Source organism: Nicotiana sylvestris, chromosome 12, assembly GCF_000393655.2.
Source record: "Nicotiana sylvestris chromosome 12, ASM39365v2, whole genome shotgun sequence".
Classification (NCBI taxonomy): Eukaryota; Viridiplantae; Streptophyta; class Magnoliopsida; order Solanales; family Solanaceae; genus Nicotiana; species Nicotiana sylvestris.
The window spans coordinates 42,778,397-42,847,764 of NC_091068.1; the positions used below are offsets into that span (position 1 = coordinate 42,778,397).

General features: G+C 37.1%; 1 protein-coding gene across 1 annotated transcript; it reads left to right on the top strand.

The window, feature by feature from the left end:
- Positions 1 to 41,216: 41,216 nt before the first annotated feature.
- On the top strand, positions 41,217 to 49,990 carry LOC104235229 (very-long-chain aldehyde decarbonylase CER1-like). The gene is made up of 10 exons (XM_009788949.2): positions 41,217 to 41,383; positions 41,998 to 42,224; positions 43,661 to 43,893; positions 45,831 to 46,050; positions 46,656 to 47,031; positions 47,125 to 47,232; positions 48,420 to 48,620; positions 48,698 to 48,796; positions 49,285 to 49,458; positions 49,545 to 49,990. Exons 1-10 carry the CDS (start codon positions 41,324 to 41,326, stop codon positions 49,725 to 49,727), a joined length of 1,881 nt encoding a protein of 626 aa, XP_009787251.1. The 5' UTR covers positions 41,217 to 41,323; the 3' UTR covers positions 49,728 to 49,990.
- The last annotated feature ends 19,378 nt before the right edge of the window (positions 49,991 to 69,368 follow it).

Genomic DNA, 69,368 nt, shown 5'->3' on the forward strand with positions numbered 1-69,368 from the left:
GCATTTTTAGCATTTAATGTCCAAATATACAATTTTATGCTTAATATTACTTAATTGTGCGTTAATTGTTATTGGGAGTTAATTTGCGCTTTTATAACTTAATTTAGTTCTTAATAATAATTTAAGGAGTTTTAGAATTTAGTTTTAGAAAGATAAAAGAAGAAAAGAGAGCAAAAATACAAAGAAAAATCGGATTGAGCCATTTCTTCAAATTTCAACCCCAGGCCCAAAAATTGCCCAACCTTCCCCACGACCCGGTCCATTTCAAACCGGGTCGACCCGGTCCATAACCCCAAAGACCCAATACCCCCTATCTTGCATTTCAAAAAAAAATAAAACAAAACACAAAAAACCCTAAAAACCTAGACTAACCATCCGCCATCCCCCCCCTCCTCTCTTTCCTTCTTCTTCCTCAAGCTTCAAGCAAGCAACCATGGCTTCCCCCCCCCCTTGCTGCTACCCTGCTGCCCAACGTCGACCACCTTCACACGACCTCCCCCTCCTCATCGTCCAAACGAACCCTCGAGACTCCAGCTCCACCATCGCCCAACGACAGCTATGAACGACCCCAAGAACCATGGCTGCTGCTGCATCGTCTGTTTCTGGTTCTTGCTACTGCCCGCAACTGCTCCATCCAAACAACCAGCTGCTACTTCTTCTTCGCTACGTCCAAACAGACCCCATAGCTGCTACTGTTTCATCGAGCTCGAACCTGAGCTAACATGGTTGTTGCCCGCGTCCAGCATGACGAGCAGCAATGTCACCAACGTTGCTGCCTCACTTCATCGTATACACGACCAGCAGCTTCTGCCTTCTGCTTCATCTTCTCCATAGCTGTTGTGTTTTCACTGTCCGCCATGGATGTTGTCGCTGCTGCATCGTCCAGCTGAGTCTAAAACAAACCTTCATCACTGCCATGATTATGTTCTTCTGCTTCACCTCCTTCAGTTGCTTCTTAAATTCGTCTTCGTCGTCGTTTGTTCGAGTTTTGGTTGGGGTCATCAAAACAGTCCATACGAGTTCATCGTTGGTCAGTCATTGTTCATCGTTTCGATCCGGTTAGTGGATTTTTTTTAAGTTTCATTTTGTCCATATTTTTGTTTGATATTTTTCGGATCCAAAATCGATAAATGATTCAATTCTTGTTTTGTTTGTTCATCGTTGAAATAATTTTCTAGTTTGTTCATATGTTTTGTTGATTTAATTTTCAGATTCAAATGGAACTTTGATTAATTAGTTTTTCAGTTTATTTCATGTGCTTTTATTTTGTATTTTTGTAGAAGAAATTGTTAGTTTAATTTTAATATTGTTAGATTTAGTTTAAATCATTTGAATCCGTCATGTTTGTTATTTAATATGGATCTAATGCATGTTTATTCTTTGTTTGAAGTTCATCCAGTAATTTAATGTGAGTTTATGTTTTGGTTTTTGATTTGTTGATTTAGTTTGAATCATGTATTGTGTTGTTAAAATTGTTGTTTCCTTGCTCATCTATTTTTGGTCTAAGTTAACCAAGATTGGTTCCCAATATGGTTAATTTATTTCCATTAATGTGAAATTGTATGATTCATCTGTGTTCATATGATTTATTGTTGAATTTGTTTAGAAATTGGTCATATTGGCTATATTTTGGTTGAGATTGATTAGGTGAATTGGTTATAGCTGATAGGGTAGTTTGGTAAATTGCAGTACGTTCAGGGGCGAAATGGTAATTGCAATAAGGTCGGAGGGGTATTTTGGTAATTGAAAATTTTGAATAATTCTTTATGTTAAGCATGGGGGACAAAATATAATGGGGTGTGGGTGATATAATTGTTTATGTTAGGCATGGGGGATAAGACATAATGGATTGGGAATAATTCTTTAGTTTAATATAGTGGGGGACAAAATATTAGGTAGTGGGATTAAAAGGGGGATGAGTGGGAAGATAGTGGGTTTGGTAGGGGAAAATGGTTGTTTTATTAATTGATTAAAGGGTTTGGGATGGCATAAATAAGGGAACTTGAATCAGATTTTGGGGGGAGTTTAAAAAAAGAAAGAGAGTTTTAGGACTTGGACGAAAACAAAAAAGGAAAACACTTGAGAGCTTTTAGTTTGAGGAGAGTTTTTTTTAGAAGAGGACTTTGATACTTGAAACATTTTGAGAGTAAACGAGAAAGGCAATTTGAACTTTCACTTGAATAATTTTCGTTTGCCTTTCCTCGAGTGTGATTCAAAATCAGTAAACTGCTGCATCTTGTATCCGTCTCTTTTCTGCTTTGACTACGATTGCACTTTGGTATTGCTGATTTTTCAATCTGTTACTGGGTTATTCTACTGGTTGTTACTGGTTTTGCGGTGTTGCTGAACCTACTGTTGCTGTGTTATTACTGTTGCTGACTCCTACTTCTTTTTGTTCTTGTACTGCCATTTCCAGGTACACATTTGTACACTCTCGGCTTGAAGCAAAATGAAATATTAATCAGGTTTCCTTCCTGTTGAATTCCTCCTGTTTAGATTTGTGTTTGAATATAATTTTCCTTTCTTTGTATAAAAATGTAGTCGATTAATTAATGAGTAATGAGGTTGTATATGTATAACTTCTTCATCTAATAATGTTAGTTTAAATTAATCAAATACTAGTTAATTTGTTTTGATATTATGGTGTGTCAATCTCATGTTCTAGTATTATTAAATAATAGAATATAGAATGAAAGCAGTTTTTTCTTTGTACAAACTCGATCGCAATTTTCCATTCGCATTAGACGTAAACTAATAACTAATAAGTTACGTTTTTCAGCATGTAATTAATTGAGAAATGTTCTTTTATTTTTAGAGACAAACTTAATAGAAAAAATGTAGTCGCTTTAGGATTTGTCCATCTAAAATAAATGAGACGAGCCTCGCCAAATAAAACACACAGATTGCGGGGCCCTCAAAAATGCATGCGTTAATTACTTAGAATTCGGGATCGGCCGCTTAGCAAACTCCACGGCCTTATCCAAAATAATAAATAGGCTAATCGCTTTAGGCACGATTTAATAATAATACATTCTTAAACACGGGTGCGCATTTATGCGACCCAAATCCAAATCCTAAAACATTGAATAAAAATACGTTCCGGATCGCGGGTGCATTTTATGTGACGCAATCCAAAGACATGTTTTTAAACGATGTTCACATTCTTGTAAAAATAATAATAACAATTATGAAAGCGGTAAAAAGATAAAATTTGCACATAAGTTCATATTTGTATAAAATCAGATAATCAAGCCGAATATAACAGTTGAGCGACCGTGCTAGAACCACGGAACTCGGGAATGCCTAACACCTTCTCCCGGGTTAACAGAATTCCTTATCCGGATTTTTGGTACGCAGACTGTAATATGGAGTCATTCTTTTCCTCGATTCGGGATTAAAATTGGTGACTTGGAACACCCTAAATCTCCCAAGTGGCGACTCTGAAATAAATAAACAAATCCCGTTTCGATTGTCCTTTAATTGGAAAAAACTCCTTTGTACCCTCGCGGGGGCGGAAAAATGAGGTGTGACAGCTCTAGCGACTCTGCTGGGGACAATACCCAGAACCACTGGTTCAGAGTCAAAAATTCGAGCTTTTGATAAACTGTTATAATGTTGCTTTATTATATGATATTTTCATATGATATGCGCTTAATATGCAAAATGATGTCTTGTTACCGCTTTGGTATTATTTGACTGTATATATAAACTGTGCCGAACCCTTCTCTCTTCACCTCTAGGGATTTGCTTACTGGTTGAGACTCCCTATTCTGTTAGTGTCATACCCTGAAATAAAAAGAGGCTCGGACAAGTTACTAAGTTGGATGGCCTTTTAGTTCCCGGAAAGTTGCCCCCTTCTCGACTCGAGTTGTCCGCTCGGGTAAGCCAGGTCTAGAACAAAAACCCAGGTTTGAAACCTAGTATAACAAAACTTCATGCCGGATCCCTAGTAGAAACGCTTGTTTGCATCACGTTGCATTTGGCTTAGGGGACTCAACACAGGGGTTGGGTCCGTTTAGGACTAGCAACCTGAAATGGAAAAGACCATCTTGATGCATCTTATGTGCTTGCATGTTGCATTCCTTCAAGGGTAAAAGGGTCATTTGGTGGACCAATGATAATTGAGAGTGAATGAAAAGGAAAAAAGGAAAAAGAGAGGGTGAAGTGCGAAGATAAAGCAAATAGGGCCCGGTTATGTTTTGTAACATTTTTATTTAAAAAAAATTAAAAAATATGAAAATTTTTAAAAACAATTCTTTGCACTTTTTATCATTTTTGAAAAATCAAAAATAAAAAAAAAGGAAAAAGAAAATCCAAAAGATTTTACATGTTTCATCACCTTTTAAGAAAAAGCAAAAGAAAAAAAGATATGTTTTTTCTGAATTAGTTATTTTTTTATTCTCACCCGTATCCAATCTGCCCAAACTACGCGGGTTTGATTCTCACCGGATGTGAGATACGTAGGCAACCCTCATCGGGTCCAACCCCTTTTTTTGCTAAAATAGCCAAAAACAAATAAATAAATAAATAAATAATATGTCAAAATTTTAATTTTGTCATAAATAAGTCGGGTGATACTGTTTTTGTCAAAAATAGCCGAATGTTCCCGAAAGGGACGCCGGAAGGCTGACTTTGTATAAACAGCCACCTTGGGTCATTTTTTTTAGGGATTTTGGTCCAGTTGACCCACACAGCCTTAAAAATCTTCGTCCCCGAGGCACTGAAGGGCCGTGTTTGCAACACCACGTTTTCATCGTAATTTGAAAAAAAAAACAAAGTGTCAGCGGTCAGGTGAAAACCGTTTGGGCTTTTGGTCAAACTAAGCCGAGCCAGCTTCGGCAGTGTCTTAAACCGTTCTTGCCAAAATAGCCTTAGAGTATCTTTCAATTGTCGAAAGGTTATTTTCGTAAAAGAATGGACAAGTTTGTAAAGTGTCATAAAATAATCCTCCCCGGCCTCAAAATTCATGTGAAATTTGGAAGGGGCCAAGTTTGCAAAAATAACCGTTTGGTTGCATTTGTCAAACGAAGAAAGGAAGCTGGCCATTTGTTTTGGAGTTTGTAAATCTTTTGATTAGAATAGGTGGGTGGTTTGATTTTCGAGTTTGTAGGTCATCTTCAAACCTTTGAAACCCAGTTTGTTTTAATATGAAAATTGAAAAAATGTTTATTATTGTTTATCTTTTATTGGGCCGAACTACGCAAGGTCTGATTCATGCGGGGTCATGATACGTAGGCAATCTCTATAAGATTCGACCACAACAAAAAAAGAATAAAAAAAGAAAAAAAATGGAAAAAATGAAAAAAAAAAGAAAAATGAAAAAAAGAGAAAAAAAAAAAGGAAAAGATGTTGTTAATAATGAGGACTGACTGAGTCCATTTTAACCTGTTTTGTTTTGAATCACAAAGAAAGAAGTTGGTTGGTTTGTGGTAAGCCGGAATTACAAGACCCAAAAGCGCACTTTGCGGGGATCAGGCCTGATGACAGAAGCACTCGAATCCTATTGGGGAATTGTTGACTAAGGTTGATGATATTGAAGTTGGCAATGGTCTGGAAAGTACTGATGCGAAGCTCAGTGGCTAAGATGCCAATTTTGATAAAGTGGGAGGACGCTCCGTTCCTTGGTTAGCAAGAGAGAAGCTTGTGGTGGCTTATTTTGTTGTCATTTCTGTTGTTCGGATTATTAGGATTTTAATTCGGGTATTGTCTTGTGTCAAACTGTCTTATCTTTCCGTTTTATCATAGCGGTTTGTTTAAGTTTTGTCCAGGTTGTTTTAGGATTTTATTCTGGTTTATTTTTGTCTGTTTTGTTATTCAAACCATTTCACCGGTAGTCTAATGCAAAATCCGGTCTTTTATTATTTCCAGTCATCTTTTTGTTTAGTCCTTTTATCATTTTTGTTCAGCGTCGATTCTAGTGACATGACATGCGCACACAGTTTGGGCCTAATCTTAAAAGTTAATCATAAAACCCTGGGAAGGTGATCAAAGCATTTAAAGGAAATAAGAACGGTTTGAGATTATTTGGAGCTCGAGTCATGTGGAACTAGGGCAAGTAAAACATAAAGAAAACCGTTAAAGCAAGATTCACCTTTCATGATAATGAGAGTAAGAGTGTCGCCCAACGGTGCTTTAAAAATGACAAATGAAAAGCAAATGTTGAATATAATTGTCAAGTCCATGCACCATCAGAAGAGGCTACAAATCTTTGCTTAAATTGTGTTGTTTGCACTTGGCATGTTTTAAAGACTGGAATGACGAAGGCATTTTGTTCTGCTACCTAAACACTTTATCCTTCGTTACCCCTTTTGAGCCTTATTTATTTTTCTTTCATACCCCTCATTCGGAGTAAGTAACAACAGGTTAGAAACACAAAACATGGAAGATAAAAAATAAAAATAAAAGAGAGAGAGAAAAGAAAACAACAAAACGAAAAAAAGAGAAAAGAGAAAAAAGAGAAAAGAAAAGAAAAATGCTAACAAAAAAAAACAAAAAAAAAACAAAAGAAAGTCAGAAGAAAAAAGAGGAATTGGGAACTACGTTTGACCTGATTCCTCAAAGAGGATACGTAGGCGCCTCACGGCTCGGTCATAGGGTGCATAGTGTGCATAGTGTGCATGGTGTGCATAGTGTAACAAAAAATTAAATTAAAATAAAATAAATTAAAAAAAATAATCCCCAAGCAAGAAACTGGGGCAAGGGTTGCGCTTGTTGTAAACAGATATGGTTCCGAAGGTTGTAATTTTGAACCTCAAATTGATTTGTTTTTGAGCCTTTAATACCCTTTCTTTCTAGCCTATCCAAAAACCCACATTACGGTCCAAAGAAAGACCTTCTGATCAGTCTTCAAAAGATGCCAAGTCAGACAAATGAGAGTCTTACCGGTGAACATAACACTCTGTTCCACAATAGAAAGGACTCTAATCTCCAGCAGAGAGAGTCATACCGGCAACACTCCAAATCCCCAGCTGGAAAGTGATATAAATGAGAGAGTCTTATCGGTGAAAATCTTCACGGACACCATAAGGCGATGAAAGCTGAGAGAAAAACCAAAATGAGAGAGGCTTGATAGTGAAAACCCTTCGGGCACTACAAGTCGAATAAGATTGAGAATCAGATGGGGAATTGCCAATTGAAGGTCTTGAAAGACGATTGGCGGCGGAGGATAGGCCATAGGTGCATGTCATGACCATTAGAGTCGGTATCTGCGTTTGATAGGTTTTTATTTATAGTTTCGTTTGTTAAAGAGTCATCTTTTTCCTTTGTCTTTTTATTCTGTTCCCTTTTATCTTTTCCTTTCATAGAAAAATTTCCCAGTAGAGTCTGTTTGGTCAGAACAAGTGAGAATTGACTTCAAAATATGCCATCAGCTTTACAATTATGCAAGATGAGATCTGGCTAGTACATCCAAGTGGTGTAATCAGCAAGGAACAAGTGTGAGGCCAGTGTCAAAAAAGATATCCCCAGCAAAAGGGAATTGACAAAAGGATTGACGAGTGTCAAGAGGGATACCCTTGCCGAAATAAAAGGTTATAAACCTCACGGCCAAGGCCTGTGGACAAATCAAGAAGAGCAATGGGCATGATTTGGGAAATTCATGCGAGACTAAAAGGTCGGGAAAATGACAGTTTTTGAACTATGCCACAAAAGAAGAGGGATATCCCGGTCAGAAGGGGATTATCCCCAGCAAATAATATCATCCCCAACAAGTTTTGGAGCGCAAAGCAAGGAAGGAGAAAGGGAAAACCATCCCAGTAGGAGTATCACAACCAACCACCGTGTTTTAAACTAACAAATTTTGTTTGATTTGAAACAGGTAAAGGAAATGGCATCGATAACTGAAATACATGCCACAAGAAAGATTATCAAACTGGGGCAGAAAATTTTCCTTCCATTTAGAAAATTTTCTGGAAGTCAGGTACCCATTTGGGGAAGAATAAAGATAGCACCAGTCTCAAGGGAAGTTGTCTTTGAACCAGTGTTGCCCCCAACATAATAAGTTTCAATGGAGGAAGTTGTTCCCCAGCAGACAGAACAAATGGATGACACTTGTGCTCAGAAAAGCAAAAGTCCAGTATCATTCCCAACAGCCTTCCGAAGAATGAAGCACTAGTTCGGAGGAAATCAGAACCCCCCAGCATTGTTATCCTCGACAGCGTTATCCCCAGCTGATAACATTTTATTCCCCAACAGGTAAGTAAATAATTCCCCAACAGTGTTATCCCCAGCAGTTTCGAGAAGTCCAACACAAGTTTGGTGAAAATCGGTATCCTCAGCGGTTCCTTTCGGGGAAAGGCAAAACGAGTCTTAAGGGAGGTAGTCTTCGAAAGAAGAAGCTGTTGAAAAAAAAAAGGGAAGTAGTTTGCAGAGGAATGAAACATCCTACTTAAAAGGAAGTAGTTTTGGAAGGAGTAAGATAACATATACTCAGCAGAGTTATCCTCAGCAGTGTTATTCCCAGCAGGGTTACTCAGCAGCTCGCAGTGTTATCCCAAGCGGGCCATCGAGATGTAGAAGCATCCTCGACAGAGTTTCGACCAAGTTTCAAGAGGGTCGGACAACCCAGAGTGGGTAAGGAAGAAAAGGAAAATTCATCCCCAGCAAAATAATCCCCAGCAGTTTCAAGGGAAGACAACACAGGTAAGTAAATAATTCAGGAATAAGGAAATGGTTTACCCATAGGAGAGGCATTTCCTCCTAAGTTTATTTTTACCCATAGGAGATGCATTTCCTCCTAAGTTTGTTACCCATAGGAGAGACATTTCCTCCTAAGTTTAGTTTCACCCATAGGAGAGGCATTTCCTCCTAAAGTTTAGTTTTACCCATAGGAGAGGCATTTCCTCCTAAGTTTTTTTTTTTTTTACCCATAGGAGATGCATTTCCTCCTAAGTTTGTTTTTACCCGTAGGAGATGCATTTCCTCCTAAGTTTAGTTTTACCCATAGGAGAGACATTTCCTCCTAAGTTTAGTTTTACCCATAGGAGAGGCATTTCCTCCTAAGTTTTTTTTTACCCATAGGAGATGCATTTCCTCCTAAGTTGTTGTTGAAATCAGGAGCCCGCCTGAAGAGAGGAATGACGTTTATTTTTAAAGTTGTTGTTGAAGTCAGGAGCCCGCCTGAAGAGAGGAATGACGTTTTATTTTTTAAAAAAAAATTTGTTGAAATTTCGCCAACCTAAAGAAAGGAATGGCATTTTTATTTTTAAAGTTGTTTTTGAAATCAGGAGCCCGCCTGAAGAGAGGAAAAGCGTTTATTTTTCAAAGTTGTTGTTGAAGTCAGGAGCCCGCCTGAAGAGAGGAATGGCATTTTTATTTTAAAAGTTGTTTGTTTGAAGTCAGGAGCCCGCCTGAAGAGAGAAAAGGCGTTTTATTTTTAAAGTTGTTTAAATCTCGTCAACCTAAAGAAAGGAATGGCATTTTATTTTTTCAAAATTGTTGTTGAGTTCAGGAGCCCGCCTGAAGAGAGGAATGGCGTTTATTTTAAAGTTCTTGTTGAAGTCAGGAGCCCGCCTGAAGAGAGGAATGGGGTTTATTTTTAAAGTTGTTGTTGAAGTCAGGAACCCGCCTGAAGAGAGGAATGACGTTTTATTTTTAAAAAAAATTTGTTGAAATTTCGCCAACCTAAAGAAAGGAATGACATTTTTATTTTAAAGTTGTTATTGAAGTCAGGAGCCCGCCTGAAGAGAGGAAAGACGTTTTATTTTTAAAGTTGTTGTTGAAGTCAGGAGCCCGCCTGAAGAGAGTAATGGCGTTTATTTTAAAAGTTATTTACTTGAAGTCAGGAGCCAGCCTGAAGAGAGGAAAGGCGTTTTATTTTCAAAGTTGTTTGTTGAAGTCAGGAGCCCGCCTGAAGAGGAATGACATTTTATTTTTCAAAATTGCTGTTGAAGTCAGGAGCCCACCTGAAGAGAGGAAAGACGTTTTATTTTCAGAGTTGTTTGTTGAAGTCAGGAGCCCGCCTAAAGAGAGGAAAGGCGTTTTATTTTTTAAAAAGTTGTTGAAGTCAGGAGCCCGCCTGAAGAGAGGAAAGGCGTTTTATTTTTAAAGTTGTTTAAATCTCGCCAACCTAAAGAAAGGAATGGCATTTTATTTTTAAAAGTTTTTGAAATCTCGCCAACCTAAAGAAAGGAATGGCATTTTATTTTCAAAGATTGTTGTTGAAGTCAGGAGCCCGCCTAAAGAAAGGAATGACATTTTATTTTCAAAGTAGTTGTTGAAATCAGGAGCCCGCCTGAAGAGAGGAAATGCATTTTTATTTTAAGGTTGTTGTTGAAGTCAGGAGCCCGCCTGAAGAGAGGAATGACGTTTTATTTTTAAAGTTGTTGTTGAAGTCAGGAGCCCGCCTGAAGAGAGGAATGGCGTTTTATTTTTAAAGCTGTTGTTGAAGTCAGGAGCCCGCCTGAAGAGAGGAATGACGTTTTATTTTAAAAGTTGTTGAAATCTCGCCAGCCTAAAGAAAGGAATGGCATTTGATTTTTTTTAAAAGTTGTTGTTGAAGACAGGAGTCCGCCTGAAGAGAGGAATGGCAGTTTATTTTTAAAAGTTGTTGAAATCTCGCCAACCTAAAGAAAGGAATGGCGTTTATTTTTAAAGTTGTTATTGAAGTCAGGAGCCCGCCTGAAGAGAGGAATGGCGTTTATTTTAAAAGTTGTTTGTTTGAAGTCAGGAGCCCTCCTGAAGAGAGGAAAGGCGTTTATTTTTAAAGTTGTTGTTGAAGTCAGGAGCCCGCCTGAAGAGAGGAATGGCGTTTTATTTTTAAAAGTTGTTGAAATTTCGCCAGCCTAAAGAAAGGAATGGCATTTTTATTTTAAAATTGTTTTTGAAATCAGGAGCCCGCCTGAAGAGAGGAATGACGTTTATTTTTAAAGTTGTTTGTTGAAATCAGGCGCCCACCTGTATAACAAGAGGAATATTTTTAGTCTTATACTGCAGATTTTGAAATCAGTAACCCTACCGGAAGGCAGAAGGTTACAAAAGGAATCCCCAGCAGGAAGCAATAAAAATCCCAGCACCGGAAAGCAGAAGGTGGCAACAAGAGGTCCCAGTACAAATTCAAGCGCAAGAGTCAAAAGGAAGAAAAGACGCGTCTTGAAAGAAGCAACTTGTGAACATTAAATCATGCCCAACATAACAGATCTGATGAAGAAAGCCATATCCCCAGAGGAACCACCGAAAAGCTTAATGAAGGAAGCCATGTCCCCAGCGGACCGAACAAAATGATGAAAAAATTGGCATTCAGAAAAGCAAAAGGCCAGTGTCATCCCCAAATTCGCAGAAGAAAAGCACCGGAGGAAACACAAGCCGACAAGAAAGCAAGGCAACAAGAACAAGTTGCAGTCTAGCCTAGCTTCTTGTTTTCTTTTTAGCACGGTGTAACAAGGAGATCGGTAAGCAGTGGTAATAGCATGCAACAGCAGTAACCTTGCAGTCCCACGGTAGTCCCAGCTACCAAAACTTCCCAAACTACATTAACCTGATTCCCCTTTAGCCAGGGATATGTAGGAAACCTTTGAAGCAAAGGTTCGGTTAAATATTTTTCAAAAAAATGCTTCACACGGAGTACTCGGATGGGCAAAAATCGCTCACTTTGTCTTTGCACGAAAACCCTTCGTGTCTTCGGGCAAAGAGGGGCAGCTGTAAGCGCATGATTTTTGCCCTATAAAAGAATTTACTCCCAAAAATTCAAAATAAAATGATTTTCCTTGGTGTGCAATTTTGAGAATTTTTGTGACATTTTTTGGATAATTATTTGTATTTGTCTGTGCATGTTTATTTGTTAAAACAATAAAAAATACAAAAATATGTCACATTTTACATGTAGGATTTAATTCCACAATTGTTAGTAAATAAGTTTGTTTTACAAAAATTAAAAATTACAAAAATAGGCATCTTTTGCATTTTTAGCATTTAATGTCCAAATATACAATTTTATGCTTAATTATTACTTAATTGTGCGTTAATTGTTATTGGGAGTTAATTTGCGCTTTTATAACTTAATTTAGTTCTTAATAATAATTTAAGGAGTTTTAGAATTTAGTTTTAGAAAGATAAAAGAAGAAAAGAGAGCAAAAATACAAAGAAAATTCGGAATGAGCCATTTCTTCAAATTTCAACCCCAGGCCCAAAAATTGTCCAACCTTCCCCACGACCCGGTCCATTTCAAACCGGGTCGACCCGGTCCATAACCCCAAAGACCCAATACCCCCTATCTTGCATTTCAAAAAAAAAACAAAACAAAACACAAAAAAACCCTAAAAACCTAGACTAACCATCCCCCCCTTCTTATCTCCTTCTTCTCCATCACCTTCCCCAAGCAAGCAACCATGGTCCCCCCCCCCCTTGCTGCTACCCTGTTGCCCAACGTCGACCACCCTCACATGACCTCCCTCTCCTCATCGTCCAAACGAACCCTCGAGACTCCAGCTCCACTATCGCCCAACGACAGCCATGAACGACCCCAAGAACCATGGTTGCTGCTGCATTGTCTATTTCTGGTTCTTGCTGCTGCCCGCAGCTGCTCCATCCAAACAACCAGCTGCTACTTCTTCTTCGCTACGTCCAAACAGACCCCATAGCTGCTATTGTTTCGTCGAGCTCGAACCTGAGCTAACATGGCTGTTGCCCGCGTCCAGCATGACGAGCAGCAATGTCACCAACGTTGCTGCCTCACTTCATCGTATACACGACCAGCTGCTTCTGCCTTCTGCTTCATCTTCTCCATAGCTGCTGCATTTTCACTGTCCGCCATGGATGTTGTCGCTGCTGCATCGTCCAGCTAAGTCTAAAACAAACCTTCATCACTGCCATGACTATGTTCTTCTGCTTCACCTCCTTCAGTTGCTTCTTAAATTCGTCTTCGTCGTTGTTTGTTCGAGTTTTGGTTGGGGTCGTCAAAACAGTCCATACGAGTTCGTCGTTGGTCAGTCATTGTTCGTCGTTTCGATCCGGTTAGTTGATTTTTTTTAAGTTTCATTTTGTCCATATTTTTGTTTGATATTTTTCGGATCCAAAATCGATAAATGATTCAATTCTTGTTTTGTTTGTTCATCGTTGAAATAATTTTCTAGTTTGTTCATATGTTTTGTTGATTTAATTTTCAGATTCAAATGGAACTTTGATTAATTAGTTTTTCAGTTTATTTCATGTGCTTTTATTTTGTATTTTTGTAGAAGAAATTGTTAGTTTAATTTTAATATTGTTAGATTTAGTTTAAATCATTTGAATCCGTCATGTTTGTTATTTAATATGGATCTAATGCATGTTTATTCTTTGTTTGAAGTTCATCCAGTAATTTAATGTGAGTTTATGTTTTGGTTTTTGATTTGTTGATTTAGTTTGAATCATGTATTGTGTTGTTAATATTGTTGTTTCCTTGCTCATCAATTTTTGGTCTAAGTTAACCAGGATTGGTTCCCAATATGGTTAATTTATTTCCATTAATTTGAAGTTGTATGATTCATCTGTGTTCATATGATTTGTTGTTGAATTTGTTTAGAAATTGGTCATATTGGCTATATTTTGGTTGAGATTGATTAGGTGAATTGGTTATAGCTGATGGGGTAGTTTGGTAAATTGCAGTACGTTCAGGGGCGAAATGGTAATTGCAATAAGGTCGGAGGGGTAGTTTGGTAATTGAACATTTTGAATAATTCTTTATGTTAAGCATGGAGGACAAAATGTAATGGGGTGTGGGTGATATAATTGTTTATGTTAGGCATGGGGGACAAGACATAATGGATTGGGAATAATTCTTTAGTTTAATATAGTGGGGGACAAAACATTAGGTAGTGGGATTAAAAGGGGGATAAGTGGGAAGATAGTGGGTTTGGTAGGGGAAAATGGTTGTTTTATTAATTGATTAAAGGGTTTGGGATGGCATAAATAAGGGAACTTGAATCAGATTTTGGGGGGAGTTTAAAAAAGAAAGAGAGTTTTAGGACTTGGACGGAAAAAAAAAGGAAAACACTTGAGAGCTTTTAGTTTGAGGAGAGTTTTTTTTAGAAGAGGACTTTAACACTTGAAACATTTTGAGAGTAAACGAGAAAGGCAATTTGAACTTTCACTTGAATAATTTTCGTTTGCCTTTCCTCGAGTGTGATTCAAAATCAGTAAACTGCTGCATCTTGTATCCGTCTCTTTTCTGCTTTGACTACGATTGCACTTTGGTATTGCTGATTTTTCAATCTGTTACTGGGTTATTCTACTGGTTGTTACTGGTTTTGCGGTGTTGCTGAACCTGCTGTTGCTGTGTTATTACTGTTGATGACTCCTACTTCTTTTTTTTCTTGTACTGCCATTTCCAGGTACACATTTGTACACTCTCGGCTTGAAGCGAAATGAAATATTAATCAGGCTTTGTTCCTGTTGAATTCCTCCTGTTTAGATTTGTGTTTGAATATAATTTTCCTTTCTTTGTATAAAAATGTAGTTGACTGATTAATGAGTAATGAGGTTGTATATGTATAACTTCTTCATCTAATAATGTTAGTTTAAATTAATCAAATACTAGTTAATTTGTTTTGATATTATGGTGTGTCAATCTCATGTTCTAGTATTATTAAATAATAGAATATAGAATGAAAGCAGTTTTTTCTTTGTACAAACTCGATCGCAATTTTCCATTCGCATTAGCCGTAAACTAATAACTAATAAGTTACGGTTTTCAGCATGTAATTAATTGAGAAATGTTCTTTTATTTTTAGAGACAAACTTAATAGGAAAAATGTAGTCGCTTTAGGATTTGTCCATCTAAAATAAATGAGACGAGCCTCGCCAAATAAAACACACAGATTGTGGGGCCCTCACAAATGCATGCGTTAAGTACTTAGAATTCGGGATCGGCCTCTTAGCAAACTCCACGGCCTTATCCAAAATAATAAATACGCTAATTGCTTTAGGCGCGCATTTTAATAATCTTACCTTCTTAAAACTCGGGTGTGCATTTCATGCGACCCAAATCCAAATCCCAAAACATTAAATAAAAATGTGTTCCGGACTGCGGGTGCATTTCATGTGACGCAATCCAAAGACATATTTTTTAAACGATGTTCACATTCTTTTGAAATATAATAATAAAAGCGGCTAAGGGATAAAACTTGCACATGAGCTCATAATTGTATTATATCAGATAATCAAGCCGAATATAACAGTTGAGCGATCGTGCTAGAACCACGGAATTCGGGAATGCCTAACACCTTCTCCCGGGTTAACAGAATTCCTTATCCGGATTTCTGGTACGCAGACTGTAATATGGAGTCATTGTTTTCCTCGATTCGGGATTAAAATTGGTGACTTGGGACACTCTAAATCTCCCAAGTGGCGACTCTGAAATAAATAAACAAATCCCGTTTCGATTGTCCTTTAATTGGAAAAAACTCCTTGTACCCCCGCGGGGGCGGAAAAAGGACGTGTGACAGCTGTTATATAAACCCTTCCCCATTCCCCTATAAGACAAGATTTGAATCGATATAATCTCACTAAAACTTGAGGCTTTGCTCTGCGAATTCCTTTATTATCTTTTTCGTTGTTTTGTGGTGGGCGACTGAAAGCCAAGGCCACTGAGAATCTGTTGTTAGAACTCTTCTGGGTGCAAGCATTGCCCGCGGTCCTTTTGAAGCTCTTGGGAACTTTGACACACCGCTCTGGGTTCTTGTGGATCTTTTGCTCTTATTTGTTGTCCATTTAACTAGTAAGATACTTGACTTTGTAATTTCATCCCTATATGTCTTTGATTTGCATGTGTTCTCACATCTGAAATCCTTGGCTTAATATATTTTTCTGGATTGCTTTTATACGCGATTCTGTTAATTATACCTTGTTCTAAGTTTTTTTAGCATCTAACTTCCCCCTAATGTTGATAGTTCTGAGTTTACTAAGTCTAACTTGGATAATTTGGTCCTCTTGAGTTCGTTTAACCAATGTATTGGTGTTTAGATATTCCCTAAAACATGCTTACTTGCTTTGTCCTTAATCTCTATAGTGAATGCTTCATACTTGTGCTAGAACTTCATGTATTAATTGTAATATGTTCCCCTATTATTGTGTCATTCAATATGATCCCCATACCCCATTAGTTATTGATTGAGATCTTAACAGTTACCTCAAATTGTTTCCCATGCCCTGTTTGAACCATTTTGTTTTATGGCATAAATTATACCTTCTTTAGTTAATTAGTCTAATGTGTCAACCCCAGAATACATATATGTGCTTGCTATCTTACACTGCTCTGAATCTCTGCAATTTTTGTCTTGCGTGTACAATGTGTTTCAATTAAAACCATTGTTTATCGACTATGATCTTGTTTCTATGCTAATATGTTTTCTCAGTATGTCTTTGGTTCATTTGATACCCTATTCTTCCCATGTTTACTACAATGTATGTCCCCCATCATGTCTAAATACTTATTAGCATGACCCTAGGATTCATACTTAGCTTAATTTGGCCTTTAGGTCTCAATTGGTTTAGTGTCATGCATGATAACCTATGTATATCCTGCAAACGTTTTGCTTCCCCAAATTCTATCATTATGAGGCTGTCTACGTGGTACTTTCCTGTGTGTGGAAATCCTGCTGAACCTACTGGCCTGCTTGATTAGTTTCTCAACTTGTCTATGTCTCCTTTAGGTTACAAGTGTACCCCCAGTTATGTCCCTTAGCCATTATCTATTCTCCCTCATTTGCTACTTATGCAATTCTGAAATCCATATTCTTAGCCATCTGAAAGACAAGACTACCAAGGCTTTTACTAGTGACTTCCCTAGTGTGAGCACTGCTCGAGGTCCATTCAAGACCCTTGTGAACCCTGACACACTAGGATTTAGGTCCCTAATGACTTCCCCTAATGCTGAAACCTGAATTATCCCAATTTTTTCTTCTTATTATCCTATGAACATGTAAGCTAGTTGGTTAAGTAATTCAATGCTTGGAAATATGATTGTGTGATTTGGCTCCGAGCTCTTCTATGGATTCTGGGTTGTATTGATGAACATGACTATTTGTTGAAAGTCTAGGTATGTTGCATCCGAAGTGTTGAAGGCCCAGACAGTGCTGAGTATATCTTTGGGCCCGTTGTGGGCTTAATATCATTATTTGTACCACGTTTGTAACTACTTTATTATTCGGCCTTTAATAACCTTTGTAATAAACAATTGGGATATTAGTAAAAATGGGGAAGGGTTACATTCTTAATGTCTGTATAAAAGGGGTAGACAACATGCCTATAGGGCTCGTTGATTTACTTGCCATATGTGTCGTTCAATTTATATGTGCACTATAGAAACCATGTCGTTAGGGTAAGCGTGCGCGCACACACACACATACACACTATTTTTCTAGCAAACATGAATCCAAATACTACAATCATTTTTATTGCTACGTGCCACTAGAAAATCTGCCTATAGGAACAAATGTCACTGAACTTTCCTTAAATTTGCTTCAGCACGTCCATTAGAAATCATGTCTATAGGATTTTGGTGACCTCATTTGCTATTATATCACACTGTTCACTAGAAAACATGTCTATAGAATTTTAATCATCTCATTCGCTACTGCATCGCACTGCTCATCTAGAAAACATGTCTATAGGATTGAGTGTAATAATAAAATCGGCTCCAAGTGCTAAACATTAGAGATCCTGTCTATAGGACATCATTGTCCGTGTTAATAAGAGTCAATGTTGCACCTCTCAACGTGGTTTATAATTCACTTCTGGGATCCCCCTAATAGTCCTTTCATTATTCCTTACTACATGAGTCACCTAGACACAGCAGGCCTAAAACCAAAAATCTGCAATTTCATTAATCAGCATGAAAATCGTATAATCATGTCCATGAGCAATGTTTGGCCTATGAAACTGTTTGCAAGCCTTGATGCCTTGTCACATAGAAATCACATCTATAGGGATTTAAGTTTCTCAATTCTGAATTGCTTAATTGGAATTTTCTTTTGTGTGCATTTGCTGCTTGAGTGTGTAGGCAAAACTTGAGCTTTAACCATTTATATGTGAAGTCCACTGTGTTTTTTGTATGTCGCCTAGTTCTGACATTTCTAAGCATCCTAAGTGAGGTCTAGAACCACCCAAATAGAGGTCAAATACCTCTTGGACCATAGGCATGGGATCGGGTAGTGCACGCATAAGGTACGACTTAGAATTCAATTAGAACGTTTTTAGGTAACAACTTTAACATATTAATCGGGTAGCAGGAGATGATAATCTGTGCTCGCTGAATAATACGAGTAACTCCCTATTTTAATGGATTTGCGAAGTATTATTTATGTTGCACGGCGTGATCCTTCAGGCTAAAAATCTTATGACCCCCCCTCCCTTTCCTTCTTTAAGCGTGGTTATAAATAATTGTATCCCTGCATTCGTGTAAGAGTTGTACGAATTGTGTTGTAATAAAATTCTTTGACTTCTGAACTCACTTTGTTTATTTGATCACCTAGTTTAATAGTAATCCACATAATCTTAAGTTCGGCCAGGACCCACAGTTGTGGACCTCAGAGAGTGCCTAACACTTTCTCTTTGAGGTAATTTGAGTCCTTACCCGATCTTTGGTGGCATTGACTAGTCAAACAGAGTTATTTTCAAATAGGTGCCCTAACTCATTTTAAAATAGGTGGCGACTCTTCTCCTTTAGCACTCTGTCTCCCATTCTAAAAGGAGTTGTCACGACGTCGAAACCCACTTTCACGAGAAAATAGGGCACGACAGCATAGCTACTCTGCTGGGGATATACTTAGGTTCTTACCATAATCAACTTGGCTTATGTGGATTATTTTGCACATTCCTTTTCCATCTTTATTTGGTAAATTTTTCTATTACCTACACACCCCTTTCCCATTCACCTTTACTTGTTTAAACCCATTATAACATGCACATCCCTCCCCCATTTGCCCTTATTTGCTTTAATTGCTCTTCATTTGTTTAAAGACTACTATGTCATGCCTCTCCCATCCCTATTCCCTTACTTGCTTATTACATTTTCGCATGTATTCTATGAACTAAATTCTTCCTTTGTCTTTCTTTCTATGTTTTTCACATTTTTACTTTAATACCATATTTACCGCTTTTTACATATTTATAACGCAAATACTTGGATATGTGTTATTATCTCTACATAAAGCATGCTCCACATCGTACTTCACTCGTGCCAATTATCAACATAGTGGTGCTTGATGAGTGTCCGCGTTCTTCCAAAATTAACCTTTTTAAAATTGAAAAGGCTTATTTGTGGTAGACTAGTCAATCAGCGGTGCACTCGACGGTCCCGTGTCTTTCCCTCTCAAGTTTTCCACTTGGGAGTACCGGTCTAGGCCATTCTAGAAACCCCACTCCAATATCAAATGTACATGCATCATGTTAAGCCTAGTACGGGTTATAACGTTATCAACGTGATGTCCCGCTAAGATAAGCCTTGTCCAAAGTCCGATGGGATTTCCACAATCCCAATTGACACCGTCATGTTATGTGCATTACTTTGAGAAAATATGCCAATATGTTGATCTTAGTCGAATCTAAAGGGGGAAAGGGCTAACTTTAGTTGTTTGCAGAAAATGAAGCACGAAGTCCCCAGGTTTGGCATGGTCCAAAATATCCCACCTCTGTTACTGGATTGGTGGAAAAATCTCGCGCCTAGCAACAAGAATCATGTGAGAAAGGTCATTGGTAATTTTCCGTCTTTGTTAAACATCCGAACGAGAAGAGCATTGATTGAGACCGCTACTATGTTTTGGGATGAGAAAAGGGATGTCTTCCGCTTTAGTAACATTGAAATGACTCCTCTCTAGGAGGAAATAGGAGGTTTCGCTAAGCTACCATAGGATAGTCCTGGATTATTGGTACCAGAGAATCGCACCACTCGCAGTTTTCTAAAAATGCTAGGTTTCAAGAAAAATGATGAATTGCTTTGTTTGAAGAAGTCGTACATCCCATTTGAATTCCTTTATGAGCATCATGGGAAAAGTTAGTTATATCGTCTACATCATGAGGAACTCGCCAATCCCACATGGAACCTGCCCTAAGAGCAGTTTTCGAGACAAAAACTGGTCATTCTATGGATCCGAGATAGAACTCCGGTCCTGCAACTCCTTCCCTTGATAGCCTTGAGTTGTTGGTTACACCACACCGAAAAAGCACTCTCTGGGAAATCCAGATCTTTCTCGGCAGGGACAGTACCAAGGATATCAGGGTTAGATAGCTTTTTTTTCTCTGCCAGTCTAAAGTCTTTCCAATCAATCGGGAAAACCTATACCCAAAGTTGGACGCACCGTCGAGTCTATGTGTTCAATGTCTGCTTCTTGGGGTTGCTGATATTTCCAATGAAAGGGCGAAGGATTCACACTCGTCTAGCCATGGTCATCAAGACTTTAATGGAAAGCATTAAGGGATAAACCTACACTATCATCCCCATGATCTTGGATGAAATGTATCGCGCTCTAGATCGATACAAGCAGGGGTTTGGGAACTTCGAGGGTTGTAATCTACTACTGCAAGTTTGGTTATTAGAACATTTTCAAAGAGGAGAGTATCGCCAAGATCTCCTGCATCGACCATTGAATGACCACATAGCTTACCATCACCTAAAGATAATGACATTTATCTCTGACAGGTTTGCACAACCTGGAAATACTGTGAGCTAGGTGCACTTCTTCAGTAATCTGACGGACGAGCAGGTACATTGGATGTTGGAATGGTTTCCTAGCAGTGAATTCATCATAATTTCAGGAGAGACTACTCATCTAGTGTTGATCGGGTTGAGGGGAATTTATCCTATGCTCCCATCAAGGTAATGAGACAAACGGGAAGAAAACAGGTTATACCTCAGGTTTCCAACATGGTCCAGAACAAACCAAATTTTAAAGGGGATGTTATACCATTCAAGTTCGAGGCACAACATATGTGGAATCAGAAGGTCATTATGGAAAAGGATACTATTGAGCTAGACAGATATCATGCCGGTCATGTGTACTTCTACCCATCATGGCTAGTGGATGATATAGCGGGAGACATCAAGATGGGAGTTAATCTGAAAAACAAGATCATAGTTGACGCTGCTGAAGCACATGTCAAGTATATGAAGTTACGCAAGAGGGTCTTTGAATCTGAAGTTAGGAATCTAAAGCAACACAAATTGAATATGGAAGCAATCAATGAATGGAGGGAAATTGCCATCAAATCAACAGAAAGATTGGAATATCTGGAGCAAGGGTTGATGGAACTTGAAGGGAAAATGAGAAAGAGAGTTGCAGGCTGTCAAAATATAGGTGGCAATGAAGGAGGGCTCCTAGCAAAGGCTTATCTATTGCTGGATATGCGTGACTTGGGGAACCTGATCGGTGGAGTCAAGAGAACCAAGCATGGGGAGGGTCCTTCTAAGAATGAGTATATTAGGATAATGTACTTTTACTGCTTCCTAGTTTAGTTCATATTTCGATATTAATAAGGCGAATGCCATTAGTAACTTTCTTATTATTGTCGTTTTAGTAAAGATTTGATTCATTTTCACATTAATGAAATGACACAATTATTGGCATCAGTTTTCCCCAAATCTATGTGTCGCTTAAGCCTACCTTGGGCACAATGAGGTCCCCCAAAATTAGGACATGAATGTATTACATGATTTTGCAAAGCATGTTCAATATTGCAAGCATTCTTTCAATACTCCTTACTGACTTGGTTACCTTTTTGCTTTTCCTTCTTCTTATTATTCCCATTCCCCAAGGTTGGTTCGTGCATACTGGCATCATCTACATATCATATCAGATCCAGAGGTCTTCCACCTCCTCCTACCACGAAGTGATCCTAAAAGCAAAAACAAGGGGAAAGGAAAGATGGACGATTTAAGTAGTATCATAAAGGGCAATGCAGAAAACGTTGAGACTTTGGATGGTCGGAGTAATCCATCATATAATGAATTGGTACTGCGCCTGGAACAGAAAATATGGAGTTACAATGAGAACTTGAGTAGGTCTGAATCTTGGCAAACCTTTTCCCTAACCCTAAATGTCCCCGATATGAACCAGCAAAACACAAACGCCCAAAACACGACACCTCCCCAGAACACATAGAATCAAAACCCACCACCAAATCCTCCGGTACCACATCCATACACCACACCTCCTCAGAACCAAAACCCTCCACTGTTACCTACTCCTCAACAATACCATCACCATCCAACTCAATACCCAAAAACGACCACATACCACACTTCTCAGAATGCACCATAGCCTACTCCTGATCCACAAAACTCAACCAATGACCACCATTATGGTCAGATTCTCGGAGTCTACCAAAGCAATCCCATATATGTGGAAACTTTACCCCACACCCTATAACAAACCCTATATGTCCACCGAGAAGGACCTGCTCATCAAGAACATGGCGGAAGAACTCAAGAAGATCACTGGTAGAGTTCAGAGTATCGAAGGTGGGAAGGGCATTGAGGGTTTGAATTATGAGGACTTGTGCATTCAACTAGATGTAGAACTGCCGGAGGGTTACAAACCTCCCAAGTTCGAAATGTTCGACGGAACTGGCGATCCAAAAGTGCATCTAAGAACATACTGCGACAAGTTGGTATGAGTTGGAAAAGATGAATGAATTCGTATGAAGTTGTTCATGAGGAGCCTCACTGGAGATGCTTTGTCTTGGTACATCAGCCAGAACCTAAAGAAGTAGGTTAATTGGGTGAGCATGGTGTCAGAATTCATGGATCGATTCATGTTCAACATAGAAAATGCACCAGATGTTTTCTACATTCAAATTCTCAAGAAGAAATCAATGGAAACCTTTCGCGAGTATGCTACTCAATGGAGGTCTAAAGCTGCGAAGGTAAGACCGGCACTTGAAGAAGAACAGATGAATAAGTTCTTCGCCAGAGCTCATGACCTGCAATACTATGAAAGGTTGATGGTTATTGAAAATTAAGTTCTCTGATATCATCAAGCTGGGAGAGAGAATAGAAGAAAGAATCAAAATCGGAATGGTAACGAATTTCGAAGCACTCCATGCCACAAATAAAGCTTTACAATCAGGAGGCATCTCTAAGAAAGAAGTGGGTGCAGTAATGGTAGCCCAAGGTCTGAAGTCTCCGCTCACATACCAAACACCTCCACCCACATACCAGCCTTCACCACCCAGATACCAACAACCCACTATCACCTACCACACTTATAACACCCAGCCCGCATACTACCACTCACCACCACCAGCCCGCCAAAATTATCAAAAACCAAGACCAAATTTCGACCGCAGACCACCTAGACAATACACACCGATTGTTGAACTCATAGACCAACTCTACAAGAGACTGAAATCTGCCGGTTATGTCACTCTCATTCCCATTGTTGCTATGGAAAACTCTTCTCAGTGGATTAACCCAAACAAAACATGTACCTATCATTAATGTTTCACTCTGAAGGACAAGATCCAGACATTAATTGACACTAAAGTCATATAGGCAAAGGAGACTGCACATGATGTTCGTAACAATCCTCTCCCAGATCACAGAGGTGAGAGAGTAAATGTGATAGAGACCGATGAAGAATGGGTTCTAGAAGGGTCAATTGGACTCATTTGGGAGGGGGATGATCCTAAAACATCTCCACTCACCCTCACACCCATTGTAGTGCAAACCTAGGCACCAATTGAAGTTGAAGTAGCCACACCAACATCGTTCGAAGTTTAGATGTCCACGCCCTTCACTGTGATGGTAGCACCTACTACCTCTTACCAGCCTAAAGCTATCCCATGGGATTATGTTGCGGAAGCAAGGAGGAAAGGAAAAAGCAAAAGTGGAAGAAAAAGGCGTAGCACAAGTCATGACTAGAACCGGTAGGGTTTATACACCTGAGCATTTGGGAGGAATGAGCAAAGAAGCCGCATCTAAGCCGTCTATCATTGAGACTAGCCCTGATGGTCTTTGGAGGAAAGTGCAAGCAAGAGAATAGTTTGTGGTTGACCAGTTGAACAAAACTCCCACTCAGATATCCATTTTATCATTGCTGCAAAACTCAAAGAAAAATAGGAAAAACTCTGATGAATGTGCTGAGTGAAGCTTATGTACCCACCAATATCACCAGTAGAGAAATAGCCAACATGGTCGGGCGGGTATTGGAAAGCCACAAAATCACTTTCCATGAAGATGAGCCGCCACCGGAAGGACTGAGTCACAATAAGGAACTACATATCATAGTGCAATTTGAGGACAAATTCATCGCCATGGCCCTGATTGGGGGTTCAAGTCTCAACATATGCCCACTGACTACTATGAAGACGCTAGGTAAAGGTCTGCATGAAATACGAGCAGGAATTATGAATGTGAAGGCATTTGATGGATCTCAGAGGTCCACAATTACAGAGATCAACCTCATCCTATAGATGGGCCCAACCTGGTTTGAAGTTGAGTTTCAGGTGCTGGATATATCTGCTACCTACAATCTACTATTGGGACGACCCTGGATACATGTTGTAGGGGCCGTAGCTCTACTCGGCATCAAGATGTGAAGTTTGAATGGAATCATAAGGAAGTGATCATCCATGGAGACGAGAGTAATCCTATTTATACCAATCAGACTATTCCAGTCATCGAGAACAGGAAGAAACTAGGAGGAGAAATATACTATCGCATTGAGCGTGTCAACACAATTGAAAAAGACAATGGTGGACTAAAAAAATAGAAAGCATATTGCTATGGACAGGGTATGATCCTGGCAAGGGTCTTGGCAAGAATCTCCAAGGGATCACCAAACCGGTAAAGCTGAAGCATCATGGTACAACTTTCGGGCTAAGGTATGAATACACTTGGCAAGAGTATCAGGATTTGACGCCACCATGGTGTGGTCCTTAGTATCCACTGGAATAACTAGTACCACATTTGCACCAGACATTACAACAAGATGACGTGATATGGTGGTCTAAAGAAGATGAAGCTTTAGCTGGCATAAGGAATCTATTTCTGGATGATGAACACATGGACTGCAGTGTGATAGTTGATGAGGAGGGGGAGGAGGAAGTCATTACCATTCAAGTCATGGAGAAAGGAGTTGTTCTTAAGAATTGGACCGATGCACCATCCTAGGCCCGTCGAGTTCCTAGGTAGCCTAGCAATTAGCATAATTTATTTTTAAAGCAATTTTGAGCATTTAAGACATTTTCAGTATTTTGTTTTGAACGTATTTTATTTTTGAAATAATTGCTCGAGTCATCGAGCCGTACTTGTTTTAATATTTTCAAGATTCTATTTAATGAATTGCTATTTTAGTATTTATTATTATTCTTTACATTTTCTCTCTACAGCGTATTATTACTTATCCCGATAAACCTAAGACTGTGACATGTAATGAGACGACGCAATATAAGGATAGTGATTTAGAGGATCTGGAGGATGATATAATACCTGAAGAAATTGTCAGAGAAGTGGAAAATTTTGAAAACAAGCCTAAGTCTAATCTGGACGAGACCGAGACAGTTAACTTAGGGGACTCTGAAACAATCAAGGAAACACATATAAGTATTCACCTATCACCATCAGAGAAGGAAGAGTACATCGATTCCTGAAGGAATATGAAGACATCTTTGCATGATCTTATGATGATATGACTAGCCTGAGCACATCCATACTGGCTCACAAGTTACCCACTGATCCCACGTGTCCACCAGTGAAACAGAAGCTCTAAAAATTCAAACCAGATATGAATTTGAAGATAAAAGAGAAAGTCATTAAGAAAATCAAAGCCAAGGTTCTCGGAGTGGTTGAATATCCAACCTGGTTAGCCAACATTATGTTGTTTCCAAAGAAGGATGGGAAGGTCAGAGTATGTATCGATTATCGAGATTTAAATAGAGCAAGTCCCAAAGATAATTTACCGTTGCCCAATATACATATATTGATCAACAACTTTGCCAAGCATGAACTCTAGTCTTTTGTGTATTGCTTCATGGGGTATCATCAGATTTGGATCGATGTAGAGGATGCTGAAAAGATAGCCTTTATAACATCATGGGGGATGTACTGCTATAAAATGATGTCATTCGGTTTGAAGAATGCAAGAGCCACTTACATTAGAGCCATGACAACCATTTTTCCCGACATGGTACACAAGGAAATAGAGGTGTACGTAGATGACGTCATTATCAAATCTAGAAGAAGCATAGATCATATAGCAGACTTGAGAAAATTCTTTAATCGACTTCGAAGGTACAATCTAAAACTGAATCTGGCAAAGTGTGCCTTCGAATTCACTGCCGGAAAATTTCTAGGATTCATTGTCAACTGCTGAGGGATTGAATTGGACCTGTCAAAGGTCAAGGCTATCCAGGACCTTCCATCTCCAAAAAATAAGAAAGAGTTTATGAGTTTCTTAGGGCGTCTTAACTATATCAGTCGTTTCATAGCACAATCAACCGTGATTTGTGAACCGATTTTCAAAATGCTGAAGAAAGATGCTGCAATAGGTTAGACTGAATAATGCCAGAAAGCCTTCGACAAAATCAAGGAGTATTTATCTAAACCACCTATTCTGGTCCCACCGGAACTAGGGATACCTTTGCTGCTTTATTTTTTCGTATTAAATGGGGATTTTGGTTGTGTTCTGGGACAACACGATACGATAGGAAGAAAGTAGCAGGCCATATATTATCTGAGTAAAAAGTTCACACCCTATGAAGCACGATAATCTTTGCTAGAGCTCACCTGCTGCGCTTTGACATGGATAGCTCAAAAGTTGAGGCATTACTTTTGTGCCTATGCCACATATCTCATATCAAGAATGGACCCATAGAAATACATCTTCCAGAAACCCATGCCCACCGGAAGGTTGGCAAAATGGCAGATATTGCTGAGTGAGTTTGACATCATCTATGTAATTTAGAAGGCAGTCAAAGGGCAAGCATTGGTAGATCATTTGGCAGAAAACCCTGTAAATGGAGAATACGAACCATTGAAAATGTATTTTTACCACGAGGAAGTATCATTTGTGGGAGAGGACATCACTAAAGCATATGATGGTTGGGGGATGTTCTTCGATAAAGCTGCAAAATTCAAAGGAGTAGGTATTGGAGTTGTCTTAGTATCATAAATAGGCCACCACTATCTAGTATCCGCAAAACTTAGGTTTTTATGTACCAACAATATGGCAGAATATGAGGCTTGAATCTTGGGACTCATGTTGGCCATTGATTTGAACGTTCAGGAATTGCTGGTGATTAGAGATTCCAATCTTTTGATACATCAAGTTTTAGGAGAATGGACTACCAAAAACACCAAGATATTACCATATATGTACTGTGTGCAAGAGCTTATCAAGAGGTTCATGAAGATAGAATTCCAACATGTTTCGTGGATTCAGAATGAGGTTGCAGATACATTGGCCATTTTATCTTCCATGATAAAACACCCAGACAAGAATTTCATCATTCCTATCCCAATAGGAATTCATAAGCACAGCCTATTGCACTCATGTTTAAGAAGAAAGTGATGGAAATCCATGGTTCCATGACATCAAAAAATACTTGGAAAAGGGAGAATATCCGGAGCATGTGACTCATACTCAAAAATGCACATTCTGAAGGTTATCCAACCATTTCATTCAAAGCGAAGGAATTCTATATAGAAGGAATCCTGACCTAGGGTTACTACAATGTGTTGATGCCAAGGAAGCATCCAGGATGCTCGAGGAAATACATGCTAGAACTTGGAAAACCGCACATAAATGGCTTTGTTTTAGATAAGAATATACTAAGAGCAGGATATTTCTGGATGACCATGTAAACAGATTGCATCAAGTATGTCCAGAAGTGTCACCAATGCAAGATACATGCTGATATGATATGAGTACCACCCAATGAATTCAATGCAACAAGTGCACCCTGGCCTTTCTCCACTTGGGGCATGGATGTCATTGGTCCGATCGAACCCGCTGCTTCAAACAGGCATAGATTTATTCTGATGGCCATAGACTATTTCACAAAATGGGTTGAAGTTGCATCTTACAAAGTCGTAACTAAGAAGGTTATTGTAGATTTTGTTCGGGATTGCATTGTTTGTCGGTTCAGGGTTTCAGAGTCAATCATCACCGAAAACGCCGCCAATCTTAATAGTTATTGAATGAAGGCCATGTGTGAAACTTTCAAGATCAAGCATAAGAATTCCATAGCATATAGGTCGCAAATGAATGGAGCTGTATAAGCCTCCAACAAAAACATCAAGAAGATATTGAGGAAAATGGTAGAGAATTACAAATAATGGCACGAGAAGCTACCATTTTCTTTGCTTGCATATCGTACCATAGTTCGCAAATCAACTGAGCAACTCCTTATTTATTGATTTATGGTACTGAAGCGGTCATACCTGCCGAAGTAGAAATCCCTTCTCTAAGAACCATATAAGAAGCTGAGCTCAGCGATGTAGAATAGATATAAAGCCGATATGAATAGTTGGCTCACATTGATGGAAAGAGAATGAATGAGGTATGTCACGGTCAACTCTACCAGAACAGAATAACAAGAGCTTTCAACAAAAAGGTCAGACTAAGGCAATTCACACCTAGGCAATTAGTGCTAAAACAAATGCTCATGTATCAAGATGAAGTTAAAAGGAAGTTTTCACCTAATTGGAAAGGTCCCTACGTGGTTCATCGAGTATTAACAGGAGGAGAACTCATACTTGTAGAAATGGACAGTCGTGCCCCCATTTTCTCGAGCGAAATTGGGTTTATGACATTTGGGAGGACAACTCATTCCCTTTTGGGAATTGGGTTTGAATTTAAAGAATCGCCACCTAATGATTAAGGTGCATTAGGACACCAAGAGGGTTTGATTTGAGTAACCAGAGATAGGGCAAGGGCTTGAAATTATCCCAAGGGGAAGGTAGTAGGCACCCTTCAGCATCCACTAGTGTGGTTCCCGGCCAAACTATTGTTATGAACTTAGGTGCAAATAACACGTAAACAAATAAAGCTTCAAATAAGAGGGAATTTTCACATAAGGGTTTATAAACAAATAAAGTTGGAAAGAACTAAAAGAAAGCAGATTTTTCTTTAAAAAAAGAGAGTTTGAAATCTTTAGAAGAAACAAAGGGAAAGGGGAGTCCTAGGTTTATTAATAATATGGATCACCCCACACAACATCCGGTAATCACTCCTCAGTGAGGGGCTACACGTGATGTTATCGCGTGGTTATCATATCCATATTTACCCTTTCTCACCTCGTTAAGGTATTAAAGCGCGAAATGGTCTCTTATACTTATTGCATGTTATTACCCGTCCCAATCCTATCAGTCCCAGAGGTATTCAAGACTACTAATCCTAAAAGGGAGGGATATTAGGCTTATTTGTAGTTTCAAAGGCAGAATTCTCAGGCGACATACAAAAACATGTATAGCAAGTTGGGGAGGAGCACATAACAAGTAAAAAGGCTCAGATATACCTCCTTCAATCAAAGAAGCACGTAGTTAGCATGACTTACACATACTATTTAGGGTTTGATTAAGAACTTAAAAGTTGAGGCAGACTCATTTATTACATAATTCAGATAAGAAACTCAAATCAAGCCTGCCTGCTGGTTGTAATTAATAAAAACGGATTCTATTTTATAATTTTCACCCTAAAGCTTGCCTAAGTATTGGACAAGGATCCTATAGACATGGTGTCTAATGAATCAGAAAGCATTGAAATAAACTGAATGCGTACTGGTTAAGAAATTTTGCCAGATTATTAAAGAAAGGCAAGTTTTTAGCAAAAGGTTATAAGTTCTGCAGATGATGACACGTCGTTATTATTGGTTTTAACCTTATAAGTGAATGAAGTGATTCGGATTCGATTAATAATTCCTATAGACATGCTTTCTATGCATTGTCGATTTTAAAACCTTTTATAGACATGGTAAAGAACGCAGAAGCCTTATAGACATGATATCTAGATGCTGAATTTTTGTTTAAGACCTATAAACATGATTGCTAGATGAAGAACGGATATACGGGATTTAGAAGGACCTATAAGCATATTTCTTTATATGCATATGCAGAATTTAGATTTCCAGGTACTTATGGACTTGATTTCTATATGAGAGCATGCAGAATTCAGAAATACTTATAGACATGACATCTATGTGAGAAATCAGAATACCTATAGGCAAGATATCTATGTGAGAATGTAGAATTTCAGAAATACCTATAGGCAGGATATCTATGTGAGAATACAGAATTTCAGAAATACCTATAGGCAGGATATCTTCCCTTTGCATATATAGTTACCCCTCCCTTTTTAACTAGTCATCCCCAAAAATTTATTACAAATTATTACAGCCCAGAAAAAAAAAGAATACATCAGAAATTGAAAAGTACAACCAAGGAGAGCATGATTCGGGCTTCATTTCTGAAATATGAGGTAAACCAACTCCAAGAGATCATGATCCAAAGCTTTTCTCTCATTTGGATGTGTCAAAGTTTCCTAAGAGACTCAAAGGGGGACTCCGGGCAATGCTCACATCCAAATAGATTATCATATTAAGACAAGTGTAGTGTGGAAGGGCCAGCCCTCAAGTGTCCAAGTTCAAAGGGAGCTCAAGGTCCCAAGAGGGGGCAGAACTTAAGGACTAAGAGAGTGTGCAAGTGAAGAAACAGAATTCTGAAAGGGGAAAAGGGAAAGGGAAACAGCAAATAAGTGCACATATGGGTACAGGGTGAATAGGGAAGTTGAAAAGACTAGGTAGGCTGTGAGTATACCCAGCAATAAAGCCTACTAGAACACATTATTAGAGGCTAGGATCACGAGGGATCAAGTTTAGTTCATGGACAATAATTTGAATATTGTCATGCCTTAAACCATAGCTCAAACACATAGGGGGTAGGGGTTTTGGGATTCATAATAGGAGCAGGTGGAAAAAAATCAACATGCTAATTCAAGTACAGAAACAGTAAGTAGACATGGATATAAAAGCAGTAAATAAACACATTGTTGTGGTGCTAAAGCTTAAATCAGGGCATACCAGTTTCAAAGAAACAAATAGAGAAAAACAGTAGGTCTTGTAAATAGGCCACAGTGCAGACAAGAGAGAATACTATTATGTATGAATGTGAGTTCAGAAAGATTGTGAATGCCCCGAGTTTGTGAAAGAGGCGTGCCTTTATAGTGTGAAAATCAGGCGGAAATAAGGTAAGAAAACAGTTAAGGAACTGATTATCAATTAAGAATCAATCACATGAGACTTCCTTTACTTAAGGAATTCAGATTCAAACGGGAAAACTACTTAAGGGAAGTAGTCCAATAAACCTTTTGTGCAAAGCATGCAATTAGGGGAAAATACATAAAAGTTATTTAAGGCACAGAATTTTGAAATACACGGTTGAACAAATAAGATAAAAAAATCAATTAGTAGCCAGTAAATCAAGAGTCAGAGATTTTGTAATTATTGGTTTATGAATGAACCAAGTCAGAAAAGCTGAGAAAGGTTTTAACTTAAGTCAAATCACAGGGAAATCAGCAAACAATAGAAAGAAATCAATCAGACCTATTAAGACAGAAGTCTGAAACTAATCAAGATTTGAAAGCCATTTTAGAGGGAAGTTCATCACATATAAAGAGCATACAGACATGTTAAGCTGAAAGAAGATGTCGCGTCATTGCAAAATCAATACATAACAGGCTACAGGAGCATGGTTGTCACATAGGTTAGCAATGTAAAAGAGAAGTAGCGAAAAGATTCAGCGTAAAGCAAAAGTCAGAATCATATGAAAAACAAGGATTTCAAAACTCAGTTCAGAGACTCGAAACTGGTCTGAAAGAGTTTAGGGTTTTTGAAATAAAACCAGTTCAGGCAAATCACCTAGCCAATGGTTTCCAAACTTGGACAACCCCCAAATTCTAGGGTTTCCACCATCAATCGAGTTCAGAGATGAGAGGACAAGTAATTGAGTCGAAACGGGTTCAGAGATCTCAGAAAAGAACTGAAACCTTTGACATGTTACTCTTAGCAACAAAACTCATAAGAAATATGATAGAAGAGTAGCATACGAAACATAGCATAAGAGTTCAAAGAAAACATGGTAGAAGAACTAATACAAAACATACTGGAGAAACTGATAAGAACAGTAGGAAAAATATATTAAGACATATTTGAAGAAACATAACTAGAACATAGTGTAGGAAACTTAATAAGACACACTCAAGAACACAGTAGGGGAAAATACAGTAGAAGAAACATACAAGAATCACAGTAGAGGAAAATACAGTAGAAGAAACACGCGAGAACACAGTAGAGGAAAATATAGTAGAAGAAACGCACAAAAGAAAGAGAAAATCAGAGAAACATCTAAATATTTCAGAAAAACCCTAGATCGGAAAAAGAGATGGTTTCAAAAGTATAGTTTTTTTTCGAAAGAAAATCCAGAAAATTGTTTAAAAACTTAGGGAAAGAATAGATCTAGAACAGATCTAAAGAGATCAGAAAAACCTCAAAGCTAGGGTTCTTAGAGGAACCCAAACGGTGAGAAAGGCTTGGATCTAAACAGAAGGAGTCGTAGCCAGGCTCGAAACAGACATAGCTTGCTGGAGCAGGGCCGAAGATGGCCTTAAAGCTTGAATCAACAGAAGTCTGGACCCAAATCTTCGTGGTCGAATCATGAAGCTTCAGTTAACCAAACTTTAGGAGCCATAGGTGGCTTGGTGGGTGGTGAGACCACCATAGATTTAGGTTAGAAGGTGGCAGGAGAAGATGAACAGAGCTCATCGGAGAGGAGAGGAGAGGGAAGGTTCTAAATAGAACCAGAAGTAGAGAGATAGAGACGAGTGAGAAATGATAGGGGCATTGTAGGGGTCATTTGGATAAAAAAAAGGTAAGGACGGATGAGGGTCGTTAATCTTTTTGATCAACGGCCAGGATTTAATAAGGTTTTGGGTTGGGTAGGGGTAATTGGGGCATGGGTCGAGTTTAAATTGAAATTGGGCTGAAATTGGGGTCCAATTAGGGGTCAGATTTTAGGCTAAAATTGAAACGGATTGGGCTATTATTTAAATAACTAGTTTTCCCTTTAAAATTATAAAAAATAGTAAATTAATTTTAGAAATAAATTGAAAGCATAAAAATGATTTATAACACATGATTATCGATTTAAAAATATAAAATCTCATTTTATGAATATGAGATGAATTTAAACCTAGAATGGCTAATATTGCAATTATGCAATTCTATCTTTAAAAAATACCCAATAAATTTGTAAAAAAAAAAGGGTAAAAATACCTTAGCTATATTTTAATATAAACATGAGACTCCAATAAATGAATCACCAAAATAATAACTTTGGGGATAATTGTTGCGTTTTCTTGATAAAATAGGGCAGTAAATTAATTTAAAAATCTTTGAAAATTTAAGAAAAACAATGCAGTCTTGGAAAATACTCATATATGCTTATACATGTTATTTTGCAAGGTACTTTACATAAAAAAAATATAGGAAAAAATTGGATATCAACATGGACAGAGAGATTTGGCCAAAACCTATCAACTCAGACGCAGTCAAGAGATACTATGTTTAGGATTTTTTACATTTCTTCATTTGATGTAACTGAACTACGCTTGACATGATTCCCATTTAAGAAGGGATACGTAAGAAGCCCTGCGGGTTTGGTCACATCTTAATAAAATCTTCATTTTACCATGATCAGAAAACTGGGGCAGAATTTTGAGAAGGACCCTCAAAATTCTAAAGCAAGTTTAGTCAACTTCGTCATATACGGAACAACCAAAGTATTGCATTAAAATTGGGGCAGAATTTTGAGGGGAACCCTCAAAATTCTAAGGCAATGAGGTTGCAATGTCCCCAAAATGTGTCACAGTCAGCAATTCATCTAAATTACTTGATATCGCATACTACTACATTTTAAAACAATTATATTTATCGAACGCATGCATATTTTTTTCGAAACTTTATTTCTATAGCAGCCAGATGTTACCTAGGGTAACTCAAACAGGATCTCAAGACAGGAGCACAGGCAAAGCGGAAGACAAGAGCGGGAACTAACCTTCCCCCCACATAACTCACAATTTTTCTTTGAATGCAGGCACAATAAGACAACGATACTCGCAGATATATCAAGATGCTTCCATCAAGACAACAAATTATTTAGCACAAACAGCTTCAGCTAAGAAATACTTTACTTTCCCATTTGTCTCCTATTCTTTGCATGAGGCTAAGCATTGTCTCCTCGATTGCATAAGGCCAAGCACTACCTTTCCTTGTATGAGACTAAACATTGTCTCCTATTCCTGCATGAGGCTAAGCATTGCCTCCCTAATTGCATAAGTCTAAGCATTGCCTTTCCTGCATGAGACAAAGTATTGTCTCCTCTTTGCATGAGGCTAAGCATTGCCTCCATCTCTGCATGACCCTGAGCATTGTCTCCCCTTCCCTTGCATGAGGCTAAGCACGCCTCTCTTATTTGCATGAGACTAAGAATTGTCTCCTATTCCTGCATGAGACTAAGCATTGTCTCCCTAATTACATAAGGCTAAGCATTGCCTTTCTCTGTATGAGGCTAAGCATTGCCTCCCCTTTGCATGAGGCTAAGCATTGCCTACCCAATTGCATAAGGCTAAGCACTGCCTTTCCTTGCATTGAGACAAAGCCATGTCTCCCATTTGCATAAGGCTAAGCATTGCTTCCCTAATTGCATAAGGCTAAGCATTGCCTCCCTAAGGCTAAGCACTACCTTTCCTTGCATGAGACTAAACATTGTCTTCTCCTCTGATGAGGTTAAGCATTGCCTCCCTAAGGCTAAGCACTACCTTTCCTTGCATTGAGACTAAGCATTGTCTCCTCTTCTTGCATGAGGCTAAGCACTGCCTCCTCAATTGCCTAAGGCTAAGCATTGCCTTGTCCTTGAATAAGACCAAATGCTATCTCCATTTACGCTATTTATGACCTAGCACTATCTTCTATTCGCCTGGGGCTAACCACTACCCTAACCTTACACAAGACTAAGCTTTGTCTTGTTTTATTTTGCATATGTCCAAGCATGATATCCTTGCATCTCATGGGCTGAAACATCGCCATTTTTATCCAAAAGTCTCACAGTCCGAAGGCATCATCCTCATAGCCGGAAGACACCATTCCATGAGATGAGGATCTCTCAGTATTGCATATCATTATTCAAAGGCATTATCGTCCGAAGGCACCATCTTCATTGCCCGAGGACATCCTGCGAATCCCTTATTGCACACATCATCCTCACCGTCCAAAGACAACCTTCATGGTCCAAAGAGAATTTTCATCATATTTAAATTCTCGCAATAACCCATATATATCTGCATGCATCGTGTTTTAAGTTTTGCACGTAATCCAGGAAGTAATAGTTCTCCAAACGGGAGCAATCATCGCTCTGGTTTCCGTTCATAGCATTCACATCTATCAATTGTCTCAAACATAACTGACCACCATCAATCACCCGCCTTTTACTCTATGACCGTTCAGATATTAGCTTTGTGATACACCCATAGCATTTCAAACTCACATTTATGACTTTGCATAAATTCATCTAATACTGTCCTACACCAAAAGAACCCTTTCCAAAACATACGACCATTCTTGTAACAACACCATCTGTTTCGTTCACCGTTGGATCTAGAACTACACACGGACTAATTCCTGTAACACCAGGGATATGTAGGCAACTCGGGAACCAGGGTTCAGCCCCTATTCTTTCCAAATAACATCATTCCTCACTCAATTCAGCCAAAATTGATCATCATTTTCTTTACCCGACAACTTGTTCATCATTTTCGGGTAAAGAGGGATAGCTGCTGATATCCAATTTTGCCCTCATAATTTTTCAGACTATATATATACTTTCAAAACATCATTTTTGCATCATTGTTTAGTTTACAAATCTATACAAGCATTTTCTACAATTTTCCATAATTTTTGGAGCTTTTAAATTGATTTTCTTGCATTTAAATTACTTGAATAATTATTAATTATCCCTTTGAATTATTTTATGATGACTTATTTACCTAAATTATTATTTTTCACCTATAATATATGTTTCAAATATTTTTTTACTTCATTTCATACAATTACATTACATTTTTAAGCTATTTATCTACTTTTTCAACAATAGTTTATATTCATATCTAATTGCTTGTCAAAGTAGCCTTCTATATATTTGTAATGCTAAATTATTATTTTTAATCATTTTAGTGCATAAATAATATTTTTCATTTATTTATTAAGTATTTTTATAAATTGTTTTGATAATTTTTGTGTATTTAAATAACAACCCAATTTTTAACAAATTTTCAGACCAGAATCATCCCAATTACCCCAAGACCACTCCAAATGACCCAATTCCCAGCCCAGTCCGGAAAATAAATGACCCAGCATGATAAAATTTTAGTCGTTGATCAAAATTGATCAACGGCCCACAACGTTTTCCCCAATTCTCCTTATATCTCCCACATAAACCCTAGAGACTATTGTCTCTGCCCAGCCGCCTATGTATCCTCTCTTCTCTTCTCTTATATTTTCACGAACCCTATCCGCCTCCCCTTAATCCCTCTCCAAATCCCACAGATAATGGGATTCGACTATTATTCTTTTGCCATATTTAACATATTTTGGTACTGGTTGTCCGTTTATGGTGTTATCTAAGTACTTTCCTAAACATGGCAAGCAATACATTCTGAAATCGAACAAAATGTGGTTCGAATCATTGATTATGAGTATTATTTCGTCTATATACGTTTAATACCATATTATGTGAGTCTGATTTCATTCAAATCTCTGTTGATTTCGCTTTCCCTAAAAAACTAGGGTTTACCTGATTTCTCTCTTAAATTTATTTTGAAATGATTTTTCATGCTTTCTTTCCTTATTTGTTGTTTGATTTACTTTGTTTCCTTTTGTGTTCGTTCAATTTTTACTGCAATATAAACCCTTCCCCATTCCCCTTTAAGACAAGACTTGAATCGATATAATCTCACTAAAACTTGAGGCTTTGCTGTGCGAATTCCTTTATTATCTTGTTCTTTGTTTTGTGGTGGACGGTTGAAAGCCAAGGCCACTGAGAATCTACTATTTGAGCTCTTTTGGGTGCAACCATTGCCCGCGGTCCTTTTGAAGCTCTTAGGAACCTTGACGCACCGAGGTTTCTGGGTTCTTGTGGATCTTTTGCTCTTATAAGATACTTCACTTTGTAATTTCATCCCTATATGTCTTTGATTTGCATGTGTTCTCACATCTGAAATCCTTGGCTTAATATATTTTTCTGATTGCTTTTATACAGATTCTGTTAATTCTACCTTGTTCTAAGTCTTTTTAACATCTAACTTCCTCCTAATGCTGCTAGTTCTGAGTTTGCCTAAGTCTAACTTGGATAATCTGATCCTCTTGAGTTCGTTTAGCCAGTGTATTGGTGTCTGAATATTCCCTAAAACATGCTTACTTGCTTTGTCCTTAATCTCTATAGTGAATGCTTCATACTTGTGCTAGAACTTTCTATGTTAATTGTAATATGTTCCCCTGCTATTGCGTCATTCAATATGATCCCCATACCCCATTAGTGATTGATTAAGATCTTAACAGTTACCTCAACTTGTTTCCCATGCCCTGTTTGAACCATTTTGTTTTATGGCATAACTTAGACCTTCTTTAGTTAATTAGTCTATTGTGTCAACCCTAGAACACTTACATGTGCTTGCTATCTCACACTGCTTTGAATCTTTGCAATGTTTGTCTTGCATGTACAATATGTTTCAATTAAAACCATTGTCTATCGACTATGATCTTATTTCTATTGTAATATGATTCCTCAGTATGTCTTTGGTTTATTTGATACCCTCTTCTAGTGTTTACTACAATGTGTGTCCTCCATTATTTCTAAATACTGATTAGCATGACCCTAGGATTCATACTTAGCTTAATTTGGACCTCTTAGGTCTTAATTGGTTTAGTGTCATGCATGATAATCGATGTATATCCTACAAACCTGTTGCTTCCCCAAATTCTTTTAGTATGAGGCTATCTATGTGGTACTTTGATGTGTGTGGAAATCCTACTGAACCTACTAGCCTACTTGATTAGTTACTCAACTTGGCTATGTCTCCTTTAGGTTACAAGTGTACCCCCAGTTCTGTCCCTTAGCCATTGTCCATTCTCCCTCATTTACTACTTATGCAATTCTGAACTCCTTATTTTTAGCCAACTGAAAGCCAAGGCTACCAAGGCTTTTACTACTAACCTCCCTAGTATGATCACTGCTCGGGGTCCATTTCAGACCTTTGAGAACTCTAACACACTAGGATTTGGGTCCCTAATCACTTCTTCTAATGCTGGAACCCGAATTATCCTAGTTCCTTCTTTTTATTATCCTATGAACATGTAAGCTGGTTGGTTAAGTAATTTAATGCTTGGCAATATGATTATGTGATTTGGCTCTGAGCTCTTCTATGGATTCTGGGTTGTATTGATGAACATGGCTCTTTATTGAAAGTCTGTGTATGCTGCATCCGAAGTGCTGAAGGCCCAGACAGTGCTGGTATATCTTTGGACCCATTGTGGGCTTACTATCATTATTTGGACCACGTTTGTAACAACTTTATTATATGGTATGTAATAACCTTTGTAATAAACAATGGGGTATTAGTAAAAATGGGGAAGGGTTAGATTCTTAATGTCTGTATAAAAGGGGTAGACAACATGCCTATATGACTCGTTGATTTACTTGCCATATGTGTCGTTTAATTTATATGTGCACTGTAGAAACCATGTCATTAGGGTAAGCGCGCACGCACACACACACACACATACACACTATTTTCTAGCAAACATGAATCCAAATGCTACAATCATTCTTACTGCTACATGCCACTAGAAAATCTACCTATAGGAACAAATGTCACTGAACTTTCCTTCAATTTGCTTCAGCACGTCCAATAGAAATCATGTCTATAGGATTTTGGTCACTTCATTTGTTATTATCTTGCATTGTTCACTAGAAACCATGGCTATAGGATTTTAATCATCTCATTCACTACTGCATCGCACTATTCATCTAGAAAACATGTTTATAGGATTGAGTGTAATAATAAAATCAGCTCCAAGTGCTAAACATTAGAGATCCTGTCTATAAGACATCACTGTTCGTCTTAATAAGAGTCAATGTTGCACCTCTCAATGTGGTTTATAATTCACTTATGGGATCCTCCCAATAGTCTTTTCATTATTCCTTATTGCACGAGTCACCTAGACACAACAGGCTTAATAACCAAAAATCTTCAATTTCATTAACCAGCATGCAAATCGTATAATCATGTCCATGAGCAACGCTTGGCCTATGAAACTGCTTGCAAGCCTTGATGCCTTGTTACATAGAAATCACATCTATAGGGATTTAAGTTTCTCAATTCTGAATTGCTTAATTGGAATTTGTTTTGCGTTCATTTGCTGCTTAAGTGTGGAGGCAAAACTTGAGCCTTAACCGTTTATATGTGAAGTCCAATGTGTTTTTGTATGTCGCCTAGTTATGATATTTCTGAGCATCCTAAGTAAGGTCTAGATCCACCCAAATAGAGGTCCAATACCTCCTGGACCATAGGTATGGGACGGGTAGTGCACGCGTAGGGTACGACTTAGAATTGAATTAGAATGATTTTAGGTAACAACTTTAACATAGTAATCGGATAGCAAGAAATGATAATCTGTGCCCGCTGAATAATACGAGTAACTCTCTATTCTGAAAGAGTTGCGAAGTATTATTTATGTTGCACGGGGTGATCCTTTAGGCTAAAAAACTTAGGACCTCCCCCCCCTTCCTTTTTCCTTCTTTGAGCGTGATTATAATTAATTGTATTCCTGCATTCGTGTAAGACTTGTACAAATTATGTTGTAATAAAAAAAATTGACTTCTGAACTCCCTTTGTTTATTTGATCACCTAGTTTAATAGTAATCCACATAATCTTAAGTTCGCCCGGGACCCACAATTGTGGACCTTGAAGAGTGCATAACACATTCTCTTTGAGGTAATTTGATCCCTTACCCGATCTTTGGTGGCGTTGACTGGTCAAACAGAGTTATTTGCAAATAGGTGCCCTAACGCACCTTAAAAATCGTTAGGTGGTGCTTTTCTCCTTTGGCACTCTGTCTCCCATTCCAAAAGGAGTTGTCACGATGCCGTAACCCGCTTTCGCAAGAAAATGGGGCGTGACATTAAGAAAACATGAATTCAATTCAAACTCGGGTGTTGAGGTGAGGAAAAAATGATGAATCTTTGTGCTTTGAGTTTCCAATGCTCTTCCAATCTTCCGTAGGTCTAAAGTCCTCTAAAAATCGTGTTTTTGGTGTATTTATGCCATGTGGGAACGAGCCCGGACGAAATTATCATTTTCAAACCGAAGTGGAAAAAGTTGGAAACAATTTTGTACTAGCACCCCACGCCCCTCGACGCGCCCCACGACGCGGTGTGTATTTTTTCCAGAGTAATTATTTTTTCTCAATTTTTAATATCCAGACTTAGCCCTCGAACACGATCCCTCCTTAATTCTTTGGGATTCTACTCAGGCTTTAAAGTTCCAATTCATTTATTTTAGCTCTAAACTTGCTTGTCAACTCGAAATTACATCCTATACAACATAACACACGTAAGAAGTACAAAATACTAACAATTAGCCTCAAGTACAATTAAAGTGTAGTAACTAGAGGGCGAAATATAATTTAAAATGTGAGTTTCTAGCCAACCATCAACTAACAAGTCTCAAAATATACTACAACCTATCAAAAATCTCAAACACATGAAACAAGATACAAATTCCAAAAATGTGATAATTCAAACCTCTTCAGAGTAAATAAGTAATTGTAAAAAGAATTTTAAAAAACACAGGCACGCACTTATTGAAATAAGATTTGAACGATTTAGATCAAGTGATGAAAAACTAATACTAATCAGAGGCCAGTTACTATTTTCTAGATTAATTCAAATCATTTAAACAAGGTCGAGGTCTAATAACTTTTATAAATCATTGCGGTCAAAGATGTTCCACATCCAAAAATTAGACCTATGCACGGTGGATAATCTTCAAAGAGAATTTCTGCAAGCTGGAGCCTGGAAGTAAAGGTGAATTAGTAAAAGTGATGGTTGTAAAAGAGATGCGTGTCACATAGCAACTAGGGAGCGTTGAGAGCACATTAATGACAATATTTAATTAGCCACTACAAGGGACTTCTATATAGTGCAGTTCTGTCCAACCAGAAGCAAAGCCTCAAAAGGGCACAGGAAAAGAGGTTGGGTAAAGCTAGAGAGTGCTTTAGTTTAAACTCGTCATTAAACATCACAAAAACATGGCTTCTAAACCAGGCATTCTAACAGAATGGCCATGGACATGGCTTGGGAACTTCAAGGTATATACGGACTCATCTTCCTTCTCATGGCTTCTCTTGAATTTTCCGTTTCATTTATTCTCCCTTTATAGTCCAAATATCTATGTATACTAAACTACAAAGGCGGCACTGCAGCAAGTGAAGGATGATCGATGTGGTCTGTTGAACACCTTTCCTAGGAAAACTTAGACTATGTATATAGGTCAAATTCTACTTTTGGTGATATATATATATATATATATATATATATATATATATATACACTTTGAGCATCCTTAATGAAATTTCTAATTTCGCCAATGCTAAATTATACCGTAAAACATGTATGGTTAAGAAGTTGGATTTTAAGAAACTATCTTCTTATTTTTTCTCTATGTTGCTAAAGAAAACCTAGTCCTTGAATGCATCCAATAAGCAGGACAAATATGTAGCAATCATGCATATTGCACAGTGTACATTTGAGTCCCATATACCACTAATTCTCGTAGATTTTTTCTCTGATGTGCGGTAGTCATTGTCAACTTATCACCATGTATTGCCTTCTTTCGTCTGTACAAATAGTTTAAACAAACAATTGGGCGTTGAATTATGACGTTATTAATTATTGACATGGGCTTTATTTTGTTTGAATGTAGTACGTGGTTTTGGCACCATATGTGACTCACAGCTTAAACTCATTCTTCATGAGCGAAGATGAAAGCAAGAGGGATATGACATACTTAATTATATTCCCATTTCTACTCTTCCGAATGCTTCACAATCAGATATGGATATCCGTATCTCGCTACAGAACTGCCAAGGGCGATAACCGAATTGTTGACAAGACCATTGAATTTGATCAAATTGACAGAGAAAGAAACTGGTACGTATCTTTTCTAACAGCCAGTTTAGTCAAACTTTTAGAAAACAAAAACTGTCTTTTGTTTTTTCTTTTCTTCCCCAAAAAAGTGTTTATTTTGGAGAGTTAAAGTGTCTCGCCAATTTTGCAGGAAAAAATATACTATGTGCTTTTATGCAGTACCAAATATTTTTTCTTCTATGCAATGAGAGCTAGCTATATTTGGAGATATTACGAATTAAAAAAAAATAAAAAATAAAAAAGCCTCCTGCATCTTGATGCCTGTCATGTTTTTTTCCTTTTAACAATACCCTGACAAAGTGCTTTTGTGCCAACCACTGGCGGAGCCACCCTATGTCATGTGTGGTCAAACCCTTTACCGAAAAATAATAATACTGCATATATAAGTTAAATACTACTTTAATATATTGTATATTATAGTTTGAACACCCTTAACACAATTGAGTGTGACAGTCTAGTGGCTCAAGGTGTTCAAAGTGATGTGTTATTCCCGGGTTCAAAGCTCTGACCATTTTGTTTGCCAAAACTAAACAAAGACAACCATGTGTGGTCTATTTGATTCTTTTGCAATCTAATTAATAATTTGCTAATAAGATCTCTTAAAACTTAAATTTGTGTAGAAATAAACAACCAATCTCAAAAGTAACTTTTTAACTAAAAATTATTTCTTAAATAAATTTTATAATTTAAAAATCAAGCTACAAACACCATTCATCCACAAAAAAAATTATTCTTGTTTAAAATTTTAACATTCTTGGTGAAATTCCTGACTACGCCACTAGTGCCAACCCCCTCCCCTCCCACAATTTCATACACTATATCTTGACATAAACCTTAATATTTTGTCTATAATATGCTAATATGGTTGGAAAATTTAAGAGCGTTATTCAGTCAGACACATGCCTCTATCAGTCTATCTGAGATATTTTTATTGAGTAAATGCCAATAGGCAAAAAGAGCCAATCTTAGAGATTAAGGAGTACATTACATAATAACAATAGCACCAAGCTTGGAGATGTGGGGGCACACACTAAGTTAGGTTTCTGAAAAAGACACTTATCTATCTTTGCATGGGAGTCCTGAGCGACCATTCATTAAGAAGCTCCTCACGCGGCGCATAATTAAATCCCTTGTAGCTACAAGACCCATTTTGGTGTCGGTACATTTTTTTATTTCATGGTGTGTTTGATACGAAGGATAATTTTTCACATTTAGTTGGCTTAAATATTTTCTTCATGAACTCATTTTACTTTAAATTTCTTATTTTACGCTTAATGGCATGATCTTATAACCGTAAAAATATTTATGACATGTTTAGGCTACAAGATTCAAAAGTAATTTTTTTATACTCTGTATCTAATCAAACAACTTGAATAAATTAGAACGGAGTGATAATATATAACATAAATTAGTTTATATAACTGAGTTTATATTTGCAGGGATGATCAAATCATACTTAACGGATTGTTGTTCTATTACGGATACACAAAGCTGGAGCAGTCTCATCACATGCCTATTTGGAGGACGGATGGGATCATTATGACAGCTTTGCTCCATATTGGTCCAGTTGAATTTCTCTACTACTGGCTTCACAGAGCTTTACACCACCATTACCTTTATTCTCGATATCATTCTCATCATCATTCCTCCGTTGCGACTGAACCCATTACTTGTAAGTCATCTCAATTTCAACAGATACATTTGATTAACTTTCAAGAGCATTTGACACACTTTTCTTTTTTAATCTGTTTAAATAAAGTAGTAACATGTTTTTATATTTAGAAGAATCGTTAACTTTAAAACTTTTCACATCCTTAATTAATGACATATTTTTATGGTAATAAAATATTATGACATGTTTTAAAACAGCAAGTTTTAAGAGTATTTTTTTTGTATGTATCAAGTATTTTTTTTCTTCTTTAAATTTTACGTCAAGTTAAATATGATGATACAAAATTTTGAAGGGTTGATTCAGTTACGGAATTGGTTAATTAAAAATATTAATTTGTTAGGTGAAGTATACAGATGAAGACATGACGTTGGGGCATTAACTATAGAATTGAAGGCCTATTTTTCTAGCACGTTCTCTTCTAAATTTCAAAATTTCAAGCTGGCACGATATGAACCCTACCATATTCAGAGCAAATCTTCTTTGAAAACAAACCCTTTCTAATTTAAGCACACAGGTGCAGAAAAGAAGCATGGGCCTCGGTAAATTGATGGAAAACGACAGTCCAATACTTGAGCGAAATTTAAAAATAGTCAGATTTACAACTGGTCATTCAAAAATAGCTCAATTTCAAAAGTAATCGAAATTTAGTCACTTTTCATGTAAAGATAAATCTGAGCGAAAACACTGTTCAAAACCCGGAAAATACGCTTGTATATTATACTGGAGTTCCAGCATAAGTATGCTTGAACTCCAGCATATTATACGGGAGTTCCAGGATAACTATGCTAGAACTCCAGCATAATATGTTGGAGTTCCAGGATAACTATGCTGGAACTCCAGCATAATATGTTGGAGTTCCAGCATAAGTACACTAGAACTCCAGCATAATATACTGGAGTTCCAGCAAGTATAAATGTCCAGTATAATATACTGGAGTTTGGAGCACCGGTGCTCCAGTCTCCCGTATATTATACAGGAGTCAGCAAAGTATACCGGTCCAGCATAATATGCTGGAGTTCGTACACAGATGCATCGAACTCCCGTATATTATGCGGGACCGGTCTCTGTTGCAGCAAAATAGTGGCTATTTTTCATTGACTTCGTAAATGGTGGCTATTTTTGAATGACCAGTCCGAAAACTGACTATACCGTACTATTTTGACGAAAACAAATCATCTCATAATTAATTATTTCGGGATTAATTATCTCATTCTCCCATATAGATAAAAAACACAACAATCCTGTAATTAAAGAGCCCTCATTGTTTTGGCAGTCAACCTTTGTGGTGGGATTTTAATTCTAAAAAAGTATTATCGCGCGCATTAAAATTCTGTCCCATTTATGGAGGACTGCACGTTATGCAGGTCCGCAAAGATGCACCTAACAATAAACAAGAACCTGAGAGCAACAAATTAAAGAACTGCTAAGTTAATATATTCATTTGATAAAAAAATAAACAAACAAATAGTTAAATACAATAGTGTATTATAAAAGTAATGAAAGAGCAATATAGTTGGCTCTTTATGACTCTTTAAATTGGTCTACATATATAGGTAGTCAGAAAACTTGAAGTTCTTAACATTGAAAATAAATGGAGTAGCTAATAGCTCATAATTTTTTAAGAATAATAAATCTAAATAGCCGTCCATCCGACCGCTTAGACTAAAAATAGGCGGCATATATGTATAATATTTGTATATCCACATATTATATCAATATCATCATGTTTAATATATGTGTACCAGCTAGAAAAAAATAAAAAGTGAATGTGGCTAATTATTTCTATAAAGATCCCTTAAGAACATATAGACAAAAGTGCAATTATTATGTTTGATGTTTAATTTAATCTATATTTTCTATGACACTTTCCACCATATAACAATGAAAAAAAAACCATGTATTAATACCTTACAAAGTTAATTTCTGTGTTTTCGCAGCTGTGATTCATCCATTTGCAGAGCATATAGCATACTTCTTGCTATTTGCCATACCACTTCTCACAACTGTGCTAACTGGGACTGCTTCAATAGTTTCATTTGGTGGATATATTACTTATATTGATTTTATGAACAACATGGGCCATTGCAACTTTGAGATAATTCCAAAATGGATGTTCTCCAGCTTCCCCCCTCTCAAATACTTGATGTATACACCCTCGTAAGTCTCTTATTCCTCTACTTATATATTTGTCTTATCTTTTATATATATCTTCTTTTGGTGCATCAATATATTCTCCTTTATTTGTCGAACTTATGTATTCACTTAGCTAGCAATGTTTCTTTGGAAATTTAGGAAGACCTTAAGCTTTAAAAAAATTGAGAGATAGCAAGTCAAATGTAGCCCTTAGAGTTTGTAAAATCATTATTATTGTCTCAGAAAGTAGAATATATATATATATATATATATATATCAAAGTAGATTTTTGAATTAAACATTACTCGAGGAAAGACGAACTTTATTAAAATAAAAATATTTTATACTTCCGTAAAGAGTTGAATACATAAGAAAAATTTTATTTTGCGCCTCACAACTTGTCAGTTGTGTGATGCTTTGTCTCACAACAAAATGGACCCAATTCTTACGCATTTGGGTCCTCAAAACTTTGGGTTCACTTTATTCTGAGACAAAATAAAGCCTCACACAACTAATGTCAGTTGTGTGACGTAGTTGTGTGACGCACATAATAAAGTAAGCTTACAAATTTCCCAAGATTTTTATTTTTCAGAACGCATTTAGCTAACGGCAGTTATTTTATTGCACAGGTACCATTCACTCCACCACACTCAATTTAGAACAAACTACTCGCTTTTCATGCCAATGTACGATTACATCTACGATACACTGGACAAATCTTCAGACACATTATACGAAAAATCACTTGAAAGGCAAGGCAAGTCGCCCGATATGGTGCACCTAACACACTTAACAACCCCAGAATCCATTTACCATCTCAGGCTAGGATTTGCTTCTTTTGCCTCGGAACCTTACACATCTAAGTGGTATTTTTGGTTAATGTGGCCTGTTACATTGTGGTCTATGATGGTTACTTGGATTTATGGTCACACATTTACTGTTGAGAGAAATGTGTTCAAGAGTCTGAATTTGCAAACTTGGGCGATCCCAAAATATCGCATACAAGTAAGTATTTATACTAATATTTATCGACATTTTCACTATGTTTGCTATTCAAGTATTTATTTATTTTTGGGCTATTTCTTGATTTGGTTGCAGTATTTTATGCAATGGCAAAGAGAGACGATTAACAATTTAATTGAGGAAGCTATCATGGAAGCAGACCGAAAAGGCATAAAAGTACTGAGCCTTGGACTCTTAAATCAGGCGAGTAACATACTCCTTTTTTGTAATTTATGTGGCAATATCAATAATTTTGAGAGTCATTCAGGTTCTTTTTTACCATGCCTTTGGAAAATATTTTATAAATAATTTAAATTACTAACTATTATGGTGTATAGTACTATTTTTGTAATTTCTAAATAAATTTATATCCGAATTCACACAAATGATAAGAGTACTTTTACCCTCACATAATGAACCTTACCATGTAGGAACGGAGGAAGTATTAAAGCCCCGTTTGGACATAGATTTTGTCAAGTTTTTTTTAAATTTTTTTTGGTAAAATCTATTTGTGTATAAATTTTATCCAAATTTTGGCAGATTTTGAAAACAAAATTCTCAAATCCCAAAACCAGCTCTACACCTGTTTTTGGCCCAAAATATTACCTTTGAATTTTTTAACAATTTCAAAAATTACTAGAAATTTCTATATTTTATAAAGGAAAAAAGGTCATTATTAACCTGGAATTGCCCTTAATCCTAATGGATGGCCAATGTGGCAGCTGACCCTCTCCATTTTTTCCATGTCAGCTGCCAAGTCAGTCTAGTCTCCACTCAACTATTCCCCTTCTCTTTCTTTCTCCTTCAGTTACGACAAAAGCAGCGACCAATTTTAAAAGACCCGCTGCAGTCACTGACCCGTTAGTAGTGAACCCAATTTAACCCCTTAAATTAAATAAGGCAAAATTTAAAGGAAAAGGAAAGAGTTGACCGGAATGAACTCCGGTGAAGTCCCAGATCTGTCGAGTCCAAAGGAAGTTCTTCGACTATCAAAGCAACAGCTAACAATGGTTGGATATATCTCTGGAAAAATTCGACTATGTTGGACAATGGAAAGGACCTCAAAACTCAAAATCCTCTCGCCTCAAATTAATGCTCATTGACAAAAATGGCAGATTCGGCCAAATATGTTCTATTTACAATAGTACAGGGGTAATAATGGCCATTTTCCCTTTTATAAAAAGGCGCACCACCTATTATGACCCAATTAATCCACCAGCTGGTTAGTATAATTTTTTTTGGGACTGATGGATCTTGTAATATTATTACAATTTGAGAATTTATGACCACTAGCTATGATTCAAATAATGCCTATTTGTACTTTTTACTTTGAGAAATTTAATTTCTATGTGATAGTTAACTCTCATGCCTCGATACATGAAATTTTACAGGAGGAGCAACTGAATAATAATGGTGAGCTTTACATAAGAAGGCATCCTGAGCTCAAAGTGAAGGTGGTTGATGGAAGTAGCCTAGCTGTTGCTGTGGTCCTAAACTCCATTCCTAAAGGAACCACACAAGTGGTCCTTGGAGGCCATTTGTCGAAAGTTGCAAATGCCATTGCCCTTGCCTTATGCCAAGGGGGAGTCAAGGTCTCTTTAGTTGTAAAAATCAAACAGTTAATTTGTTCACATACTGTCCTTTTTCTCATTTATTGTGATTGTGATAGGTCGTGACATTGCGAGAAGAAGAGTACAAGAAGCTCAAATCAAGTCTTACCCCTGAAGTCGCAGCTAATTTGGTTCCCTCAAAAACATATGCTTCAAAGGTACAAATTAATGATGAAAAACAATGAATAAGATTGTTAATCTTGATTATTTATTAAAGAGTTTAAGTTACCCGTAGATCACATTTATATGTTATAGCAGGTAGCTTATTTTATTTTCAAGATTATAGATTTTATATTTTAAGAAAACTCACCTATAGATATTAATTGGACTACCTGATAGTACTGCAAATTTTTTTTTTTACACCAACAACGTATGTGACTTAAACTCTTTATTAAAAACAAACCATCTATACCATTTGAAACTCCTGCCTCCCCCCCCCCTCCCTCCCGAGCCGGATCTGATGTATTATAAGGGATTTATCTTTTCTATTGATTCTTGCGGATTGAATAAAAAACAATTTTTGAATGAGGCTAGGGATGAATCAAAAAAGGAATTTCCCCCACCCCAAGTTAAATAAGAAGAACAAGAGAAAAAAGAGATTTGTAAATAAGAAAGTTACTGTACTTAATAAAGCATTGGATTGCAGATATGGCTAGTAGGGGATGGATTGAGTGAAGATGAACAATTGAAAGCACCAAAAGGAACATTATTCATTCCCTTTTCACAATTCCCACCAAGGAAAGCTCGCAAAGATTGCCTCTACTTTCACACACCAGCCATGATCACTCCAAAACACTTTGAAAACGTGGACTCCTGTGAGGTAATAATATACTAAATTCCCTTTGTTTTTTCTTCTTTTTTCAGTTTCACTAAAAAATTCAATCTTTTATTTTAATAAAACAATAGAATTGGCTTCCAAGAAGAGTGATGAGCGCGTGGCGAGTAGCTGGAATATTGCACGCGCTGGAAGGCTGGAATGAGCATGAGTGTGGGAACATGATGTTTGATATTGAGAAAGTCTGGAAAGCAAGTCTTGATCACGGTTTTAGCCCATTGACTACGGCTTCTGCTTCTGAATCCAAGGCTTGAGTTAGACATTTGTGTTGTAATTTCTAGCTTGAGTGTGGTGGCATATGAGCTTATAATTAAAATGCATACTATATAAAGTATCAACTTGATGTCAAATCTTGTTGTTCCTATTGTGTAAGACCTTTTTCAGGGTTTTTATTTTTATTTTTTAAATTATCAATTTCGTTCTCCGGATCGGACGTAGGAGTACTGTATTACGTGATCTATTACATATATAAGATCAATCTTTCAAAGAAATATAAAGAAATGAGTGGTTGATGAAATATTTCTGAGTACAAAGCCATTCACTAAAAAGCCCAATTGCGTTGCTTTCTAGGTTTTGCTTCATCTCGTTGCTTTGTGTGTTTTCAACCAAAATTTGATGCCTTTCATAATTCAAAATGTCAACTTGTCTCTTCTAATTACGTTATATATTGCTGCTACGTGCTACTTGGACTCAACATTATTCAAGTCTTGTAATCAGAGGCGGATTCACGTGGAGGGGCATGGGGCACGTGCACCCATGCTCCCCTCCTTAGGCTGTGTATCACAGGGATATTTTTCGGATAAAGTACTTAATTTTCGGCGTGGGAACTCATGGTCAAAAGAGCATTTGGTGTAGTGGTAGCTGTTAGGGATATAGTAGATATGCTCTAGATCAATTTGATGATTTGAACATATTTTGTGAACGTTATTTGATATAAAATATATATGGCATTTGATATTCTTTTATCATTGTTATTAATTGCTTGATTAATTTGATAAAGTCCTTGATTAAATTTTGAGACTTGATATTGTGACGGAGATCATGATAATGAGAGTAAAGTTTCTTATAATTTAATCTAAATTTGTTCTTGATCGTAGGATTATTAATTTGGACATTAGTAATCCGGTTAGATCAATATTTGTGATCGTCTTTACGGGATAAAGATTAGTTGATCTCATTAACTAAATTATATAGATAGATGATGCATATAGAGATATGATCATTGAACCAACTCATTGGATAATTCCTAATGGTTAGAATTACCATAAACTGTCAATAGGGTATTCTCTTGAAGAATGTGATGTAAAAATTTCTTTTGACCTGAGATCGTCATAGTAATTGACAAGTTATTTATTGTGCTTTGATACCAGACACCTATGGCCCTAGGGCGATAGTTGAAAGGATATTGGGTACGATTAAATGCTTGTACAATTAGTGATTGATCAAAATGGAATCTGTCGACTCTTGGTAATGAGTTTAAGCTCCATGTTGTCATGAATTATAAACGACCAAACTAAGACCTTGGCCAGGGAAATTGAATGAAAGAAGAAATGAGTTTCTTAGGTCATTCACTGGTCGATTATATTTGACATGAATACATAGTTGATCGCCTATTAGGATTTGACAGTTGAACAATATCCTAGGGTGATCCAGAGCTACAAGGACAGAAGGATCTACTACATTATTCTTCTACTGGTTCTTGAGAGTAAATTGTATACTTCATGCTATCCCATCGTTAAGGAGTGTTGCTAGACCCACCCTTGATTAGTATATTGATGTGGTCAATTTATTACCGGCTTAGTATTGAACCTATGGGGTCGCACACTAACGAGTGTTCTGATCTTTGCTAAAGGATTAATTACTTTAGTATTCGATAATTAAATTAAAGAATTTAACTAGTCAAATAAATTTAAATTATTAGCCCAATGAAATATTATTGTATTCTTTGCTAGCACAGAGGATATAATTAATATTGTGAACAAATTGAAGTTTTCTATTTGGAATAGAAAATTAAACTATATCTCTTGGATGAAATATATATGTGATATATATAGTTGGTACTCATAAATAATATGAAATATTAACAAAAGAGTTATAAGTTGAATCCAACTTTGAATTGGATCAACTGGAAAGTCCACGTCTGCCACCACAATCCCATTTAAAATGGGATTAATGATTCTCTTTATATGGAAGTATTGTACTCCATATGGAATTGGACTTACACGTGAAGTCACTGCCTTAATTAACCTATTCCTACCCTTTTTGGAAAAGGTCAGTAATTAAGGTATATGTCAGTATATATGTATACATGAAAGCTTCACGCAGGAGGGTAAGTGAAAAAAAGAAAGAAAAGGCCACAAAATAAGAGATACGTTGCTGACAAGAAAATTATCTTCCTATCTTGCTACTACTACGCCGAAAGTTTTGAGAAAATTCTCAGCTTAGTATTTTTATCAATTTGTTCGCGGGTTTCATTGATCAAAGGGTTGATAGCAAGGGTCGGTCTCGGTGTGGATACGCATAGAGTCTTCACACTATCGAAGAATTTTGAAACGAGACTCTCTTCACCAGGTACGCCTCAGATCCGATCTTTGACATGTAAATAAATTTTAAACACGAAAAGATCTGCCTAGGATTGTTATTGTCCTCCGCTGCGTGTTACGAACACCTATATGTAATCCTTCAGTGGTATCAGAGCCGTGGTTTATTGTGTCTAAAATTTATTTACGAAATATTTTAAGATTATATTGAAGAGTTCAAACCATAATACATGTGTATTGTGCAACAGTCAAATTGTTTGAATGCATATGGATTGATATAATTTTATTGTGAATAAAATATATATACATATAAGTTAAACTATTGATATAGTTCGTAACTTGAATTTGAAATTTATGTATTAGATACGACGGTAATCCATAATAGGTTATTGGATTCTACTGTTATTTTAATTGTTATTAGTTCATGAGATGTTAATTAATAATAGTTTTCTGGCATGAATTATTTTTATGTGATATATAAGATATACATGTTCGAAGATGTTGAATTTCGTTTTTATGTCACGTGGTTGTTCATTACATAATTTTGAATTATTTATTACATGTGATGTAAATTAATTTAGGACTAAGCATGTAAATAATTTGAACTAAATTCACATGCTATAAAAGATTTGATCTTTATGTTATTAAAAACTATTTTAGTAACAATTCCCTCTCATTAAAATTTGAGTTCTTAAATAATAAAATATAAGATATTTTATTATAGAGCTATCCATCGAGGTAAATAATTTTACTTATTTCTTGTTTATAAGGAGCGGCCTGACTACCAGGAGACTTATAGTTCGAAAATATGTTAAAATTATTTATTGCATTAGATGTATGGATTGAAAGAATTATTCAATTTTACACTAGACGCCTGGACCACTCGGGGGAGTATAAAATTTAATAAGTTCTTTGCTATCATGATGGTTGAACTCAACTATGCTAATTGGATCGACTTGACTACCAGGGGACTATTTGACATAGAACTATTTAAGGAAATTGTATGGGGATACAATTGGTAAGAGTACCTACCTTTAAAATATATGTGAGAAACGACTTGACTTCCAAGAGACTCATACATATTGTTAAAGGATTCCTTTAGTCCACTAACAGAAATAAAGATTTCGTAAACTATAATGAGGGTAAATAGTTTAAAATAATTAGTGAAAATATCATTTAGATAAAAGTCCATGTCTTTATGATATATGCAAATATGTTCTTATATCATTGTCTTTTCTTTTCTATATTTTAGATTTCTCAATATGTCTGTTATATCACTGCATGAAATACTTGAGACCAACAAGTTGGTAGGACCAAACTTTGATGACTGGAATAGAAATTTGAGAATTATTCTCATGCATGAAAAGCTCATTGATGTGATCGATTACCCTGCAAAGATAATTCCACCAGAGAATGATATTCAAGGCATCAAGGTTTATCAGAAACACTTGGAGGAATGCCTTGCTATTAAATACATCATTCTCGCTTCTATGAGTTCTGAACTCCAGAGGAAACATCAGAATATGGATCCAACTGCAATCATTGAATATCTTAAGAAGATAGTTGATACACAGTTGGGCATTGAAAACTCTCCAGTTGGACCCCTTGTCACTCATGTGATTGTTCTTACCGAAGAACATGAAAAGTTGGGGTACAAGCTTGGTAAAGAGCTTTCTGAAGATTTGATCTTGTAGTCAGTATATGATGCCGAATGTTTTCATTGTAAGAAGAAAGGGTATTGGAAGAGAAACTACAAGGAGTATCTTGCAACTCTAAAGGACAAGAAACAAGGTGAGACATTAATGAAAAATGTTTTCAAGGTTTCTTTAGCTACTACTAATTCTTCACTGTGGGTATTAGATACTGGCAGTAGTTATAACATATGCAATATATTGCAAGGGTTCAAGATAAGTAGGAAACTAAAGAAATGAGAAGTTAATCTACAAGTTAGAAATGGTGCAAAAGTTGCGGCCATAGCTGTAGGAACAATTTCTTTAATAATACCTATGAGCAAAGTACTTATGTTGGATGATTGTTATTACGTTCCTAAATTTGTTTCGAACATAATTTCAGCTTCTATGTTAGACAAACGTGGTTTTTGCATTAATATAGGCAATGGTATTTGCTCTATTTATTATAGTGATAATTTATATATGAATGGCTATCTCCAACATGATGTTTATGTCTTGCCTAATGTGAATGCTAATTCGATTATGCATGTTTCAAGTCTTAATAGGAAAAGAGATGATCATGTAAATCATACATACCTTTGGCATTGTAGGCTTGGTCATATTGGAGAGAAAATAATTAACAAGTTATACAAGGAAGGGTACCTTGACAAGTATGATTTTGAATCATATTTAACTTGTGAATCTTGTCTTAAAGGAAAAATGACTAAATCTCCATTTATTGGAAGTGAAGAAAGAGCTTCTGAATTATTAGGACTAGTTCATACAGATGTTTGTGGGCCCATGAAAATTCAAGCTAGAGGTGGATATTCGTACTTCATCACCTTCACTGATGATATGTCAAGATATGAATTTGTGTATCTTATGAAACACAAGTCTGAATCTTTTGAAATATTCAAAAGGTTCTGTAGTGAAGTTGAGAAGCATACTGGTAAAAGTATCAAAGTACTAAGGTCTGATAGAGGTGGAGAATATCTTAGTGAAGATTTTATGAGATATCTCAAAGAGAATGGGATTCTCTCATAGTAGACACCTCCAGGAACACCACAAAACAATGGTGTGTCTGAAAGGAGAAATCGAACCTTATTAGATATGGTGAGATCTATGATGGGGTTCACTGATATTCCAATAAATTTATGGGGATATGCTTTGGAAGCAGCAACATACTTACTTAATAAAGTTTCCACTAAGTCAGTCTCTATAACACCATGAGATATGGAAAGGATGTAAGTCTAATCTTAAACATATTAAAGTTTGGGGTTGTCCAGCTTATGTTAAGAGACTACATTCTGATAAACTTGACTCAAGATCTGATAAGTGTAGATTCATTGGGTACCCCAAGGAAACAATGGGATATTATTTCTATCACCCTTCCCACCATAAAGTGTTTGTAGCCAGAGGAGAAACCTTTTTGGAAAGGGAATTTCTTTTAGAAAGAAATTATAATGGAGAAATAGAAATTGATGAAGTTCAAGAAACTAATGAATCAGCACAATGTAAAGATCATGAGACCCAAGTTGAAGAACCTTTATTGGATGTTTTGAAGTTGCCAAGGAAGTTGCCATCTTCAATGATTGAAGTTCAAGAACTAAATGAAGTTCAAGAACAGGTTAATGAACCAGTTCCAAACAAATTGAACAACAACCAAATCCAGCACAAGATGAATAGGTTGTACAAGTACCTCTTAGAAGGTCTACACGAGAACGTCATGTACCAACTAGATTAAATTTAATGGTACAAGATGATGTATCAAATGAGGTTGATCATAGTGATGACTACCCTAACACCTATGAAGAGGCTGTACAAAGTTCTGATTATGAGAAGTGGCAAAAGGCCATGGAATCCGAAATGGAATCTATGAAGGAAAATAAAGTATGGACTTTAGTTGAACCTTCAAAGTATATAAAACTTTATAGGTTGTAAATGGGTTTTTAAGAAAAAGATTAGAGCAGACGGAAAGGTGGAGACCTACAAAGCTCGTCTTGTTGCCAAGGGATATCGTCAGAAAGAAGGAGTCGACTATGACGAGACTTTCTCTCCCGTGGCAATGCTCAAATTAATTCGGATTTTGCTTGCTATAGCAGCATACTATGATTATGAAATATGGCAAATGGATGTGAAAACAACTTTCCTTAATGGTGAGCTAGAAGAGGATGTGTACATGACACAACCTGAAGGTTTCACATCTTCGTCTGATCATAATAAAATTTGTAAGCTACAAAGATCCATTTCTGGACTAAAGCAAGCTTCTCAAAGTTGGAATATTTGCTTTAACAAGACAATTGAAAAGTTCAATTTTGTTAGATGCGAAGAAGAACCTTGTGTGTATAAAAGGTTAGTGGGAGCACAATTATATTCTTAGTGTTGTATGTTGATAATATATTGCTCATAGGGAATGACATGCCAGCATTGCAAAGTATCAAGATTTGGCTATCTGAACAGTTCTCCATGAATGACTTGGGAGAAACAGCTTATATATTAGGAATAAAGATCTATAGAGATAGATCTAGGAAGCTGCTTGGACTTTCTCAGTCTTTGTACATTGATACCATCTTAAAGAGGTATAACATGGATAATTTCAAAAGAGGCTATCTACCGATACGCACTGGAATTACTCTCAGTAGGGAGGATTGTCCTAAAATACCCGAAGAGAGAGAACGCATGAGTAGGATCCCATACGCTAGTGCAGTGAGAGCTATCATGTATACCATGACATGTACACGTCCTGATGTGGCTTATGCACTTGGAGTGACTAGCCGATATCAGGCAAATCCTGGCTAGGAACATTGGAAAGTGGTGATGACCATTCTTAAGTATTTAAGAAGGACTAAAGACCAATTCCTCATCTATGGAGATTCTGAGTTGAAACTTGAAGGTTATACTGATGCAAGTTTCTCTTCAGATAGAGATGATTGCAAATCTATTTCTGGTTATGTATTCACCTTAAATGGTGGTGCGGTGAGTTGGAAAAGTTCCAAACAAGCTACAGTAGCTGATTTAGTGACTAAAGTAGAATATATAGTAGCTAGTGAAGCTGCTAAGGAAGTTATATGGATGAAAAAGTACTTAACTGAACTTGGTGTGGTTCCTTCAATAAAAGGTGTGGTTCCACTGTTGTGTGACAATACTGGATCCATTGCTCAAGCAAAGGAACCAAGATCACACCAAAAGTTCAAACACGTTCTGCGAAGGTATCACTTGATAAGAGAGATCATTGAACGTGGAGACGTCGAGATTCAAAAGGTTGACAGAAAATGTTGTAGACCCATTCACTAAAGCTCTTGGCGCAAAGGAGTTTGACAAGCAAAAGTGGAAATTGGGGATGAAATACAAAAGCTATTGGCTCTAGTGCAAGTGGGAGATTGTTAGGGATATAGTAGATATTCCCTAGATCTAATATAATATTTGATGATTTGAACATTTGTGCACATTATTTGATATAAAATATATATGACATTTGATATTCTTTTATCATTATTATTAATTGCTTGATTAATTTGATAGGGCCCTTGATTCAATTTTGAGACTTGATATTGTGATGGAGATCATGATAATGAGAGTAAAGTTTCTTATAATTTAATCTAAATTTGTTCTTGATAGTAGGATTATTAATTTGGACATTAGTAATCCAGTTAGATCAATATTTATGTGATCGTCTTTACGGGATAAAGATTAGTTGAACTCATTAACTAAATTACATAGATAGATCAGGCATATAGAGACGTGATCATTGAACCGACTCATTGGATAATTCCTAATGGTTAGAATTACCATAAACTGTCAATAAGGTATTCTCTTGAAGAATGTGATGTAAAAGTTTCCTTTGACCTGAGATCATCATAGTAATTGACAAGTTATTTATTGTGCTTTGATACCAGACACCTATGGCCCTAGGGCGATAGTTGAAAGGATATCGGGTACGATTAAATGCTTGTAGAATTAGTGATTGATCAAGATGGAATCTGTCAACTCTTGGTAATGAGTTTAAGCTCCATGTTGTCATGAATTATAAATGACCAAACTAAGACCTTGGATAGGGCAATTGAATGAAAGAAGAAATGAGTTTCTTAGGTCATTCAATGGTCGATTATATTTGACATGAATATATAGTTGATCGCCTATTAGGATTTGACAGTTGAACCATATCCTAGGGTGATCCAGAGCTACAAGGATAGAAGGATCTACTACATTATTCTTCTACTGGTTCTTGAGAGTAAATTGTATACTTCATGCTATCCGATCGTCAAGGAGTGTTGCTAGACGCCACCCTTGATTAGTATATTGATGTGGTCAATTTACTACCGGCTTAGTATTGAACCTATGAGGTCGCACACTAACGAGTGTTCTGATCTTTGCTAAAAGATTAATTACTTTAGTATTTGATAATTAAATTAAAGAATTTAATTAGTCAAATAAATTAAATTATTAGTCCAAATGAAATATTATTGTATTCTTTGCTAGCACATAGGATATAATTAATATTGTGAGCAAATTGAAGTTTTCTTTTTGGAATAGAAAATTAAACTATATCTCTTGGATAAAATATATATGTGATATATATAGTTGGTACTCATAAATAATATGAAATATTAATAAAAGAGTTATAAGTTGAATCCAACATTGAATTGGATCAACTGGAAAGTCCACGTCTGCCACCACAATCCTATTTAAAATGGGATTCATGATTCTCTTTATATGGAAGTATTGTACTCTATATGGCATTGGACTTACACGTGAAGTCACTGCCTTAATTAACCTATTCCTACACTATTTGGAAAAGGTTAGTAATTAAGGTATATGTCAGTATATATATACATGAAAGCTTCACGTAGGAGGGTAAGAGAAAAAAATAAAAAAGGCCACAAAATAGGAGATACGTTGCTGACAAGAAATTTATCTTCCTGTCTTGCTACAACTACGCCGAAAGTTTTGAGAAAATTCTCAGTATAGTATTTTTTATCAATTTGTTCACGGGTTTCATTGATCAAAGGGTTGATAGTAGGGGTCGGTCTCGGTGTGGATACGCATAGAGTCTTCGCACTATTGAAGAATTTTGAAACGAGACTCTCTTCACCAGGTACGTCTCTGATCCGATCTTTGACATGTAAATAAATTTTAAACACGAAAAGATTTGTTTAGGATTGTTATTGTCTTCCGCTGTGTATTACGAACATCTATATGCAATCCTACAGTAGCTTTGTGCACCATTGACCCCCAGGTCCAGAGTTCGAATCCTACTTTTATATTTTCCATCTCTTATCCATTTTTCTATTTCCTTTTCTATTTCTCTTTTTCGTTCTTTTCTTTTCTGTTCTGTTCAAATCTCATGCCCTATCTTTCTTTCTTTTTTCTTTTTTTTTCATGCATTCTTATGTTTTTGGGTTCACCCTTTGATATATCCTTGAATTAAATTTTTATTTTTATTGGATTCTTTTCTGTGTTTTCTTCATTCTATTTTTTAGTTCAATCATTGAGTTTCAAAAACTATAAAAAATAATTTAAATCATTTTGAATCTTTTCAATTTCAAGTTTCCTCTTTTTTCATTTACCACTCTCTTTTTTATTAGTTATTTAATTTTAATATATTGAGTTTAGTACTTGTAACTATAAATAATGATGCTATTATTGATAGTTCTCGAAGGTAAGTTTTAGAAAACCAAATCAAACGGTGGTCGGATAGTGGTGCACCCATCCTCCTGAAATCCTGGATTCGCCTCTGATTATAATGATCTCCAATCAAATTTGAGAATTGAGAGTTCCACCTTTAATTCTCTAACTCAAGACTCCAATGCTTCACATTTAGATTATGTTGCCATGCATAACTAACTTTTACTTCTTCATTATGCTCTAAATTTCATCTCCAATGTACCTATATAATCCATTAACATCGAAATAAGTGTATGATTTAAAAATCAAGATAAGTTGGGTATATTCAATATCAAATATAATCAAAGAGAAGTAAAAATACGAGTAAATTAATATTAAAATTACCCAACATCACCATCCCACACTTAAACCTTTATTTATCTTCGAACAAACCATAACTATGGTAGGCAAAACAACATTAAGCTCTAACCATTCAAAGTACACTACAACCTGTTACTTGGTTGATAGCAACAATTAAGCTCTAGCATATGCATTCAATACATACCTCCCATAACATACGCCAAACTTCAAGATATTCCATAAGCTTAATATTACAATGCACTCAAGGCTTGAACACTCATCTAAATAGAGAAGTATAATAATGTTACATATCCATCGTAAAACTATATGCCTTTACATAAAAACTTAAGAGAGTAAGAAGTCCATACATCCAAATAAAATGCTCAAATATATTTTAAAGGCTCATGCACATGAAAGAGATCACTCATTCTCACAAAGAAGTCATATGCATGCAAAAGGTACCATATGAGCCCTATTTTTTAACTTGATGCTTCCCGCAAGCTTGTATGTTATTTGTGACTTGTGGGGATGGTTGTTTTGATTTTTTGAAGGTTTAGGAGTGTTGGAATATTAGTTCCATTGTTGGAAGCTTAAGTTGTACGAGTTGACCAAGGTTTTCCTTTTGAGAAAACAATCTTGGATTGGTGATTTGAGGGGTTTAGTAGGTTTATATGGTAATTTTGGACTTAGGCGTATGCTCGGATTTGAATTTGGAGGTTCCTAGAAAGTTTTGGCACTAATTGTAGAAGTTGGCAATTTCAAGATTTGGAGAATTCGTAGGTTTGACCGAGAGTTGACTTTGATGATATTAGACTCAGATTTTTGTTTTTGAACTTGGAATAGGATCATTTAGTTGTTTGAAACTTGTATGCGAAGTTTGTTTGAAATCCGGAATGTTTAGGCATGATTCGGACGTGTTCGGCAAAGTTGGAAGCTTTGAAAGTTAAGAGATAAATTTTGGTCTTTAATTCATAGATTTGATGTTATTCACGATGATTCGGGTCTTTAGGTAAGTTTAGATTAAGTATTAAGACTTGTTGGTATGATTGGATAGGGTCCCGCGAGGCTCGAGTGTATTTCGATTGGTTTGGCGGTTCTGGTTCTGGTGCATCGCACCTACGGAAGTTTGGGCGTAGTTGCGAGATCATAGGTACGATTAGTCTGTCGTACATGCAGAGTTGAGGTGATCTGGTGAGTTTTCACTTCTGCGGAGAGGGGGCCACAGGTGCGAAGGCGAACCTACAGAGATTGTGAGCACGCCCCCGAGGATTGGCAGGCTTGGGTTATTTGCACACCTACAAAGGAAGTGGACGCACTTGCAGAGTAACAGATGCTACACATAGGCTGCAGATGCGAAAGGTCGGCAACCTGCGAGACGGGGACCGCAGAATGTCGCAGATGCGGTCCTTTTGTCCGCAGATGCTGTATCATTGGCAGATGTTATATTATGAAAGGGTTAGCTCATTTTTCATTACTTGGAGTTTTGAAGCTAGACTATAGAGGCAATTTTTTGGAGGGATTTTCACTATACTTTTGAGGGTAAGTAATTTTTACTTGATTTCGATAATATATTTTGTTTCCCTATGGATTATTACATATAGATTATGAGGTAATTCCATGAAGGTTGTAGAGGCAGAGTCTGATTCTCACTCATCTGATAAGGAGATGATCATTCCACCAATTGAGGGAATGGAGTCACCGAGCGCTCAAGTTGAAAAAAAATGGGAGCAAAAATTTGCGTGTGAGCAAACATGGACAAAATGGGATAGTATCTGGCAGAAGCAGGTAATTCCGTAGTTATTCGAGAAGCCGCCCAACTTGGAGGCCACAAAGAAGGCTTGCACAGAGATAGTGACTGAGATATAGAAAAAAGGATTCTTACGCTTTGCCTAGTGACCTAAGGGCTAGGCAAACCTTACTCTTATATAAGAGTTGTACACGAAAACCTAGGGTGGTATTGTCTAGCTGCAAGGGGCAGAAGTAGATATCTCAGCTCATATGATAAGTAGGTACTATCATGCCAACTAGTAGGCGATGTTACAAAATTAAAGAAAGGAGCAGCGTCCAAACCTTGACCATATGCTAGAGGTCCTATGCTGAAAACCTTGAAAAAACTCACTGGGTCAAGAACCAATCGAGGCTTCCATGCCACCTTGACAAAGACATACATGAACAAAGAGGTCCAAGCTTGGCTAAATTGGATTTGCAATAGATTGACGCCTGCTACACATAAATCTGAGAATAATTTGGGAACGAGTTTCCTATCTATTCTTTCATGAGAGGGATTTTGCGTACATAGGAAAACATGAAGTGGGCATTCTACCTTGTGCACACACTAACTGCATTGTTGGTAAATTACGAGCTGATAAAAGATGATGATGATAAGTTGACTGATGGGACAGAGACAACATTTCATGATATATGTGTCGTCGAGGATCGACTGAGGAGAATTTCCAGAAGAAGGGTCACTGTGAGCGCATTACTATTATGGATGATGAGATTCAACAGTTGAGGTTGGAGCTAGAGGCCTGGATTGGGCACTGCATACTGCAGCGAGAATAAGGGATCAATGGTTGCGATAACAATTCGACAACATGATAGCAGTTTTCACAAAGATGCTATCGGCACAATGTATTAGAGTAAAGATATATCCTAAGGAGCTGTAGGTTGTTGATTTGAGTGCTACTGAGGTACTACTGTTGATGAGTCGGAGACATTGAATGTTGAAGCTGAGACGACTGTAGCAAGCGACGAGGAAGATATTGTTATGAGTGGATGCCCTCCTATTGGGGAGGGTGAGATGATACAGGCAATCGACGTACATGGCATTGCTTTATAGGATCCAACAACATCCAGGATAGAGGTTCAAGACCGTTCCTCGCCTCAGCCAGTCTATATGAGGAAATTTCTAACACCCACTCTACTTTTTTTCTTTTATTTTCTGATTTTGTGATATTGTGCAACCGAGGATAGTGTACAACTTAAGTGTGGGTTGAGGGTGTGAGACTTATTTTGTTGTCATGTACTTGAATGCTATATTTGATCTTTGATGTACCATATTTCTGTGATATGCTAAGGGATCAAATTTGAGGCCATTGTAATGTATAATAGTAGTTTAGTTTTTCATTGGCTTAATCTCAAGTTTTCTTTATACCATCGTTCATTCATGAGGATGAGAATGTTCTTTTGAACTGGGTGTCTCTAGGTAGATTTTTCAAAAAAATTGAACTTTTTTCTGATGATGGATAGTGTACTTGAGGGATTAAAGTCTAGGAAAAACTCATCAATACTTTTCTTTTCTTTTCTTTACTTTTTAGAACTAATGTGATGGCCCAAAAGGTCATCACTCATTTTGAAAGTAAATTCTGTATTCCGAAGCCTTAAAAACCTCTCATTGTCTCACCTCGATTTGCGTGCGCTGTCTCGGAGCGTTTCTGGAAATCTTTTATACGAAAACTAAGTAAAATAAGGAAATTGGCTTTTAAAATTGAATAAAGTTGACTTGGGTCAACATTCTTGGTAAACGAACCGTGATCCGACGGTCTCATAAGGTCCATAGTAAAATTTGGGACTTGGGCATATGTCCGGAATCAAATAACGAGGCCCCAAGCCCGAGAAATAAATTTTTGAAAGAAATTGTTTAACTGAAATTATAAAAGTTTTTGGAAATAAAAAGATATTGAAATTGATGGTATCGGGCCCGTATTTTGGTTCCGGAGCCCGGTACAGGTGTTATATAATAATTAAGTTGAATCTGTGAAGTTTGGTAAGAATCGGAGTTCGTTTTGCATAAATCGGACCTTTATTTGAGAAAATGGAAATGTTGATGTTCTTGAGTGATTTCATGAATTTGAGGTTTAATTCATAATTGTTGATGTTATTTTGATGATTTGATCGTACGAGCAAGTCCGTATGATATTTTTGGACTTGCGTGCATGTTTGGTTTGGAGCCCCGAGGGCTCGGGTGAGTTTTGGATAGGTCGCGGAGTGAAATTTGACTTAGGAAAACTGCTGGTGTATTGCAGGTCTGCAGGCTTCGCAAATGCGAGCTTGCATTTGCGACTAACCATTGCATTTGCGATGACTGGGTAGGGGGAGGGGGGGAGGGGGGTGACCTTCACATTTGCGAAGCTCCAGTCACAATAGCGACTCCAACAGTGTTCGCAGTTGCGAACGGTCGTTCGCATTTGCGAACATGACATCGCAAATGCGATATTTGTGCCTGTGTAAAATCAAACTTAGACGAAATTTTCTTTATTTTTCAAACTCCCTCAAACCCTAAGCTCTCTTGGGCTATTTTCCAAAGAAAAGTTATTCTCCAAATCAATTGTAAGTCATTTCTAACTTGTTTTCTTCAATCCATAACATCTTTTCACATAATTTCAATTCATAATTAAGGGTTTTCATGGGAGAAATTGGGTGTTTTGAGTAGAACTTAGAATTTTCAAGTTTTCGGGATTTGGACCTCGATTTGAGGTCCGATTTCAAAACAAATTATATATTTGAGTTCGTGGGTGAATGGGTAATCGGGTTTTGGTTCGAACCTCGGGTTTTGACCATGTGGGCCCGGGATCGATTTTTGACCTTTTGGGAAAATCTTTAGAAAACCTATTTTCATGCATTAGAATTGATTCATTTAGCATTTATTAATATTGTTATGTAAATTGTGGCTAGATACAAGTGAATTGGTGGTGAAAACAAAAGGTAAAGCTGTAGTTGAGGCTTGAATTGTGTTCGTGGCTTTGAGGTAAGTGTTTGGTCTAACCTTAACTTGAGGGATTAAGAGTTGTGTCTTATTTGCTATGTGTTAATTGTTAAGTACGACGTATAGGTGTGGTGATGAGTATTTATACGTCGGTGTCAAGCATGCCCGTGAGTCTTATACTATGATTGATGTGACTCCGTTTTGTATTGTTCATGTTTTATATGATGAGTTCTATTGTTGAACAAGGCTTGTAGAAGTATTATTGGTAATTGAACATTGTAGAACGTTGGATCAAGTTGAAAATTGAGTTGTGAAGTAATTGTGGAAAAGAGAAGAGGTTTATGATACTGTCTCCCTTGCTGGGATGTTATTACCTTTGATATTATCTCTCTTGCCGGGATGTTATTACTCATGATATTGTTTCCCTTGCCGAAATATTGTTGTTATACTATTGTTCCCTTGTCGGGATGTTATTACTCATGATATTGTTTCCCTTGCTGGAATATTATTGTTATGCTATTGTTCCCTTGCCAGGATTCTATTGTGATTTTATTGATTCCCTTGCCCGTATTGCTTTGTGATTGTTTCTTGGGTAAAGAAGAGTGTAAAAGCACGAAGGGTGATGACGTGCCACACAATGTACAATGTTGTGCCATGATATGAGTGATAATGCACGAAGGATAATTCCGTGCCATGATTATGTGAGGTAAAAGCACGAAGGGTGAATTGATTCTTATCGTGAGGATGAGAGTAAAAGCACGAAGGGTGATGCCGTGCACTTGTCTTTGTTTCCCTTATTTTTGCTTATAGTTTAATTTTGGTGTTCCGTATGTTTCTTTACTGAATTTCGGTTGGTACATGATATTTCCCCGAGCATGTTTCCCCTTCCCATCTTTAACTGCTAGTTTCTGTCATTGTCTTGTTGTAAATGATATAACTGCACAGGTTTATTTGGTAGTCTTGTCCTAGCCTCGTCACTACTTTGCCGAGGTTAGGCTAGGAACTTACCAGCACATGGGGTTGGTTGTGCTGATACTACATTTTGCACTGTGTGCAGACCCCGGTGCTGCAACTTTTGGACCACAGTGAGGTTGCTGCCTTCAATCCAGTGGCAGAGACACGAGGTAGTCCTGTAGGCGTCCGCAGGCCTTGGCATCTCCTTCTATCTTTCCACTATGTTTCTTTTATGTATTTCAGAGACAACTTTATATTTCCCTTTCAGACCACTGTTTGTAATATTCGTAGATAGTCCGTGACATTGTGACACCAAATTCTGGTAGAGTTGTATGTTGGATTCTGCACTAGTATATGGTTAAACTATTAGTTTTCGTATTCCGCATTTCTGTTTATTATAATTATTCCGTTGTTGATCATCTGTTATATTGAACTGCTAAAAGAGGCTAAGCAAAAAGGTTAATGAATCTATATTACTCGTCTTCCCTAACTTTCATGAGTAGGCGCCATCACGACTCCCGAAGGGGGGAAATTCGGGTCGTGATAACTAATAGATAAGAATAGAATAATTCGAGCATCTACACTGTTTAACGTGTTTTATGTTGGGGTTTAGGATTTAGCATGTACATGAAATACTCTCTTTGAGAATCTTGTGAACCCAATTCCTTAAAAATGTTTGTAATTATCTTTTGATGCTTAGGATCGATCATTGACTCCTGGTATTACTTCTTGTGATTTAATTATATCAATTGACTGTGCCTTGTTTCTTATACTTGAGAGTCTTGATTGAAAACAGTGGGAGTGAATCATGTGCATTTTGTGAAGTGAGATTCAAAATTGCATTATGTGTCATCCCTTTTAGCTAAAACTTTCTCTATGTGTCAGTCGAAACGAAATAATTAAGTCTTTTCGAGTGTAGGAGATGATATACATTTTTTCGAATATCCCATTATTCCATTTTGGCCTACCATCATTATTTATATTTTTAGTTAGCCCTTTTGAGCCGATAAGCCCTTTTCTTTGGCATTCATATTATAAGCCTCTAAACCTTTGTTCTTACTTGACTCATTTTGAACCTATTAACTGTGAAAGTGCTTAAGTTGTAAGAAAAAGCTCTAGAAGGAAGGAAGAAAGAATGGAACACAAATAGCTTTTAAGTGGAACTACATAAAAAAAGATGAGTGCACGCATAAAAGAGAAGTGTCTTCACTCGCTGGGATAAAGAATATACTTGTGTAAAAAAATAAATGTGATGAAAAAAATGCATTAAGTTGTTCTTGGCTAGTGATTTATTAATAAGTGAAGTGCTTAATTGCAACAGGATGTGCTTTTGGTGTACTTAGTGAAACTATATTTGAAGTTCGATTATGATAAGTATGAGCTTAAAAGTTGAGAGTGTATTGTATTACAGTGTTTAGGAGGGTTAATCATTATTTAACCAATTATATTTTGCTCATCCCTTATCCTATATTACAACCTTTAAAAGTCCTACTTGATCCCTAATTTGGAAATATTAGATTAGTCTAGTTATATACTATGGGAAAACCTACGGATAAGGTACTCCTTCGCATCCACCACGCTCTAGGTAAATCACATCTACCCTTTTGCGTTCTCTAAATTGTCTCAACACTGCAAGGTTATACCTTTTAAGATCTTTCAACTGCAACTGTCGCTCAAGAGTGAGCGACCTCACTGGCCACCAAGTGCGGAAGCTGGTGAAGGCAGCTAAACTAACAAACCGGTCCTCCCGAACTCTTTCTTCTTCGACCTTTCAAGGTCGGCGGCTGTAGCATCTCCCCCTCTACCATCATCGGGGATTTCCTTAACTGTAGTATCTAGTGCCTCAGGGACAGGTGTAGTGGATGGCTTAGAAGCTTGACTAACTCTTTCCGAACTCTCAGAAGTGCTCTGATATATGGACGACTCGTCCCTGAGTTGATATCTCTGTGGCGGCTTTGATTGGATAGTCGGTTGCTCTTGAACCGAGTTGCCCTCTGCTGCTTCCCTAGACGGGACATAAAAGCTTGACTCGGAGGGTTCAACCCTCCTTTTGGAAGTGTTGCCTCTGCCTCTAGATCAAACCATGTTCTGTACCAAGCAAAGGAAGTTGTTAGCTGCAATTCAAGTTCAAACAGACAAGAACACACCAGTAAACACAGTGAAGAACACAGTTGAGACTTGCTTGTAGGTTAAGTATCTATAGTCCGCACATTTTCCTTTGCGGCCACAGATTGGTCCTTGCGGACCACACAATTATATCTTGCGGCCACATATGTATATTGCGGTCTACACATTTTTCCTTACGGTCGCAACTTAGAAATCCAAAATGTGCCAACTCTCTGATAATAGAGAATTGGCTGTTTTGCGGTCGCAACCCGTTTTCTATGGTCCACACAATTTGTCTTGCGACCGCACATGTGATTCACAAATTGTAAACTTTCTAATAACAGGATAAGGGCACTTCTGCGGCCGCAATGGGATTTCTAATACCCGCACAATTTTCCTTGCAGCTGCATACCCATTCATTACTAAATTTTCCCTAGACTTATCTTCTGCAGACCACACAATTTTCTTGGGGCCACAGATTTCAAAAAATCACGAACAGTTCAGAACTTTTATCTAGGGCTTGCAATTTTTGCACAAAATTTGACATGGTAACAATGTACAAGCATGAAAACCTATTTATCCATAGCATGTACTAGTGTACCCACTACAAATTTACCCTCACATGGTTGTACAATCGAGTTCTACGAACAAATGGCCTAAAAAAACTTTAAAACTATAATTGAAAAATTATAACAAGTAATTAAAGAATACCATATATGAAAGGGTGTAAGAAATGAGTGATCAACAATTGTGTTGTGTATGGGCAGATGATTAACAAGAAGATTTCAATTTTTAGTTATGTGTATGCTTAGAGAGGGAAAAGGGTAATAGTAGCCCTTGCCCTCTTATTTATACTTATCGATTTTAGCTAAGGGAAGAAGGAGTGAGTGCAGCCGTAGAATTCCAATTGCGGACCACACTCTGTTACCTTTTAAGCTTAAAACATCATTTTGTCTGCGGTCCGTAGATTTTTGTGTGCGATCGCAGATCCCTGTTTGGGACCACAGATTTTCTGTTGCGGCCGTAGATCAAACATTTCTCTGACAAACCAACTTCAGAGATTTGTCATTTTCCATCCTCCATTTGTGCAATCAGCAAGTCATTTATGCGGCTGCAAAGCACTTTTTCTGCAACAACCATAATTGTGTGGTCCGTACAATGCACTTGCGGTCCGCAATTCTTTCAAAACTTACCCAGATTTCTATCCACAGTTCTTGTAAATCATACTCATCCCTGCAACACACTTCAAATCAAGTTAGCACAAAAATGACACCTTACTACAAAAGAAACAAAGAAAAGAAAAAGATACATGGGTTGCCTTCCAAGAAACGCTTGATTTAATGTCGCGGTACGACGCAGAATACTATCAATTGAAATGAATGACCGCCACATGAGGCTATCTCCAACTTTTCCCAAATAGTACTTCACCCGGTGACCATTGACTCAGAATACCTTATTATTTTTGCTCATCAAGTCCAATGCACCAAAAGGTTTCACACGCATAATCTCAAACATGCCACTCCATTTAGACTTTAACTTCCCGGGAAACATCCAACCGTGAATTGAACAATAACACAAGATCTCCCTCCTTGAACTCTTTGTTTCATATGTACTTATCATGAAGATATTTCATCTTTTCTTTGTACAAGGATGAACTTGTGTATGCATGGTAGCGGAACTCATCCAATTCATTCAATGTGCCACCCTCAAGTTAGCGGCTACATCCCAATCAAGATTCAACTTCTTTAAAGCTCACATGGCTTTGTGCTCAAGTTCTACCAGAAGATGACAAGCTTTTCCGAACACTAACCGGTATGGGGACCTTCCGATAGGCATTTTTTAAGTCGTCCGATAAACCCATAATGCATCATCAAGTTTCTTGGACCAATCAGTCCAGTTAGCATGAACTGTTTTGGATAAAATACTCTTTATCTCCTGGTTGGAGACTTCTGGCTG

Excerpts from the sequence above, each read along its gene's own strand:
- LOC104235229 (XM_009788949.2), top strand. The coding sequence starts at position 41,324 with ATGGCTTCTAAACCAGGCATTCTAACAGAATGGCCATGGACATGGCTT. Across the intron at positions 41,384-41,997 it reads CATGGCTTGGGAACTTCAAG|TACGTGGTTTTGGCACCATA; the intron begins GTATATACGGAC and ends GTTTGAATGTAG. Across the intron at positions 46,051-46,655 it reads TACTTGATGTATACACCCTC|GTACCATTCACTCCACCACA; the intron begins GTAAGTCTCTTA and ends TTTATTGCACAG.